This window comes from Polypterus senegalus, chromosome 11 (assembly GCF_016835505.1).
Source record: "Polypterus senegalus isolate Bchr_013 chromosome 11, ASM1683550v1, whole genome shotgun sequence".
NCBI lineage: Eukaryota > Metazoa > Chordata > Cladistia > Polypteriformes > Polypteridae > Polypterus > Polypterus senegalus.
Window position 1 is genome coordinate 70,106,093 of NC_053164.1, and position 72,089 is coordinate 70,178,181.

Sequence of the window (72,089 nt, forward strand, 5' to 3'; positions counted from 1 at the left end):
CACTCTATCCAGTCTGATTAACGTTCAGTGAATACGAATTCTACACAAATAGCAAGCCAACTCGTTTAAAAATATTTTTAAAGGTATATGCAACTTCTGCTATTATCTAGCCGACCACTACACCAAGAAGACACAGTAATACTTCAAACTAAATTAATCACCTTTTGTTTACCCACGTGGGATCCACTTGCTTTCAGCTCGTCTTCTTTCGCCATGTTTTTAAAAAATTATTAAGAAAAGTACTCACTTCCGTCGCAATGCAAATGCCGCATTTAGATGTCTCGTCCAATGAGTTTGAACCGTGACGTAAAATCTAAGCGACTAAATACCGTGGAAAACCTCTTTAGTGCCATCTCAATCATATGTTCGACGTTTCTTGGTGAAAACAATTTATGAAAGTGTGAATTTCCTTTTAAAGCACAATTCTCTGTTTTAGACGTTCTAACGGAATTAGCAGGGATCTAGGGTTGCTCCTGTCTTGCGTCTGATGCTGCCATAGTTGACTCCGATTTTCTTAATTTAATAATGAGAAGGTAGAATGTTATTGCTAAGTTGTTTGCATTTGAGTGTGTTTACCTTGCGATGGATTGACTCCCCGTCTAGGGACTGGTTCTGCGTTGCGCGCGATTGTTTGCTGGATGGGCTCCAGTTTTCCTGCATCCTTGTTCACGATAATAGGATTACTGGATGTTGTCCTATGTTACTTGGTTTAATGTGCGAAACACTGATATTCTGTGCGATTAATGCCCCCGTTATATTTGACGTTATGAATTCGGAAAGGTATGAATTTATTATAAACCATTAATAGGTATTTGTGGACTTACCTGTATTTTGTACTATCCTTAATGCCGATTGTAAAACAATACTAAATGTTACCGACCTCAGGCCTAGGGGAACCTGGGCCAGTTACAAGCCACTGTTGCTACAGGGTGTCGCCACTGCGATATGGTGTAAAGCATAAAAGAACAGACAGCAGCCCCGAGTCTCAGACCTTACTTCTCTGTTCTCTCTTTTTTTTCCTTTTCCCAGAAATATATACAGTATATATACTTCAATTTCTGCATAGATCAACATGGCAATCAGTAAAAACAATGGTGCAAGCCAATTTCCTCTGCATAACAAATTGTGTAAACACATTTACTTTGAGTACTTGATTAGAAACCAATTTTCCAAGGAAGCAGACAGTTCTGTATCCTCACATTACATGTAGATGAGATACTAAATCAAAGCAGTCTGACTATTCAAAGCAGGTGACTCATTAGCAAGACAGGTAAATATTTATGTCCTGTAGATAGCATCAGCAATAACCTGTAGCAGAATTTTCCAGAAATTCTGCCTTTTCTTTAAAACACTGGTTTATAGCTCATTACACTAAGCAACACACAGAAATCTCATTTTCTTTACAATACTGAATTGTAGCCCATTACATAAACAAGTTGTTATTTGAATATATTTGAAGATATATACAGTATCTAAACTTGAATTAGATTAAAGGGTCATAATGCATACCTATGAATTTCAACCCTGTCAAATATTTAGCAACAAGTTTTGTTAGTGGGCTATACTGGGTCCTGAAGAATAAATGTTTACAGCCCTTATTGCTGTAATGTTCCTGTATTGCTGCCAGACATTTTGTTAAAAAAATCAGTTGTCTTAAAATCAAGCTGGCTTCAGTGTTTACACTTTGTATTTAAGAATTCTGTGTAGTTATATGTCCATGTGAACAATCAATCTTTACCACTTTCTGAGGTGACAGTATGGTTGTAGGAGACCCGTGTTTGCGTCCCAGGTCCAGGGTCCTCATGAATAACGGTGTGCATAGAATTCGCACTATAACATGGTGTGCGGACAAAAGTGGAAATGTGCTTACGCACCAAAAAATCCAGATGCATAAATCTGTGCAAACGCCAGCTTCCACATTCTTCTGCTACTTAAATACCGGTCAGCGTGAAAATTGCTGCCCCATCCTAACTCCTCCCAGAATTACGCCTCTTTGAATATGCAAATCAATATAAATAGCCCTTAAACTCAGTGTTCTGTGAAAAGGCAATGACAAAAGCACGAGGGAAAATAGAATTTCAGCGAATACCAAGTGGAGGCAAAGAAAAAAACGTACTATTTGTTGGTTTAAACAGTGGTATAAACAACAAAAGGAAGTTGATTGAGTGACATAGCGTGTTGTTCACAAAGTTGCACAGTACCCGAAATAACAAAGAAGTTGTCACATATCAAAGTCGCCATTAAAAAGTGTCGTAACCCAACGTCTGAGTGTCATATGAAAGCTTATTAGGGTACAGAGGAAAAAAAAGGCATACGTGGGGGAAAAAAGCATAAAATGTCAACTTTAATCTCGTAATTTCCACATTAATCACGTAGTAAATTTTGTCATTAAACTAGAACATCATAAACTTCATCTTAAAATTGTTTAATTTACTAGCTTCTTAAATCCTATTGTAACTAAAGTAGCATGCTAAATTCATTGTTTTGTATTTGATCTTCTATGTGTGTGAATCACTAGGTGCTTCCGGGTTTTCTCTTCCTCCGACAGGACACAGAATCCATTCCATTCATGATATTGCAGCTCTCTGAATAATTAAAATACTGGTATACGTGATATTTTCATGATGATAGGAGTTAAAGCATGTTATTAAACATGGGAACACAATGGTGCAGTGAATGTTCATGTCTCAGGCAAGATGCTTGCTGCGCCATGTGCGACCTTCGATGAAATACTTTATTGTAACAGTACTGTCTTTTTCAAACGTACTAACCTCCAATTCCTATCTTTACTTTTCTTTCTCCAAATACCTAAACGCCATACAATCAGCTTTATAATAGACATTAAGCCACCTGTAAGCTTAGAACGCCGATTCTTCAAAACTTTTAAGGAACATTAAAATATCTTCATAGTACGTTTTTAATTATTCTATCCATCTATCCTTCAAGTGTTGCGTCAGCGCCAGCAAGAATACAGCACGAGGCAGGAACAATCCGTGAATGGAGTGCCAGTGGCTCACTAACACTGCGGCTCTGTGTCCTCACATGTTTAATTATTAACAATATAGATTATTTAAATGAAGTTAAAGTTTTATCTGTATAATATAATAAACATATTTTGCTGCATTTCATCTTAAAAATGATATTGTCATCATATGTAAATACGCGCTTTATAAAGTGGCTAAGGTTGTGCAATATTATAACTGTATTGCAAGTTTACAGTGAGGTAATTGTACTTATAAGTACAAACAGTTCTACAAGGAGCACTTGATGGACTGATTGAGTGCATTTAGAGTTCTTAGGATGAAACTGTTTCTGAACCGCGAGGAAAGGCTCTGATGTGTTTGCATTATGAGCAGTTCAATAGACAGCATGGCTGAGGCACCGTGTGCTTGATGCCGTATACCGATAATTCTCTTTCCTATCAGCTGCTGTAGAGCTGTGATTCACACTCAAACATAGTAATATAAATACTCCGAGTGGTGCAATGAGAGTAATATGGAAAAAGATGATCCGATGTGGCAACACCTAACAGGAGCAGCTGAAAGAAGAAGAAGACAGTGCAGTGAGAGTAACAACACTAAAGCAGTTATGGTATTTGGAATATTTTGACTATTCTGTGGACCATTATATTGTAACAGGTCAATTACAATCAGATGCATTAAACTAATAAACAATATCCAGTTAATTTTAGTGTATTTATAAAGCCGCGTCAGGGATGTGGATCTAAAAAAGAAAGGTTAACCACACAGGAACAGTAGCACTGCTTTGATGTTGGGTGCCGCCAGTCTGCAAAACCGAGCAGAGAACTTGCTTACGATAGGGTATGAGCTATCGTGGAAATGTCCGTGGCTTTACGCCAAGTTTAGGTTTTATACATCGCGATTTGAACGTGGAAATGTTTGTACATAACATTTTTGTGCATACACACGGTTTATACATGAGTATACATGTACAAACAGTGTGTATGCATGTTTCCATGTTAACTTTGGGATGTATAAAAACTAAACTTGGCGTAAAGTCACACACATTTTCACGGCAGCCTCACATCATGCATACGTACAGTATTTTTTTGCTTGGTTTTTCAAACGGCGACACCCAGCATCAAAGTAGTGCTGTTTCTGTGTTGTTTTCCTTTTAAGTTTCACATCCATGATGTGGTCTTTATCAGTACAACAAAAAAATTGCATATCGTTTAAACATTGAATTCACTTGACTGTGATCATTCTGTAACCATATAATGGTGCACAGAATGGCCATTCTATTCCAACTACCATAGTTGCTTTAGCGTTGTTAGAAGACATTGCAAGTGGAATTTCCCCTTGGGATTAATAAAGTATCTATCTATCTATCTATCTATCTATCTATCTATCTATCTATCTATCTATCTATCTATCTATATATACTTGTTTCGAGATGATGATGACTGGCTTCTAAATTGATTTAGATTTCCAAGAGCTGTCACGTCCCAGGTGTCCCCTGCCTGGATTTTGTATGTTTTCCTGGTGGGTTTCCTCCATGTACTTCAGTTCCTTCCAGTGCATGACGGTTAGGGGATTTGGTAATGATAAATTTATATTATCTTTATATATGTATAATACGTTACCGTGGCTGTTCGTTTGTCTGTCCAGGATTTTAAATTACCTGTTGCTCGCAAACCATTTGAACTATTGACCTGAAATTTGGGCCACATATACTACGTGATGTCTACTATCCACTTTCAGGGTGATAATTGACCTCCAAGGTTATTCCTCTCTCTTGGCAGCGGCCAGCACGGCGGCTGTGCGGTGCAGGCGTATGGGCACCGTTCTCTTACTACCACCTTCGCCATCACTTTCCCTACCTCTTCATGTGAGCTGGTGCCCCGTCCAGGGATTGTTCCTGCCTCGCACTCTGTGCTTACTGGAGCTGGCGTGATCCTAGATGGATGGAATAATGAAGTTTTTTAATGTTCCTTAAACATTTTGAAGAATTGGTGTTTTAAGCTTACAGTTAGGTTTACATTTATTACAGACACTTATTGTGTGCCGATGTTCAGAGAGTTGTAGTATCATGAATGTAATGTATTCCATGTGGCGATCAATGCGTGTCCACGCCTGTCAGCATAAGAGAAAGCCCATCTAAGAAGCATGTAGCGATTAATGACTGGGTACGGGAACACTCAGAATATGAAGCATTTAATGTGCTATTTTAGTTACAATAGGATTTGAGAAACTCTAGCAAATTAAACATCTATTTTAAGATGAAGTTTACAACATTCTACTTTAATAACAAAATAAACCTTTTGTTTAAAGTGGAAATTCCGAGAATAAAGTCAACATTTCTTAGCACAGACCTTTTTTTCAGATGGTGGGCTGTAACTCACCTTTTCACAGTAATTTTGACATGTAACCACTTCTTTTTTATTTTGACCACTATACAGCTTTCTGAACTTGAATTTTTTAGTGCCTCCACCACACTGTAACAATTTATCAACTGCCTTTAATTGCTTATGCTACTGCTTAAGCCACTAAATACTACATTTTTCCTTGCTGCCCCTTCACTGAGCAGGACTTCCATTTTGTTTTCGCTGAAATTCATTTTTACATGTGCTTTTGCCATTGTCTTTTAACAAAACACTGAACGAAAGGTCCTAGTTATATTGATTTGCATATTCAAATAGGTGTAATTCTGGGAGGAGTAAGGTGGGTCTGTAGGCGAATGTATGTGCATTAAAATTCATATTGCTTGTGATTTTTAAAGGGGAAGTAAGTAGAACTTTGCTTACAGTTTTATGAATCTAATATTTTTTGTGTATACACACATTTCTAGTTTTGTCTATACACCATGTTTTAGTGTGTATTCTATGCACGGTGTTACACATAAGGCCCGTGGTCTCTGGCACTCATAAGCAACCCCATTGTCTAATACTGCCTCCACACTTTACTGTATTTATGGTATTAGGCAGGTGATAAACAGCTCCTGGTCTTTGCCGGACTGTGTGCTTGGAGTTCTGTCCAAAGAAATTCAACTTTTGTCTCGTCATACCACAGGATCTTTTTCTTCATGCCTCAAGAGTCCTTTACATGTTATTCCTCAAACTCCAAGTGGGAGTTACCATCTATAACTTAAACACCTATTTGATTAAATCCTTTAGAGATAGTCAACCTTCTAACAGGTTCTCCCATCTCAACAGAGGACTTCAGAAGCTCTGTTAGAGTAATCATATATACACAATTAAAGCAGGATGAACCTGAGCACAATTTTCATATTTACATGAATGAGAGATTTCAGGTTTTCATTATTGATAAATCTGCAAACCTTTCTGAAAAAATGTTTTCACTTTGTCATTTTAGGTTATTGAGTGAAGATTGATGGGCAAACATGTCAAAATTATACATTTAAAATGAAATCACACATATTGTACAATATATGAATGGTCTGAACACTTTTTGAACCCACAATTCATTTTAGCTTGAACTGTACTGTGATGAAGTGTGTGATGTGTTTCCTTCCCATGCCTTCATTAAAAAGTGTCCTGCAAATGTCCATGGGGACTACTATGTGGTCTTGCTTCAAACATTAATAAGATTAGCTTTTTTTATGGCAAATGTACATACTGGTTATATTATGCTACTTATCTGTTTTGTTGGTCATGCACAGTAAATCTGTGTTATTATATATTTAATCTGTTGTTTAAACGCCATCATATTATGACAGGAACATTGTTCTGAAGCTGTCCATAAAGAATGGTATGTATATGATATAGTTATTAACTTCATGCCAGGGAGTACTGGTAGCCAATCAAGCAGTTCTTCCACAACTTATTCAGGAAAAATATTAATCACCTTAATGCCCTTGATATTTATAGACCATACACACAGCATTGATATGATTGTCCAGATGTCATTCATACAAGTGTTCTTGGTACTACTACTATTGATTCTTTCCACAATTCATTTTATATATCAAGGAATGTTAGACATATCAGTATGCCCCTCACTTTAAATGAAATGTCATTAACACATTTGGACCCAACTTCCACAACTGTTTTTTGTTTATATTTCAAACATAATAACTGGTACATGGTATTATCCCCTACTTTAAAAAAAAATACTACACATATGCAATGTTGTAGTTGTCATTCAAATTTTTCTTTATTGTAGCTGTCAAATGACATTTTAGCTTTCTGTTGTCATGGGTGTAAACCCAGGTTACTCATTTTCAGCAATTAGTTTTTGCGCCCGTAGAAAGCTGGCCTTCTTTTGTGCGATACGATCCTTGCGCTGGGCTAGAGACATCTTGGCCCGATTCCAGCTACACAAAATAATATACGAAAAAGACAGTAATAAGAAATGGGGAAAAATGTAAACATCAACAGTTATGGTCCAGTCTAAATTTATTTAAATAATATGCTAATGACCTAAGAGAATTCAACATATTAAATAATGTAATGTTATTGAATTAAAAGTTTACGTTTACTTTTGAAACTAACAGGATTATTTTACTAAAACACTAAAATATGAAATAATGACTATCAATCAGGAATATTACCAAAGTTAAGGCTGCTATTACTCTATTAAAATAACTTTTCTAGAATGAATGATACTATGCAAATTAAATATATTTAATTTCCAATGCCAGCACAATGATGTTGGTATGTTTGGCTTGCACTTTTTCTTACCAAAAAGTCAAATCTAGTATTTCATCAGATGTTATATAAGAATCATTTTAATATTTTAATGTGCAGCAAAACAAAATATTGGACTGAAGATCAGTAACGAATCCTTTTTTTCCAAGCAAACCATAATCAGATGATGAACCATGCCACCAATTCACGTTAAATGTGAAAAACTGTTATTGCATGTATTCTAAGTAGATTTATATACAATTTTACATATTACGGTGGCTTCCATAAAGTAAGATTTTTTGTATCTATAAACTATCAACTTTACAATGGAAAACAGCTTAAATGGTTACTAAATGAACTGTGTAGTGTGTTTCTTTCAGTCATTTTTATACCTAGTTTGAAAAAAATCAAAATCACCTGTACTAGTTGTATACAGTACGGATGTCAAGTAGTAAATCTGATATTAGGAATCAATATTTACATGTTAAAGAGAACAAAAAGATGCTTTCTTAATCTGAATCCACCTACATTTTTAGAATTAAACCCAGATGTGATCAGAATAATCTGATTTATCCCTATACCTTTCCCCTCCTTATTTATGTAGTTAAAAGCTTGTTACTATAACTACTGTAACCAGTTATCCTTTGTTAAATATGATATCTCATTGTATTTAAAGGCATATCCTATTAACTTTTGGGCATCCCTGAGTCACAACCTTTCACTTACCGTTTCACCTTAACCTCCTTTGGTTGAGCCTTCTGGTGTGCAGGGTCAGCTCTAATTGCAGCATGAGCAGCTTTGTACATTTCTTCAACCTACAGTAGTGAAATAAAACAGCAATAACTCAACAGAAGTGGCAGCTTGTAGATATTCCTTAATTGTGTTAAGATGAAAAATGACCATGCTGTTGCTGTTCTTTTGCAAAGGAAATACACCAATGCACAGAAGGAGTTCAAATAAGCATTACATAAATACAGTAGTCATCATATATACTGTAATGTGCGAGTCAAATTAACTTAGATAGATACTTTATTAATCCCAAGGGGAAATTCACATAATCCAGCAGCAGTATACTGATACAAAAAACAATATTATAATATTTACAGAATCCAAGGGTCAGTTTCTTCTACCTGACTATAAAGTTTCAGACTTTTTCATGATGTCGCACCTTTTCTGGAGTAATACCATTCTTCAGGTAGCGTGAGAACTGCCGGTGATAAGCTTCACTGTCACTTTCCTGCAGCAGGGTCATGTACTCAGAAATATTAAGGCCAAAAATGTTTCGTCGATGCATTTCTGCACTGAATTCCTTACTCTCATTGTCATACCCTGGAAAACGTTTCATACTGGCAATAAAGAAAAACAAGACATACTAAATAGAAAAACAGTTTTTATCCCGTCAGTGTTTTCTCAGTTTTTCACATTATTTAGTGAATGCCACTTTTCACCTACTAATTACTATAAATGAAGCCTGATTCTGTTCTTTTTCCATTATGAGCTATGACATTTCTAACTACAGTTGGTTCTAGCTATATATGTGGAACCTGTGCTGGCCTAGTAACTATTCAGTGAGGCCATGGTGATGTCATGGTCACTTACTGGTTATAGAGAGTGTTGCCATGCAAAGAAGTCTTTACCTGGAACTTTATTTTTTAAGCCTCATAATATGACACTTTATTTACATTTTTTGGCCTGCTGCAATATGGTGTATTATGTATACTGAACTCAAAACAAAGTTCAAATGTTTATTGACTGTATTCAACATGACTTTAAAACTTCAGTCTCTTTGAAATCACTGCACAAAGGAAAATATCAAAGAAGCTATGAGAGTTGAGCACTGCACATATTGTAAATCAGTAATGAGAAAAAATTTAAACTCAATCAAAAATATAAAAATCAGCAAAATTAGTACTAAGGACAATTTTAATATGTGGGTAAACTAAGTCATTATGTTTCACTTAGGTTTGACACAATCAATGTAGTAGTAACAACTTCTTTATAGTTTATACTCATAATGGAAAACATCCAGAACCAGGCGGTTGACTTTATTCTAACTCCTAACAATTGTGGAAAACCACCCAAATAACACCTTTGTAAATTACAATGATTTCAAACTCATCAATGCAATATCACACACCTTTGCACACTTGAATGTAGTGTCAATTTTCCAAAAAAAACAAAAAAAACCTTGTTTTGGTTTATTGATTTTTTTTTTACAGCATGCTACCATTTGCTAAAATAATGTTTGTCATATACAGTTAGAAATATTTGACTTCTCTCATTTAAATGCACAATTTTCCATAACAATTTCTTCCTAATCACAGTGTAAATATGCTTAATTATATGTGATTTTTGTGATTATTAATCACCATTTGCTAAAATAATGTTTGTCATATACAGTTAGAAATATTTGACATCTCTCATTTAAATGCACAATTTTCCATAACAATTTCTTCCTAATCACAGTGTAAATATGCTTAATTATATGTGATTTTTGTGATTATTAATCATATATACATTTTTAATTACCAACTCTCTATAATTATTAATTTACTCTAAAGGAAAAATGCAGATTACTTTCGCCCACTGAGTAGAACTGAGAGTAGCATCAATAGTTTGGGACTGTTTTAAAGGTCTTGCTACATATTATTGTAGGATACTAGGGGGTTCCCCCCTTGCTCACTTTCCTTGCCAGCCACCCTGCGTCTCTGCCATTCAAATTGTGAAAAGGGGGGCTGAATGCACCCCAAGGAGACACAGTCGCTCCTCCGAAACCCCCACTTAAATGATGATACAATGGGAAACTGTTTTTTTTTTTTACCTCCTCTTTGCTTGATCAGCTGCTGGCTTGTTGCTGCTGCTGTGCCGTGTGATATGCATCTCGTGCGGTGGTTGGAACATTCAAAAGCCTGTACAGCATCTGTCCACTCTTTCTCTTTTATTTCCGACCCCAGGCGTGGTTAAATCTTTTGGCACAAAGTCCCGTCTTGCAAGACCTTGATATTTTTTAGTTCACAATTTTTAAAAACGGAATAAGAATCTGAAAATCTAACAACATCACATTATAGTTCGATAAATTCTGAAAAGAATGATACCAAACATATATATATGTAGGTTTTAAAATAAGCCCGACTTAAAGCATGACATAAAAAGCTCACTGTTGCACTTTTAGGCTTAGGATTTTATATATATATACTCTTACATACTAGCATTGTAAATCTGGTGTTTACTTAGTTTATGTTGTACTTTGTTTATAAACATTCCTCAGTTGATAAAGCACTGCAAGAAATGTGTGACGTACCCATAATATTAAATTAACAATTATAAGTCTTTGTATGGAGCTAAAATGAGTACCAGTTGAGAGGTATTAACGCTACCCAACGTGCCACTAGACAGCCCACCAAGTATATGATGATGAAATGTCAGTAATTCTGGCAAATGTCAGCAAAAATACAAAATCAAAAGATAATTAAGATAGCAACTTCGGCGCTCAATGACAGTACAACAGAAAGATATTAGGCATGATAGAAAATGCATTCTAGTGCAATGAAAGTCTTTGTATTTGTATTTTTATATGCATATGCAGTACTGCTCACTGCAGATTTATATGCCAGAGTCAAAACTGTTTACCAGTTAAGTGAAGATCAAGACGATTTGTCAGTCTAGGCACTAAGATTCAGTTTGTAAAGTCAAGATTTTATATATTTCAAATTACCATTTAGGGTGGTAATTAAATACAAGACTGAAGATGGTTTTAGCCAGGAAGCTGATGTTCACATTCACTTTGTGCAACTGCTACCTTGGGAGTTCAGTGTTTTATCCCATCCAGACTAAACTATATCTTACTATAGCCTTTTTTTATATAAATGTTTTCTTCACTTTTGTTGCTGTTTACACCACAATTTATCCATGTGCTACTTGAAATTAATGATAAAAGACAATACAAATAAAATAAATGCAGGGTGTTAGAACAATTAAAACTGACAAAGATAATTATACCTGTGAGGAACAGATAGCCCCCCATCCACAGCCCCCTTCAGCACGCCAAATACTTTGTTCCCAGTGGATGTCCTTGCAAGCCCAGCATCCAGAAAGCAGGTGAAAGCTCCTGGTTTACCATCAATGCTCTCAACATTGTACTCATCCCCAGAGATATCCAATTGTCCTTCGTAGACTCCATCGAGTCCAAAGCATTTTAAGAGCTGAAAGAAATTGACAATTCCAGGATCCCAAGGTTTAAAAATATGTTTAACAAATTGGTCATATATAGAAGGTGGGCACTGGGCATCAAAAAAAAAACAAACAAAATCCTCACCTACTCCAATTGAAATGTAGCCCCTCATCCAAATACAGAAAATGTAATTTTGTTCAATAATCCCCAACACAAATTACAAGACTACAATTGATTTTGTATAAAATATTCTGGTCAGTAATCACTTAACACAGCTATTATAGCATTCAGCCTGTTAGCAAAATCCACTCACCCTGCGTGCCAAAAGAAGGCCAGTGCAGTATGCCGCAGCATAGTTTGTCAGCCCGACTGTCACGCCATACTTCGGGAGCTCATGAGAGTATGCAGCACACACAATCACATCCCCTGAAATTTGGGCGTACGCTATCTGTGCAGTGATGTCCCGGTTAGACAAACGTGTAATCAAGCGGTACTTGGGAGTGTTATATTTGTTCTTGTCTTGAATCACCAAGCGGCGACGTGCAAAGTAATCAGTTTTTCCTTCTGTGAAAAGAAAATTGAAAGGAAAGTGTCAACCTTCACAAAAATGTTTGGCCTAATTATGTAACAATCACTGGTCTTAAGCCTCAATACTCATTGAATATGGCTTCCCATGATTCCAACTCCACTTTATACTAATTTGGCAAAACTCTCACTGACACTCAAATCCATTGTTCTGCTTTCAAGAAGATAAAACCAGACAATAATATTTGAATATTCTATATTGTAGTTGAAAAATATTGATAAGCATCACTGCTGTTAGAACATGTCCTTTACAAGGCTTTATTGAGCATGGTAGATTTAAAGAATACATTTTTAGTGTTTACATAGTATTGAAAAAACTGACATCTTGAGTGAGACTGGAAATGCTACAAAGTCAAGGATAACCTTGATATATGAGGTAACACTGTGGAGCATTTATTAGTACACAGTATTACTGCCTTATGACTCAAGGTTATGGATCTGTGTCTGGATTGTTTTTCTTTCATTTTCCTCTTGAAGACTTAAATATTAGGTTAATTGGTGGCCCAAAATTAGGTAGTATAGGTGATGTACATGAGCAATCTTGTGCGCTCTTCCCTATCCACAGCTGAACCTGTGTCACAGCTGATGCTTTTGGGATCGACTCTGATGCCACCATACTATTTTAGATTAAAAAGACTCAAAAAATGAATGAATGGATAAATTAACATATATGTGGTTAGTGGTTTTTGCGTATCACTGTTGGCACTGTATGAATACATTCCAAAAACAGATATTTAGAGTTATTCTATATACTACCAAAATGAAAGTAGTCACTTTAGATATTTTCACCTCAGTGTTTCTTAATGTGACTATATAATGTCATGTCACTTTTCAAAAGAAATCTGAATACAGTATATTATAGATTAATACTTTAGACATTAACATGTAATTTAGAATTTAGTTCACAATATTACATTTTCTATTTCCCTAAAGCTCAGCTACAGTTATGACAATATTAGTAGCAGTAATAATATAACACATATGATTTGAAGTAGGGAATACTTTAGAAAACTTAAGAAAAATTAAAATTAAAATTAAGAAGCAATAAAGCTGTACTGTACAGCTACTGTTGCTACTGATCAGTAATACTGTAGAGCAGCCAGAGATTGTAATCAGCATAGTGATACACAAACATATTGTCAAAAAACATCATCTAAATCAGTATTTCCTAAATATATGTTAGTATGAGCAAAATTCAACAGGTCTAGAAAGTTGCAGTTTTGCTGCTCTGAATTTACATTAAAGTTGACTTTGTTAATTGCACACCTACCTCTCCTTCTTCTGAACTTCACCTGGTACCGTTTGAAGTATGCCTTGTCCTTAACCACTTTAACAAACCCCTGAGAAAAATTTAACAAGACAGTAGTCAGCTGCAGCCGTACAGAGGTTTCAACATGAAACAGAGCACAGACGTTCAGAGAACAGTTTGTACAGTATGACTGTGGATTGCAAAATGCATAAAAACCCATCACAACAATTTACAATCATTAATTATCCTGACAGCATGTGTGAGGAAACAAGAAAAATAAGAGCAAATACAGACAAGTGGAGACCATACAAATTGTACACAGCTAATAATCAAACAAAGACTCAAATACTATGAGGCAAAAATGCAGTTTGGGGAGCAACAAGCTAAATACTGAAAAGAATCCTGGTCGAGAATATCAGTGATCACTGGTCCAAACACTGGCATCATTTAATGTTATTAATCAACAATTCATCATTTGTGCTAGTGACATCAAAAGGAAATTATAATTATGTAAGAATCGCATCCATACTCCACACTGAAAGATGAAAGAGGTCCAAGAGAGAAATGTTACTAATTTTCAATGAGTTCACAAAGAATGCCATATCAAGAATAACAAAAGGTAAAACATTTAATTGTAAAAGATGTAATCCATAAATAGTAATTTGGTTGCTGGAGCTTGCCTCAGTACCTTTTAGCTGGAAAGCAAGAACCAAGTTTGGGAAGGTCACTTGTATATTACAGAGCACCATCACTCACACACCCACAATCTAACTAGGCTACTTAAAAGTCCACTATCAGCCATACCTGCATGTCTTTCAGGTGTGATATTAAAATACATTATACTGGCTTTGCAAATCACTGGGGAGAAACTGGAAGCTACTGTATATATAGACACAGCCCAGGCCAGAACTGAAAACTTAAAGCCAGGATTGCTAAATTATACAGCAGATGCATTAAGTCAATCCTTAGTAGTAAATACATTTTTTCTAGTAATATTCTATTTTTTTAATAAATAAAAATAAACTATGCTTCCCAGTATATTATAAAGTACATTTAAAGTAACCTTGATATTAATGGATAAGATCTTAAGAAAAAAAAACACAGGAGATTGTAAATTCCCATTTACATTAAACTACAGCATGTTGGAAAATGCCTTTCAACATCACAAAAGAATTGTAAATTGTTAACTAATTGTATTGTTCTGAGATACACTAACAAATAACTGGGTCAAGTATGCCTTCTGGATGCTTATATTGCACAAGTGATTATTATTTTGCATGTATTTTCCTTTATCATTTATACTGGGGTTTGATCGAGAAATATTTCGTTTTTAGCAGCTGTAAGATCATTACAGTCACCCATATCTGATTTTGATAGTCTGTTTCCTTCTATTCCAATCTTAAATGCTTGCATTATATTTTGTAAATCGCGTTTATGGTGTGCTTGATACTAAAAGAAGTAAAAACAAATGCCTGCCTTCGGTGTCCGGAATTTTACTGTACAGTACTGTCAAGTGACAACACACGAGGTGGTTTGGATTACTGGCCCTTTAAGAGACGGGCGCTACGGTCAGTGAGTTTATCTATCCGACAATTATCTTCGCCATCCCCGTTTCTTTTGTCGCAGTAGAAACAGCTGCTTATGGATTGATCAGGAGGCATGTGATTTCTTTGTCTCTCACCATGTTTAGGTGTCCAATTTGGTTTTATTCCGGGAGATCCAGGTAGCGAATTTCAGCTCCGGGCCTTTAACAGGCGGAAAAGACCGACCACCTAGCGCATGCGCATAATAGTCTTCCAGCCCAGCGTCCATGACGGGGTAATGCTCGCGCATGCGTAATGTTGCGTTGTTGGCGAAGTTCTGGTTGCGGTTAAAACACATGCTGTTTATGTTAAATTATTATTGCAAAGCTCTGTTTAAAGGTTTACTCTTAGTAGTAATGTATTGTGATATTAAGGACAATTTTTTTGTAACGGTAAAAGTTCATTTTAGGTTTGAGCACGTTCAGATAGCTAGCTAGCTGGTCCTAATCCTTTTAATATTTGCAGCATCACAAAGGATACTCACTTCATTTAAGAGGTTTATCTGCTGCCACTGCTGAAAAATTGCAAGCTATTGTAATTGTTATCATCATATGGTAATTCCTGTTATAGATATCTGCAACTACAGTTTGCTGATTCAAAATTTGACATTTAGATGTGCTGGTTGACAGAGCTTCCCTCTCCATCCAAACCACTGACACCCCTTACTGTCTTTAAGAAGCATTTGAAGTCTCTTTTGTTCAGAGAACATCTTTCTAATTGATAATGCTTTAAATGCTATGTTCTTTACAGGTATGAAAGATTAACTATAGTATGTTTTTCTTTATTTGGTTTAGAGGTCTTCACTTGTGACGGTCAGTTTTGTAACATTGTTCTGTAAAATTTGTTTCAGAACTGTACCCCCAATCTGATGTTACTAGATTATTTTGACCAGTTTTTTAAGTCGCTTTGGATAAACGCATCTGATAAATATGTAAATGTAAATATAAATTTCACATTAGAACATCTCACAGATTCCATTATACAGAACATTATTTATTTAGTAGACAGAATCCTTTTATTTGTTATTGCCCAGAAAGAAGAATAATGTGCAAGATTCTCAACCATTAACTCATTAAAGGATTAGAAAACCTTGTCACTTTAGCCTTCTCTCACGTCTAAATATTAAATAATTCACAATTACTCATTTACATTAAAAATGTTTTTCCCAAGCCATATTGTCAGAAAAAACATTACCTTATGCTGTTTTGATTTGATATACTTTATTAATCTCTGAGGAAAATGTGCCTTTTTGCATGAACGTTTGAACTTGAACTTGGACTTTATTGCCAGGCAACATAGTTGTTAAGAATTTCTCTTGGTGTTACATCCATACACATTATAAAGTAAATAAAATTAAACTACACAATATACAATACCTGACACTATCATAACATTATGTAAAGTAGTAGTGAAAAATGTATTACACAAATACATTACAAAAATAGTAAAGTAGGATTGCACTCCCAGCCAGTAATATCTTTATTTATAATATGCTACCATGGCTGTCTGTTTGTCTGTCCAGGATTTTAATGATGATTGACCTCCAAGGCTATTTCTGTTTTTATTTTTATTTTATGCTATTGTAGAATCAACTCTCAGCATTGGCGAATGCGTATGGGTGTGGTTTTAATCCCTACCACCTTCCCCTTCCTGTTCATATCTTAAATCATTCTTGAGGCATATTGAAGACTTCAGTGCCAGCTTAAGTGAAAAATTCAAGAAAATGTACTAAGTAATTACATCTCAAACACTGACTTAATCAGTTTTAATGCGAAAAGATACAGATGAAAGAAGAGTAGAAGCAGGCCGCTAGGGTGGAGAAAAGAAGTGCTGCACAGAAAGTACCAAGCACATCAACCTCTGAGCAAATGAATGCTAAACATACAGACAAAGAGTATGAAAACTAGGAATGCTCAAGTCAAGTGTATTCACTGCACGTTATCGTGCAGTGCACTGTTACTGGTATCCTTATAATAAGACCACAAAATAAGAAAATAAAAATAATTTAGATTGGATACAGGAGTTTAGAAATTAGGAACAGACAGTAATGAATCAGAGGCTGTATTTAACTATAGTGACTGCTGTAGGAAAGAAACTATTTATACTGTATATCTCATAGGTCTTGTTTTTAGTGACCACTAATGTTTCCTCAATGGTAGCAATTGAAAGACATGGTTACCCAGGCAAGTGTAGTGTTTAATTATATTTCCAGCACTTTTTGTGACCCATGATCTATTTTAAATGTTTTAAGTTGGATGAGAAAAAAACATATTTTACAGAGCTTCTTTGATAACAGTTATGTTTTTATTCCAGTTAAAATTTTGAGTGATAGTTATGGCAAGAAATGTAAACAATTCCATCCTGTTTATAATGTCATAATTTATAACTATACTAGGAGCCCCCTGCTCACTTTGCTCGCCAACCCCTCGTCCTGAGATACGCGCCAGCCACTTCGAATCTCTGCCACTCGCATATGTGGATTTCACTTTCACCAAACAACAAATCTTTTAATTCTCACAGATACGCATCTTCATTGGGAAGAAACACTACTTTTCCCTGATGGCAACACGAATTAGACGATCTACAAGTCTCTGACTTAAAGTTTAAATCTGAACCATATATTCAATCTCTTTTTGCTGTTCCATTATTTCACTGAGTAATAATTTCCATTTGTTTGCACTAATGCGATCTTTACTATCATTTTTTTCAGACTTTTGAATTTTCGTACTTCCATTATCCTTCCATTACTTCCATTACCTCTAACCTGCTCTGCAGGATTTTGAACTCCTTTTATGATGTTCTACTTTGTCATCTACTCTTTGTCTTTTATATCTGGCCCCGGGCATGGTTAAATCTCTTAGCACAAAGTTTCATCTCACGGGATGTGAAAGTGTCTCTCTTCAAAAGCAGGATTGCAGGATAAAAAGTCTTGTCTCCAAAGATTTTATTATTATAATATAGAGAAATGGCTGGTAGTTTGTTTCAGACTTAACAGAGAACTGTGGCTTGCTTCTGTATCCCTCGTAATCTTAGACAGTTTGATGATGTAGATTATCTTTGTGGATGCCATACCAACCATTACCTTATCCTTCATTTTGCTGAAAATAATTGTTTATGACCTTGGTAATGTGTTTTAGGTTATTTTACTACTGCAGAATGTCTTTGGGACTGATCAGATGCCTCTATGATGCTATTTTGTAAAATATGAGAAACACTCCTTATTCCTCTGCATTAAGGATTCCATTAAGTATAATCAGATCACCATATCTGTTTGCATGTAGTCCCAAACCTGCAAGAAACCTTTGCTGTGCTTCGCTTCACTGTTGGCTGCATACACTTAATCATGTAGTGTTCTCCAGCTCATCTACAGGCAAACTGCCTCCTGCATAAGCCAAAAAATTTTAACTTAACAGTCCACACCACTTGTCACCCCAGTTCTTGTGTTTATGTGCATATGTGAGAGTTTTGGTTATGTATGCACTTCAAACAAAGGTCAAGTGTTCCATAAAGACTACTTCTGACAAGACTTGTCTAGACGGAAGTATCAGTGGTGATTCCTAACTACCGTTGTGTGAGTGTGAGTGTTTCTGGGAAAGATTAAACACCCTGTCCAGAGCTGGTTCCTGCCTTGTGCCTGATGCTTTTGAGATAGGCCCTAACTCCTGTTACCTTGAATTGGATTAAATGTGTTTGAGAGTGTTATTTTACAAAATTAAGTCAGAAGTGATCAAAATATTAAGTCTTTTGCGCCTAATAACCCAATCAATCATGCCTTCCACTGTACAGAATCCTGTTTTTTGAAACTTTATGCAAATGTTTCTAACCAAACATTGCATTGTTGGTGAGCCGCTGACCTCAGTCACCTATTAATCAAAGTATATTTGTTCAAAAATGGATTTAAAAGAGACAATTACTTGACTAGTTAAAGACCATTCTCTTTTTCCCCCAATGAACTACTTTGTAACATTGGCTGTGATATGATGAATCACTAGACCGTGGTTTCTGAAGTCATTCTACTGGCACAGACATTATTTACATTATTCATGAGGATGAGCCAACTAACAAACATGTGGGTGTCATCACGACACACATAAAAGTGTATCTCTTTTGGTCATATGTCACTTACTAACCAAACTTTGTCGTGCTTTTACCACTATTGTTCTAATTATTGAGGAACAACCTCAATAGTCATGATAAACCCTGCATATAAGAAAGTAGTAATCTAACCACACTTGGTACCCTTTTATTATTTCAATCACTCTAAATAAAAGACAAAGTATAGAAAATATAAAAGCAATATGGTATTTATTAATGTATAAAAATTCCAAATAGAAAATGAAAACAGAACTCAAATTTTATATATAAACAATCTTAGGAAAGCTTGCTGAAAACCAGAAACATCAAGCAGTGGATGTTGTCCTGGACAGCCTTTGATTTAGCGATGAATATTATTCACAGGTTACGTTTTCTGATGCCCAGATGAAATGGTCACACGTGTCTTGATCTCTGACATCGCTTCTTCTGTCGGGGTTCTGTCGCAATGCCCATTTTGATTCCTCAGTCAAGCCATATTTATGTTAAAATGCACATGTGATGTTTCTGGACAAGCAACATTGTACAAATTTGATTGTCTAACCCAGGGGTAGGCAAAGTCATTCATGGAGGGCTGCAGTGGCTGCAGGTTTTTGTTCCAATCCAATTGCTTAATAAGAAGCACTTATTGCTCAAGTAACACCTCTGCATCATTTCATTTGTTTATCTCATTAAGACTTTGAACATGTTTTGTTTATTTTAGTCTTAAATAGCTGTATTCTCGGTTTTTAATTGCACTTTATTATCAATAAAACAATGTACATGCAAATACTGTCTAACTTCTACCAAAAACGACAAGGAGCTTTCTTCCTAAACCTTATATGGTTCAAAAATAATATATGATCACAGGAGCACACCAGGGCTGATCTTGGAAGATCTTAAGTGCATTTTTGTTTGTTTTTGTTTATTGTGTTACTATAAAACAGAGACACTATTAGATAAATTTTACATATGTACAATTAGACTCTCCAAATGGATCCTATCATTTATATCTTCTGCATGCACTGCATTATTTAACTGTACAACTACATTAGTAGGTTTGAAGTCTCAACAAAACATTGTGTTAAATATAGCTATTGCTCTGTTAAGGCTTTTCAGCTCCAATTACTTTAAAGTTTTTGGTACTAATTGTTTCCTTATATTTTTCTTTAATATGTTTATAAAGAAATGTAAAATTGTACAGAATGTGTTATGTATTTTTAGAATATGCATTCAATAAAATTGCATATAATAAAAATGCAATAAAAATAAAAACCTCTAGAGTTAGAGGTTTGCTGACTTAGAATTGGTACTTTTTATAACTAATGATTTGAACTGCATGGAACACACCTTGTTTACCTATATTTATTCTTATATCTTTTCCTTTAACCAGCAATTGCTTCGTCCAGGGTATGACGTTCGTTAATCTACATCCAGCCCTGCAAGCAGGTCCTCCAACTCACAGGAAAACCTTGAGGGCGGGTGGCAGGATTGGCACTCCAGACAGTGGAAAAAAAAAACCTCTCACTGCCCCAGTGTTATGCTGAGGTGTCACCCACTGCCCTCGGTACGGGTCCCAGTCCAGGTGGTTCGTCGTGTAAGGTTGTGCGGCAACGCGCGATCAGTGCACGCTCCCAACCTTTTCCCTTTGTCTCTAGCTAACAAAAAAGACCAATTGTGACGACTTGCTTAACTTAAATCCAACTTATTAATAATTCTTGACATTTTCGATACAGTATAGCAATAAATCTTTTACCACTTTGTAATCAATATCAGATGAGTTTAAACGACAGTGAAACTAAGAATGCTGTAATATCTGATATACCGTACTAAGAAAAGAATGACAATGACAAAAAAGTGGTAACGAATGACATAAATTTAATGTCATTATTTTCAATGGATAGTTTAGTTTATAATGTTTTACCACTTTGTAATAAACGTGTAAACGGGGATTCAGCAAGTACGCTAAAAAACATCTTCGGAACCTTTCTTTGAGGTTTCGTTTCTCGTCGAACGTAGCGACAGTCCCAATCATTCTGGTAAACGGAAACCGTTACTAAACGTGCTTCGCGTAATATCCCTTGGTTCTGACACCTGTATGTTGACGTAAATAGACATGTTTAGGCTTGTTAAGTGACTGGTATTTTTATCTGGCACTGGTTTCAGCATTATCCTCCACGCAAATTCTGCTTTAAACCGATTCTATATAGAAAAATCAAGAAAGATGATTGGAGTAAATTAATAAACTCGTAAGAAATAAGTGCTTTGCGTTTTGGAGCACTGAATGTCATGTTTTTAAGGGTATTTCCGGTGTTTCACGAACATATTTTAGAAATTGTAACTCAATCACACTTACAAAACGCTGCATTTCTGTTTGTACGTGATTGCATCTTAACAAAACAAAATCACACATTTCAACCGAAGCTCCAATTGTTCATTGTTTCTATCGCGTTCACTATTCCACTATAACGAAAATGAAACAGATCACCTTACTAATGTACGGAACTGGTCATCTTGTTTATACCATTCGGTTCAATGCCATACTATCTCTGTCAAACTGAAATACAAATAAAAAAGTCGAATCAACGATCTTATTTCTTTCAGTCATGTAATGTGTGATTATGTTTTCATCGTGTTGTATAAAACTCAAGTTTGAAAACGGTGACAAAACCGGAAGTTACCTTTTCCCTGCAATAACCCGCCTCCTCTGAATGTGTACGGTGTCGCGGAAGAAGAAAAATTCCACCAATGACAAATGCAGTTGCTGAGTGGCAGCCAGTCAGGGTGGGCTTTGTTTGGATGTTTGGCCTTTCGTAGTTGAAGCGTTGAGGTGAGTAGAGTGTTTTGTTTTCCCCCCCTCAGCTGTTGATAATATTAACTGTGAACGCGGTTCATTTCTGTCCAGATTCTCAAGCAAGGCTGATAGTGTCTGTTTTGATACCTTCTTTAAGGTGTGAAAAGTGATTTTATTCTCTTTATCTCAGTTGCACTTGCACAACTCTAAACGTGGACCATCGTATCGTTGCTTCCGTGTTGGGAAATATCCCAGAAGGTGCTGTAGACTTTAAAACAAAAATAGTCATTGTGGGTGTAGCTAGGTAGGAAAGAAAGACTACTATAAAATAATCCGAATCAAGTCAGTTTCAGTTGTTCAGTACTTCCAAAATGGAAAATGTATTATTTTTATTTGAAAAGTGTGGGTGTGAGTGTGCTCACCTTATGTTGAACAAGCATCGTGTCCAGGGATTGTTCCTGCCTAGCGGCCAGTGTTCTCTGAGAACAGGCTCCAGCCCTTGCATCCCTGCTCAGTATTGAGACGGATTACAGTTTGGTATGGCAAGGTATTTTTGTAACAGCCGTATGAAAGGAAGAAGATGTTGCTAATGTGCTCAGTGATCATGCACAGTCTCTCTCCTCTTCTTTCTTCCGTTTCGCCCAACTTTACACTACCATTAGCACTAGCTCAAATAGACTGGAAGAAAGTTTCACGGTAAAGTCATTGCGCTACTCACCTCCCCGTTTATTGATGTCTCATAATCATATTTACATATTTAATGAACGTATGTTTTTACATCGTGTGATGTATTTAATGGTTGGCGCTGTATTCCATGTCAGATGCTGTCCGAATTGATAGATTAAAACTATAGTTAGTGTTATCAGGCTACCTTTAACCCACATAGCTGCAAAATGTCATATGTAAAGGGAATTTAATGGTGAATCCATGAGTCCTTTCCAACACCTCTTTACATCTCTAATTACTTCACTAGTTGTTTATTTTCTTCAGCACATAATTTAATGGTTGACATTTGAAGCTAACATACGCAGGTATAATACAAAGTTTAATGTTATACTAACGCCATTGATAGCCAATGAGCATTATTTAAATTTCACTCTTTTTCATTATACTCTTGTAAAATTTTATTATGAAGTTATTGTCCAATTTAACCGCTGTGTTAGTTCACTGGTGTTTCTAACTTACAAATTAAGAGAGTGTTTATTTATCATACAATAGCATATTTGTCATGACCCTTCACTATACTAACCTGTTCATATTTTCTAAATTTAAAACATGTCTTATTTTCCTTAAAGCTGTATAAACATTTTTGTTCCTTTTTCTTTAGAAATAATTTGAAGTTCACGTAATGCCTTTATTGTTGGCATGCTTCAGAGAGATGGCATTAAAGGGATAATTATTATCAATTCTTTTTGAAATCTGAAATCTTTGGAAATTGGTATGACTGGCTACAGCCTTCCACACATTGGATTCTCTGATGCAACAATCCCTTTTAACTTACAGCAATATTCAAAATTGGATTATACTCTGCAAGATTAGTTCTTCATTCTGAAGAAAATCAAGTGGGAATTTCTGCCGATTCCTTTTCTGTGTCCATCTGCTAATGTCATTTTCATCAGTTCACACACTCAAAAGTAAGAGACAGTCTGTGGAGAGAAGAGGAAAGACAACATTTGAAAATACCATTGTAGGTTTTGGTGTTAATTACTTTGTTAACAGCTGTGATAGTCAGCTAAAAGAAATCTTTTCTATTCACCTTGGACGTTCGTGATTATAATAATGGATGATAGCATTATTATTCTGGATGATGATGATGAATATCCTAGCTCATCTACCAGTAACCTGAATCCAGCGCTACAGGAGACAAACCCAGTCTTAGGTCCTTATTGCTCCCCATTTGCTCCAAGAGACAGCGAAAAGCAAAAGGAAGTAATTAAGTTGGAGAATGAGAAGCTCTTTTCAGAGGTAAGCCTGTGCATCTCCACCATATTTAATGGAAAACCTGAGAAAGTTCAGTGAATGTTTTCAAGTTAATGGGTGACAGAAAATTGACCTGGAGTAGGTGTGTATGCAGCTGTGACTCCTAATAGACTGGAGACCAGTCCAAGGCTACTTCCTACCTTGTGTCCAGTGTGGCTGTGATATATTTCAAGTGTATTTGGAACATAATAATAAGTGATTGGTTTTTTTTTATTATAAATCTATAGCTAATACAAATATAGCTTTCAAACTTATTCAGTTTTACTGTGTTAGATGCTTTTGTATTTTCCCCACTCAATGGCCACTTTTGTGACTGCTTATGAATTTTGATTGCTTTACTTTGCTCTTTGTGTCTCGATTACCTTCTAATGTTAATTTTTTTATTCCCTTCCAGTTTGTTGAGTTCTGCACACCACTAACTAAAGAACACCCAGAGGTGATAAGTTTCTTGAAGTCAAAGCACACTAAATGCAGTGCACGTTTTCTTGGATCTGTGGAATTCCGGAATATGCTGGGTCGCTGCCTCCACAAAGTGCAAAGTACGCGTAACAAGGTGTTTGTGTACATAAATGAACTGTGCACTTCATTAGGAGCAAACTCCCAAAAACGTCTACAAACACAGCATTCAGCGGCAAGTAACAGCACTGATAAACCTCAGGGTCTGAAAGACAAAGGAGCAGGAAAGGAACATACTGTAATGTCAAATGGATCCCAGAATACCTTATCAGAGTCCGCTCTTGAACAGAATCCCGACACAGCGCAAGATGATGCACAATCTTTAAAGGCCTCTAAAAGGCAGGTGAGTTGCAGTGATAGATTACATTAGAGGTATAACTAGAGAATTAGCTAGTGGTATGGGTGATTTGTGCAGATCATTTGTAATTTAGGAAAAGTGTTTTAAATGTCTATCCAAACCAGAGCCTGACTGATTAGAGATTTTGCCACCCATGCCAATTCTGATAAAAAAAGAGTCTGTTATTTCCGACAGTCAATATTAATGGGCAATAAATAGCCCCTCCCACCCTGTCTCAAGAAATAAAAAATTCAGGACAAAAATATTCAAGTAAATGTTGGATATTTTATTGCAAAGTACACCTCAAAATTAGATTAATTATTTTAAACATGTAGAAAAAATTTCAATCATAAATTATTAAAAAAACATTCATAAAAGTAAATAACAGCAGTAGTATGTATAACAATAACAGTTTAACACTGAATTAAAGGAATACTCCACCGAAAAATTTTACTTTTTTATGTGTTACTTGCTTCTTGTAGTTTGTAGTGGTGGCCAAGAAAAATGTTTAATCTCACGTTTTTATGCAGAGAATATAATTTATGATGTAATGATGACCCATTCTGTCCAGTGGTAGTTGATGAGGGGAAAAAAATCTGATTTGACTTCTGTCACATAATCTGTGTGCCAGTTATCCATTCGTATGCCCAGATTGTGCAAAATGCTTGCATTTTTTGCTAAAATATTATTAACTTTTCTGGAAAACTCAGAATATAAGAGAATGTGTCTTTCTTTTTAATATTGTGGCTTTAGATTGCAGATCTGCCTTATCCTCCACCCTGATTCATTTGTCAAGTGTCCTGTCCTCAATTCACATGCACAGTATTATGGGAATGTGTTTTTCCTGTTTATCTTCTATGCTGAGTTTTCGGGATGTAGTTAGGTAGATAGTAATCCTTTCATATTTGCGAGGTTTATGGGCAAAAGACTTCCAGTGCTTTAGTACCCCCAAAACGTAGGCAGACATACCATATGATCAGGTAAATTGACCTGTTTTTAACAAGTTGAGCTTTAACACTGTTTTGATTTATTGTAGTGGAGGTATCATTCACAGATCTTAATATTGTATTGGCACTAGCAAGTTGCATCAGTCCTAAGACGAGTCACCCATTGTATGAACTAGTATAACATTATGATAAGGAGAGTTGCCTATAAAAATGGCAAACCTGCAACAGCAAGTGGTCCTTTTAAGGACAATGAACTTCCTAAAAGTCCCAGGAAAAGAGCAAAGGATTCATTCTGGCAGTCTGCACTGGAACTACATTGGTGTCTGGGGTGCAAGGTTATTATAGTTTTGCCTTTTCTATTTTGGTTATTATTTCTATATTTGTTTCTGTCCTTACTTGGAAATTCAGTTTAGTTCTAGTTTTCCTTCATCATGTATTTTTAGTTTTAATGTCATTTTTTTTTTCACAAAGACATTTCAATTTTAGTTTTGTATCTATTAGTTTCAGTTTTAGTAGTTATGGTATGGTGTTCCTACGGAGTTTAGTTTTGTGTCACAATCAGATAGAACTGTACACTTAACGGATTTGGATATGAGTTTAATGGTAGTGGAAGCTTACTACACTACATGGTTTACTATCTGGTTTTGTTTTTGACTGATAAAAACAAGCATAGTCAAAACCAGATACTGAATATGAACAATTTTATAATTTTTTAAATATTTTTATTTGTGCTGAACTAATATGCACTGACTTTTGGCACTTTTTATCTTTCCCATTTATTGCGCAGAATGGCCCAATTTGTAATGAAATTTAGGAGAATTTTAAGGTTTGAGGGTGTTTTTTTTTTTTTTACTCAAAATGTCTATAGCACACAACATACAGTATCCTGCTCCAAGACAATCTATAATTCACTAAGGGCACGCAAGACAGTAAGCGCACACAAGACAGAGAGCCACGCCCACCAACTCACAGAGCCCTGCCCGCCAACTCTAACTAAGGGCAAGCAAGCCAGAGAGCCCCGCTCACCAACTCTAAGACCATGGGATATGCACGACAGAGCCCCGTCCGCCATCTCTAATCCTACTTCTGCGTCCACTGTCACTCTTGATCAAACAGCAATAATTAGCAAACAAAGATAACTGGCAGTAACAGTGCAAAATTCACAATTGGTATGCCAGTTTGATATATAAAAATACGTTTTCAGGGTAGTTTTAAAATGTGGTATTGAATCGAACTGATGTATATGAGAGAGAAGAGAATTCCCGAGTTGAGGAACACTATGGGAGACGCTCGAGCTCCCATAGCACAGAGTTTGATGTGTGGTACAGAAATTACAGCTGCAGATGAGAATCTGAGTGAGCAAGAGGTGTGTCAGTCTGTAGGAGATCAGTGAGGATGTGGAGAGCTTTAAATGCTAAGAGCGGTATTTAGTATTGTATTCTGTAGTTAACAGGGAGCCAGTGAAGTTGAGAGACAATAGGCGTAGTATGTTCAGTGTATTTAGAACAGCAGGTTATTATCCTGGCAGCAAAATTTTGAATAAATTATAAGCGATGGATACGTTTTTGTTGGATGACAGATAGAATACCATTACAGTAATCTATATGTGAGGTGACTCGGGCATTAAGCAATACTTTAGTACTGTGTTGCGTAAGACGAAGTCTAGAAATGTTTCGAAGATGGAAGAAAGCAGTCTCTGAGATGTTACTTTATATGGGAGGAACTATTTAATAATAATAATAATTATTATTTAATAATTGCCATTATTAGTGTATATTGTAAATGGATATAAATAATTACAAGTAAACGATTCGCCAAAGTCTGTTGTATGTAAACGATACTGTTTAAAACATTATTGTTTTTTCATCAGAAAACCCGGTTTCCACGTCTTCCTGTATTAGTTTAACTGGCACTTTTACCACTCGCAATAGGGCGAGTAGATAGATGGACGCGCTGACTTATCGTGTCAACTAGGCAACACAATGAATGAGGTGTCTATCTATTGTGGCATGCGGCTGGGGGTGGAGCCCAGTTGGGGCGCCCAGGAGGACCGGAGGAGGGCTTGTGCCTCCTCCAGACCCCAAGGGGACGACCGCCCTGGTTGTGTTGAGGGCCACGGGTAGAGGGCTTGGAAGCCCAACCCTATAGGGGCCCGTGGCCACCGCCAGGCGGCGCCCCGGTGTCTGAGGAACCCTGGACCTCAGCACTTCCGCCACACCAGGGAGTGCTGCGACGAAGAAGACGGGACATCCAGAGGGCCTCCGGGTGCGCAGCCGGCACTTACGCCACACAGGGGTGTGTCCGTGGGGATTGGCGGGAAGCAGCTGAAGCCCATCCGGGTTGGGATAAAAGGGGCTGCCTCCCTCCGTTCATTGGCAAGAGTCGGGTAGAAGAGGACGGAGCTCGAGGAGAGGAGTGGAGGCAGCCAGAAGGAAGGCACTGTGTAGAGAGGCCTGGACTTTGGGGGACCAGCACCAGGTTCGTGCACTGACTTCACTGTAAATATTATTGTAAATAAAGAAGTGTGTTGGGTGAAACAACGATGTCCGCCTGTCTGTGTCTGTGGGCTAGTTCCACACTATAACAACAACATTTATTTATATAGCACATTTTCATACAAACAGTAGCTCAAAGTGCTATAGACTATATATGTCTATGTTTTCCGTAGCCTGCTACAGGATGGTACTCTCTCTACCATTGGCATTGGTTTCGCTCCTTGTTATTTTCGTTATACTGCGACGGTGGTTTCCTAAGCCTTTGTTATACAGAATTCCTTTGTCACCGTTTTCCATTCCTATTCTTACACCGTCGTATGCGGGCTTCGGCTGGTGTGTTTATAATGAATGTCTTCAATGTTGCATTCAGAAATCTCCTATACTGGGCTTTGTTATTTTCTACCTACCATATTGATCTCTGATTCCATCTCAGGCACATACAAGTTATAGACAGAATTTTGCCACCTGCAGGCCTGAAAAGATATCAAAAATCAGAAAACGGATTCTGCTGTGTTCTGTCAGGTGTTATCATGAAAATCATAAGGGCTTTGGAAGAATAGGACTCTTAGACTTGAATCAGTGTGCAGACCCCACCTAGCTGTATTGAGGGAAACAAAGAAAAACAAGCATGTAATGTAAAGGTTAGGGGTAATGGAACTTGAATAGCCCATGCATAACAACAGTAACCCCATAATGAGCAAAGTAAGAATAGGTAATAGGTGTATGGGCAAGCACAAAATGACAGAGACAGCACCTAAGATTAAGAACAATATATTCATTATCTAAACCTGTTTATCCAGAGCAGGATCGCAGGAAACCTGGAGCCTACCCCAACAGGTTTGGATACAAGGCAGGAAAAATCCCTGTTTTGCAATATGTGTTATGTGGCTGATGTTAAGAACACAAAGAATATGATATTTTAACTATCATATTTTGAGAGAGAGAGAAACATTGAAAAAAGGGGGACAAATATTTTAAAATATAATTCTGCTACTTGATTATTTTCACATTATCAGGTATTTTGAGCTGTGAATATGAGCTAAAAAAGATAAATAAATACATATAGAATAAATACAAAAATACACTAGTATGTCTAGTTTTTCATCACTTGACAGACTGTCTTTGTCTATACTGGTAGTTCAGTAGAGACATTGCCAACTCTGGAATTTTACTAAGGTTGTATCGTTTCATTGTTGAAACTACGTTTTTAAAGCAAAAGTGACTGGTCAGTAACAATATGCTGATCTTGTATGATGACTTAGTCGTCTCTTGATCAGTGCCGTTTTATTTACCAAAATTGGGAGTGGTCTCACCTAGACTTTCTTGTATACTCAGATATGGGAATGGATTTTTGAGGTAAGCCACAAGACAATTACTGTATTATATTTTTATATTATTAACATTAAAGAACCATCAACAAATCAAATCAAATTACAAATATATTGAACAATTATTATTAAAGTAAAGTTGAATAAATTGGACTCTGCAGCTGCATGAATAAAAAAAAAAATCGAGTATGTGTTCAGGTAAAGTACCACTTCCAGTTGATGGATCTGGCAAAAAACTTACAGATCTACAATTTTGGTGTAACAACCACATACAAAATTTCATCCATCTCTCATTGCATTTTTGAGTTATTGTATTTATACGCACACACAGACATAATTCTAAAAAACAGTATTTTTAGACTCTGGGAGATGTAAAATGTCCAGATTCATCAAAATCTCGAGATGGAATTTTTTCATGATTACTATGCTTTCTCTACTTCGTTTACAAGAAAGTTAAAACAATTTCTCCTGTGCGAAGTGGCAGATGAATTTCTGTCAGCTAAAAGCAGGCACCTGTGAAATAAACTGAAACGTTACTCACTCGTGATTTTTCTTTCCATATGGTAAAGGGTTTTTTTTGACCAGCACATTCTGATTTCAGACATTTGAATCAAGTTGCCACTGACCCCAGATGAGCCATATGAAGCAGGGCTAGTTGTAAAACTGTGCATGCAAAGGATGATAATAGTGGCATTATGGGGCCACTAAGAGTCTTATAGGTGAGTAGCATACCTGGAGGAGTGGTGTTTGTAATGTCTGTTCAATGAATGAAAACAAACGAGATGCTTATACATCTGTAGCTCCACTAAGGTAGGTTCGTCTGCTCCAGGGATCCCAAACTCTAGTCCTGGAGGGCCCCAGTGGCTGCAGGTTTTCATTCTAACATTTTTTTTAGTGGCCTGTGTTTGCTTACTTACAATCGACAGATCACTAGACAGACAGCATTGTTTAACACCTGTGCTGCATTGCCAAATACTCTTATTTTGGTTAAAAAAAAACTTTTAATATTAAAGATATAATATGCAATTGCCCTAACAAATATTAAATAATACTAAAATTTACATAGTATGATTTTAAATGGTACAAATCATTTTCAGTATTGTTTTTGGCTTACACATTGTCTGTGAGTTTCTGTGATCTTTCGGCAGGCTCCAAAAATATTCCCAGTTAAATTCAACCCTCAAATGTCAAATTTGTGAATGTGGAAGTGTTACTTTATTGACAAAATTTTAGCAAAAAATACACTCATTTTGCACATTTTGAGCATAGAAATGGATAACAGAAATATGGATTATGTGACACAAGTTATATCATTTTTTAATGATGTCCATTCCCTGGACACTTTTCACATTGTTTGGCGCTGGAAAGAACGTATCACCATTATATCACAAACTTTTTTTTTTCTCTTTTTCTGCTTGGAAACATAACATTAAAAAAATTTTCTTGGCCCATCACTACAAACTACATGGGGTAAGTAACATATAAAACAATAACATTTTTGGTTGGAGTATTCCTTTAAAATGTACAATTAAATAAGACAGTACTCAAAATTATGAATCAAAATTGTATTCTTAAATTCTGTGATGTTCACAAAAGAATAAATAAAACAATAAAACTTAATTATTGTAAAGAGCAGCTAATATGAGTAACATGGTTAGGCTAATTCTCCTATTACAGTAAAAGGCAGTTATTATACAGGAAGAACATTCTCTGCATTTACACCATGAAGAGAGCTCTTCTGTCCTAATAAATTTTGCCCATGACATTGAACACCCCCCTCACATGGCACTGATGATGGTGGAAAAGCCAAATATCACATTGTCTGAACAGAGAGGAACTTAAAAAGTTGCCTGACATCTGGTCTATTACAAGTTCTTGAAGATAGTGCTGTACTTTTTCCACAGTGCCTTCAGGTTTATTTTGGCACCATGTTACACCATACATGCTTTGCTACAATTCTTTATTTTGCACATCACTCCCACAATCAGTGTTATTTTTTGTTATTTTGTATTGGGATTTATAAAGCCAATTTTTCTAGTTTACTGCTTTGCTTTTTTGTTAATGGGTATTATAACAGATTTTAAATACTTCTCCAGTGCCCTGAAAGTACCATTTTCCTCCTGATTCTGCCCAGTTTCACTCTTTGAATTTAACCCAAATTTCAAATTAGTATAATACCTGCATTTTAAATTTTTGGTACCAGAAGTAAATGTCACCTTTCTTCTCAATCCCCAATTCCCCCCAAACTTGCTATTGCAGCAGTGGAAAAATGTCAGTTTCGTAGAGTTCATGAAACAAAACTACATGACTAGACACTTTAATGCAATTTTTTTTTTTTTTTTACCAGGACCTCCCATTTTTTCTATGCAAGGGGAGCTTTATGGGGGTGCCCCACCCCTTTTTTTTGATAAGATGTGTTTGTGTTTTCTTGTGTAAACGTGTCTAAATAAAGAAACCTTGACTTAACAAGGAATTTGTCACCTTTTTGATTTGATATAATAGGAAAATCACAGCTATCTAAAGGAAAGTGTTGCATATTGCAGCATGATGGTGCACTGCACCAGTAGGCTGGAGTAAGATGGGGGTTTTGGAGTTACCTGTTATTTTCTTCAGAATCATTTCAATACTGGTACTGAGGTCCAAATGCTTTCATTGATACTGAAGTCAAACTTTTAGTATGAATCCAACACTAATGGGCACTGACTTAACGTCTTTTTCACCCAAGGACTAGAAAAAGAAATAGTGGAGTGGTGGGCTTGAAGGCAGGATGCAGGGGCTAAAGTAATGAGTGCATTTAATGTGTTTAATCATGAGTGATATTTGTCTGAGTTTCACATATGCATTACAGCTATGTGATGTGTTTTGATTCCACTTTTCTTTTTGATAACTTTTCATGCACTTCTGTTTTTCTAAGGGTCATGTTTTTCAAATAAAGGCTATGCAGCGAACAAAGCCAAAAGTGCTACATTCATTACAGGCGCACACTGCAAGCAAATAAAGAACAATTATTATTAATAATGAAGCATACAAAGCCACGTGAAGTACACATCTGCATATAGTAGCTCTTAGAACCTTTAAACTACTTTTTAAGTATATTTGAGTGTTTAGTTACTTTTAATATGAGTATTCAAACCCTTTATTATGAATAGGGTCTTTATCTACTGGTAGAGTAATACTGTCTAATGCTTCACAGAATCTTAATAAAAAAAGATCACTTCTTCTCCTACAACACCCTCTGAGTGAAGCTGGCTACCATGCATGATCATAATGACAGGCAATAGTCTACGCAGCCACCAAGTAGTTTATACTTTGAACATCAGCCTTTCAAGAGGTGTTAATAATAATGTACATCTGCTGTAATACATTGTAAATTCATCTTGCAAATGGAATAGCAGTTAAAGATCTGGCGCTTTTATTTGTACAGTTTTTTTTCAACTTTGATAAAAATAACAAGGGCATATGTGCATATTGATGTTGCTCATTCAGTTTGTTTATGATAACTGTTTGGAATGAACTAACACAGACTCTAGCCACAGAACTATTTTCTGATGCAATATTTTATTAACTTGAAGAACACAAAGGTAAAATCAAACATTCAAAAGCATTTATGTTCCTTACCTGTGGTGTGAATTCTTTAAAAATGGATGAGTAGGATTACTATTGTGTAAAGAAAAGATATTGCACTAAATGTTAGATGATTATGTTCAAATAAATTAGATCCTAATTAATTCTTTACTCTTAACTCTTTAACCTCCCTAGTTATTTATTTAGCACTAATGTGGAATGACATTGATTTAATCTTCCTAAAGAAACAAAGCAAAAAAGAGCGTAATTTTTACCTTTGCAACTTTTCTCTAGCATTGCACCTGGACTGGTATAAATCCACCCACTTTCCTGACACTCTCCTGCAGTTATGTCAGCTGGTATAAATCAAGAAACTGAACAACGGTGCTGTTCACATCATTATGAACCTCGTAATGCGAAATTTTAAACCTTTAAATGAAAATTATATTTCAAAACATTTTTAAAAGTAGTATATAAATACCATACTGGATGTGTATGTAATTTTTTTAGGCACATACTTAACTTAATTGTACTATTGTTTCATACAAAAAAAAAAACACATGAAACTGACAGGGGCGTGATGTGGCAGTATTTTTTAAAGCTTTAAACAAACTACATTAATCACAAAAATGAATGTGTTAACTTTCCCAGGCCTAATACAGTATATATGTAATATGTGTACCCTGTGTGTGCGTGTATATATAAATATTACACCCAAAATATTTTGCACGGTAGCAACCTTCATCAAGTTCATAAAACTTTATTTTGAATTCTAAATAGTTCTATTCTTTATAAAAGTTTTTGTAATTGGGATGGTGAAACAGGGTTTTGCGCAACTGTTTGTTGCAAAATTGTTTTATACAACTCTTAGTCAAGTTTACTGAACGTTTTTGTTTCTCTTCCCAGGACATTATTTTTGTCATTTCAAATATTCCTGGAATTATACTATTACAAAGAGAATTATAAATGATGATGATGATGGTGGTGTTTTAGAATTTTTTAAAAACATTTTTGAATTTTGCAATTTTTAGATTTTTTCTTTCTTTCTATACTATACTATAATTTGGGCACACACAGTATGATTCCTTAGCCAGATATTTACATTTTGAATGCACATGTTCAGGTCTTCACATGTAGAATAAATGCCTTTCAGTAAGACAAATTCCTTATATGGTGATTTATTTGAAGGCAGTAAAAGAACCTCTTTATTTTACAGCTTCAAATCAGTAAAACTCTACAAATTGGCTGTAAGCATTTAATAACTTTTTCACTAGTTGTTCCTAGCCATCTGGACATACATTCTGTGTTGTCTTTGTGGTGTTTGAAAGTATATTTCAACACTTATGACAAGAAAAGTAACATTCAAAGTAAAAATGTATTTGGGGTTTGCTAATTTATTATGCTCTAATTTATTCTTGCAACATATTCCCTTCATCAGATTATAAATTCTGAAACAGCAGTACTTGGCCTTTATTTGGACATCTAGTTTTTGTGTTTTTAGTAAACCATGTTCATAACATAGGCATTTATTTGAACACAATAAAAACTGAAAAAATAATCCTGTTTTTTTCCTTTCCTGAAAATACTAAAAATAGACATGATATAAGTGGGTATTTCATAACTATTTTTTTATTATTGCTAGTATATTGTGCATTTGTTTTATTGTCTTTTTGGAAGCTTATTCCAACATACACTTTGTATATTATTTTTGTTTAGTTTTTGGTAAAATGTGATTGAATTTTGCAAGTTTCTGTACTGTCATTTATATACATTATATATATTTTTTTTTATCCAGATGTAAATAATTTGAAAGAGAAATGCCGTCCCTTAATTTTGATGTATAGAACATTTATATTGAGTGAAGTATTTATGGCCAAATAATTGCCAAAATAGAGGCTGAGTTTAGAGAGTCAAGCTTAGAAAACACTCTTTTGATACTGGCATTGTTTACAATATATATTAATTGAGAAAACTCCTCATTTCATAAAATAGGTAAGCTTGTTTGTTTTCAGTTGCATTTACCTGCACTTTGGGGATCATGTTGTTCGTGCATACACCAAATCCTGCATGAGTTGATGAGTTCTGTTTGTCAAAATGTCAGCACCTGATCGGGCTCTGATTGGTGTAATTTCTGCCAATGTCAGTTAGGTTACTGAGCCCCATTATCGACTGATCTGATCTGCCAAATGATTAATCAGTTAAGATGTAATCTACAGTGATCACATTTTATTCTATGAATTAAACAACTTACTGTAGTATTTTAAGTTTAAAGACTATGATATAAGGATACTCGCATATTTTTAATGGAATACATTTTGAGTTTTTATGTGGTAGTGATATTCTAAGAAAACAAAACAAAAATGCTGGGATTTTTAAAATGTTTCTAATGAATTGCTTAGCAAATATTGAATATAACACGTTTGTGAATTTGCTGTAGTATTGGTGAAAACTGGTTTAGTGTATGTATTTTTAAATTATTAAATGGTAACTCCAACATTTGTAACATTTATTTGTATTGCTAGCTCATTTAATTCAGAAACTGAACAATGCATTCCTTATTATCATGAATGGATTTGCTCCACCTATGGTAAGAAAGAAAGTAATTCTGGAGACCAGTCAGAACCTTTAATAGTGTTCACTGCTGAATTCTAAACTGAGATCTTATTTATATTGTCCAATTATTTCATATAAGAACTATTTTAATTGATTTATTTATACTTTAAGTGATTTTGATTGGTTTAGAAGTATGGCTTATTGCTTAGTACATTTTACGTTTTGTTGATTGGTATCATATTTACAACTTTGCAGTCATGAGATAACTTCTTTCCATTGAAATTGGTGATTGATTTATGACTAATATTCATTGCAACTGGTACGATCCCATTGATTCTAGTTGTGTTGTTAGTTTTCAATGTGGCAGTGCCCTAAAGCACATCTGACGTTTCTATTGTGATATCTGTAAACTCATTACTTGCATTTGCCTGAGGCATTCCATTTAATTTCTCCTTTGATAAAATTTTGGTTTAATATATATCTTGTTTATTCAATGTTTGATTACCATTTTCAGTCATTTATCATTGTGCATCTTTGAGTCTTCATAAGTTCTCTTTCACTGTTTCTTTTTGTTTTTAAACTAGAGTAGGACTGAAAAAATTGCATTCTTTTTTCTGTTTCAGTTTTAGGCTTTTGAATGCTTTTTTGATCACTTTTTGAAGTGTTTGGTAGTTCCCAAATTCTTCATTATTTAGCTTTTTATGTTTTTGTAAAGTGATATTTTCAGTCTTATATTTTTAATGAATTTCTAATTAATTATTTTGGTTTTTGGACTATATTTATTTTGGACCTGGATTAGGATGTCTGTGAAGAGACACCATCTATTACTTAGAGTTAAGGTGTTTTTATTTACCTATTCTTTGTTTTCTAGATGTTTCCTCATTCTTGTGAAGTCCGCTTGTTGCAAATAGTATTTTGGTCTGCAGTTGTGTAGTTATAAAAATAATTTAAAATTTAACCATGTTGTGATGATTGTTGCTTATAGTATTGATGACTTATGTTTTAATTGCTTTTTATATATTGTTTGAAGAAAAAAAAAGTAAGATAAAGACGAGGCTTGGAACAAAGCGGGTGAAAAAACAGTAATTTGCAAATGAGTACTGTTTCAGTTTTCTCTCTGTATTTTCAAAATGGGCTTTTCAATCAAATTTCAGAAGCTAAAATCAGCCACAATTGCCACATGTTCTTTTTTTGCATATCCGTGTATTGTTTGATAAAATAATATCTTATTGTAAACAGTAGAATTTTTTGGCCTGTAGGAACCACTAATCACCAAATCTATGGATGTTTTTTCACTTAATGACAGTGATTTTGACATATTTGCTTTTTCCTCTTTTTGAGCCTGAATATTATTTTTCACATACCGTTCTGTACCTTCTCTTTGCATCCATAGTATGCCTTTCTTGAAGGATTCATTGTCATTTATATTGTAGAAATGCCCATCACTTTTAATTAGCCAAGAATCGGTAATTCTTACAGTATCATACTCCCTGGCCTATAGTGCTGCCTGTAGTTCATAAAAAATCTATGTGCCCTTTAGTTTTGGTTTCTAGCTCACTGATTTTTTTTTTTTTTTTGTTCTGCAAGGTAAAAGCACTTCTTCTTTCAGTGTCATTTGTTTTACCATGAATTACAATCACAGTGTCTTCATCTGCCCTCATGAGTAGTCTGCCTGTACTCTGCTGATAAAAAAAGTAATTTTTACTTTATATTGACCGGACTGTGTTCCTTTTCATTTTCTTCCTCACTTTTATTTTTAACTTGGTTTGACTCTGGGGATCTGAACTATTGTAATTTATTGCTGGTGTTGTTAGTTTGTGTCGGTATTTCAGAAAGTGTTGGGCATGAAATCTTATGAAGATCTCTAGGTCTCTAGTGCTGCTTCTCAAATGCCACAACTTTTGCAGTGATATCTAACATACATACATCCACACCATATAATGTATGGCAACAACAATTTGTTATACATTGAAAAATGTAATAAAATATATATTTTATGTTGTAAAATATGTATAAAATGTTTTTATTAGTATTAAGGTGAATATATAATTGTAATTAACCTGATTTCCAAAGCCATTGTCTTTGTTATCATTTAAATTTCACAACAAAAAAATTATTGAGAGATGTACTGTATTTAAGTTTTATTAACTGCCCCTATTTTTAAAAAAATTTCCATTTTGTATTTAATGTTTAAGAATATGTTAAACTATAGCAGCTTCATTTTAAGAACAATGTGGGTTCAGCTAAAGATCCAAGATGCCTAATGGTTTTCTTTTGTTTGGTCAAAATGAAACTGTTTATTGTTAAAGCTTTAATCTATATGTATAAAAGTGAAAACCCACTGACTGATTCATCACTAGATTTCCTAAACCCCAAGTCTTAGAATTTTAGCATTGAGGTTTGTTTTAGGGTCTAAAAGAGATAAGAATGGAATTTGCAAAACACCTACCCTAAGGGGTGAAACTATATGTGCTTGAAAATAAAAATACTGAGACTTTAAAAAAAATAAAAAATATGAGTGTGCATTTGATGGATGACTAGAAAACACAAAAGTTTTCAGATCTATTGAAATTATGAGAGACTAGAATAGAGGAGAATGAAGGAAAAATGAAGATCCTGGACAATTTATATACTTTAATAGACGGCATAGAGATATACATGGAGAAAATATATCCTGATATAGAAAACTTACCTTTTAAACCTGTATCTTGGCTCAGGGAAGGTGCTTTATTAATGCTTAAAAATGACAAAGCTACAAAATTAATAACTGTCTTTTAGCAAAGCTAAATACACATGAGATGACATATGATTCAACTGACTCTGTAGTAGAGGTTGAAGAGGCTGTACATTGTCTAGTGGAGTTCTTGCATGTGCTTAGTCCGCTGCATAAATTTATTTTGAAGATAGGAGCACCAGTGCTTTTGAGAAACTTACATTCTCCTAAACTGTACAATGGCACAAGACTGCAAATAAAAGCTTTACACAAAAGTGTAATTGAAGCATGTATCTTTACTGGCTCTAGTCAGGGAGAAATTGTCTTTATGCTGTGTATTCCTCTTATACCATCTGACTTTCCTTTTCAGTTCAAATGCCTGCAATTTCCAATCAAAATGTATTTTGCAATGACTGTCAATAAAGCACAAGGCCAGACACTAAAAGAGGTGGGAGTTGATTTCAGGGATGATTGTTTTTCTCATGGCCAGCTTTATGTGACATGTTCCAGAGTGAGTTCACCTCGTTCCCTATCCATTTTGAAAACAAGTGGGTGCTATATCTAACATTGTTTACAAAGATTGTACAGTATTATTGTATTGTAGTTCCTTGCTCAACATATTCACTCCTTTTGTGTGATTTTTGTATACAATGCAGACTTGGTACATAATTAAAAATTGAAATAAAATTGTGTCCATATTTTTATATCAACCAATTTATTAAAAGTGAAGCTCCGGGTATTGACTAGTATTCAATATTTTTAAAACCAGCTTACAAGAGCATCTAATCATTAAGTGTTTAGTTTCTTTTTACAGGTTTGTATTTGAATAATGTGATCCACAATTAAAGCCCTAGCAAAGCTAACTTGTCTAAAAAAAAACATTCAGTATTTTTGCAGTGAGAGGGAATTTTGAGCAGAAGTCCACAAAAGATATTTAACAGGTGTGTTTGCATAAAATTGGAAAGCACCTTTTGTCTGTCTGAATGAAATAGCCTGACTGTGTGACCTAAATTACTGAATTATTTACTCTTTCAAAATCATCCTTGAAAGACATTATTTCACCCTATACATTTTCCTTTTTAACACATTTGATAGCCATTCCTGATGGAAAAACAAATTCCCATCTTGCCTGAAGAAGGGGCCCAAGTTGCCTCGAAAGCTTGCATATTGTAATCTTTTAGTTAACCAATAAAAGGTGTCATTTTGCTTGGGTTTTTCTCCAATACACATTGAAATTTCTCCATTGGGTACTTGTTAAGAAATATGAACTACTATTAGTCATAGACCCTTCACAGCTAACAATACTACATCTGTTACTGTAATTTCTTGAATTTTGGTGATTATGAAATCTATTTCAGCTATTACAAGCCTATTTCAGCTCCCTATTTAACTACATGATATTGTAAAGTATTACTAAAAATCATGTATTTTATTTACTACTACCTTTAGTTACATTCTATAATAACATATCTTTGAATATGACTCCTTGGCACAAAATATTTAATAAAATTGTGACACCTTTGTTTGATTAAATAAATATCTAAAATATTTCAACATTTAAATTGGTTATTCCTTGTATATATCTTCTAATGTGTTATTTTATTATCTCCTGTCAAATGAAGGAGAACTGTAGTCTGTGAATATTAGATTGCAGAGTTATAGTTCAGTTTTTATAATTTGGTCCCTTTGCATTTTAGATACGATATCTGGAGAACCTGCTCAAGGTCTATGCTAATGAGATTCATCGGTTACAGGAAAAGGAGCTTGGACTGGATGACCTGTGTGATGAAGACTCCTCTTACATTCAGGAACACCGGTTAAAACGGAAGGTAAGGAGATAGGAATGCTGAAATCAAAATGTTGGCATTAGACTTGAGTTTTCTGCATCTGACTACATCAAAGAAAGTAGTCACTTTGAACAAAAGAATCAAATCAAAGTGGACAAGAAATATTTCCCCTTGATCTGGATGTTCACAGAACTAAAATTAAAGTAGCAATTAAATGCTTCTACATCTGGCTCCTTGTAAAGAGGAAATGGATACCTTATTCATGTTTATACTGAATTCACATCAGTCATGCTAAATGAGTATATAGAAAAGCCACACCATTATAAGATTATCCCTGGTATCTATTTTCCCCCCAGAGTCGATCTGGCAAGGTGTCTCCTTCACAAATTTCCAGATAGTTTATTATAATGTATAACACTCAGTTCTTACAATATATGATATAGCCCACTGTGACTCTGCATTAGGATAAATACAGTATGTTCAAAGAGTAAATGAATTTTATTCTTTATATCTATTGTAATGCTAAAAATCATCTGACACTCATAATTTTTGGTAAGTTTGTTTTAACTGTAAAGAATTTTTTCAATTACTGTACCCTCAAAAATTGGCGAACAACTTAGTGTTGATGCAGATTTATTTCCTTACTCCTCTTTATTTTGTACCATGCTGACTCATATTTCCATAGTATTAAAACATACAATGCAGGAAGTTTCAATTGATATTTTGTGTTTTTTGAACGATTAACTAAGATGTCTACCACAATTAAATAAGAAATCCTGTAAATGTAGCCTTTAAAAGAAATCTCATAAGAGCAATACAGCCTACACTAACACTTTCAACAAGTTCTTCTAGAAATTATTCTATAACTGTATATCAAATGGTTACATTTTAATAGCAAATGGCTATTTGTCTATTTATGACAAATATAAGATTTTAATGTATTATTTAGAGTGTCAAAATTAAGTAATGTTAGTGTGCAACACCACATATCATTGCTTCAATATACAGTACATTTATATTACTTTGGGTAGCTAAATAGGTGTAACATTGTTATATTTACTCTCATTCTCACTCTCGACTTGATTCAGATTCAGGATCACAGTGGTAAGCAGCCAATATAATGGTTGCACTAGGAGACAGTCCAGCACATGACACCCTGACTCACCAATATGTTGCTAGTTTGTAGTTTTTCTGTACAGTGGGTATAGAAAAGAATCGCCCCACTTCAAAAATATTTACATTTTGTTGCTTTGCAGCCTAAAATGTAGAGACACACACAAAACAAATATTTGTCCAGCTGTAATTACTCAATTAACCTTATAACAGCCAAGTGAAAGATATGATTGCAATAGTTAAAAAAAATAAAAAAAACAATCGCTGAAATGGTTAAAGGATCACCCCCCAGTGTTGGTACTTTGTGGAACCACTTTTTACCTTGATTACAGCCAGGAGTCTATTGGGATACTTCTCTACCAACTTTGCACATCTAGACTGTGCAATATCTGCCCGCTCTTCTTCACAGAATTGGTCAAGCTCAGTTAGATTGGATGGTGACCACTAGTGGACTGCAGTCTTCAAGTCACTCCACAGATTTTCAATAGGGTTTAAGTCTGGGCTCTAAATAGGCCTCTCAAAGACATTCATGTTTTTCTCCTTTAGCCACTGAGTGGTCAAATTTGCTGTGTGCTTCAGGTCATTGTCATGTTGAAAGTGAACCTTCTTCTCATTGACAGCTTTCTGGCAGAGGGCAGTAGGTTTTCCTCAATAATTTGATGGTATTTTGCTCCATCAAATTTTCCTCCTATCTTGAAAAATCCTCCAGTCCGTGCTGCACAGAAATAATTGAGCTTTTGGTAGCACCATTTTGAAAAAGTTGATATGTGATGCATATTGATTGTACACATTTAGCCACTCTTTTAAAATGCCACCAATTACCAAATGCAATATATTGCTGTATTTCCCAATAATATGTGAGAAAGGCTTTTAATGACCTAACATAGTAGTTTATTTGTTTTGTTTTTTTTTTTTTTATATAATGGAAGAAAAGTTTTGTTTCTTTTTATCTCTAGTTGATGAAAATCTTCGAGAAACTTTGTGAGCTAAAAGGCTGCACATCTGCAACAGGGCGAGTTCTTGAACAGGCAATTTGCTATAATGGGACACGCTACCCTGAAATTAATAAAAAGGTTAGTTAGAAAGTGTGTAATCTCTGTCTGTCTCTCTCTCTCTCTCTCTCTCTTTTTCCCAAAGTTTTGTCAGATTAGTATCTGTCGGCTATTTTTTGCATTGTAACTTTATAATGACACGTCTCACTCCTTTTAGTTGCAAAGGTTCATCAACAAGCCAGAGAAGTACGGAGAATTTCCAGACTATTCTGATATATTGCGCGAGATAAGTCGAGCAAACGAGCGCCATGAGTTAAATCTATCCAAAAAGCAAGTACAAACAATGGCACAAGATGCTTTCCGTGAAATAGGCAATAAACTTCAAGAACGTCGTCATTTAGACCTTATCTACAACTTTGGCTGTCACCTTACTGACAATTACCATGGAGGTGAGTGCGTCTAGATCTGTTATATATGCTAAATGATCACTTTGTTATTAAATTCAGGCTAATTCATCACTAGTGATCCTTTGAGATCTATTATCTCTGTGCTCAGTTTTTCAGTTGTCCTTAAGCCCCTTTCACTCTAGCTGTCTAGGGTTTATGTTTGGTGTACTATGAAAGTGCCGACCCAGTTGGGAAGAGCATTAACTCAAGGGTCACTTTCAGATGTGGGTCAATTTATAGTGCATGATGTAAGTTGAATATGTTCTGTTTTGTGTTTTTTTTTTGTTTGTTTAATTACCACTTATATGGATTTTATGTTGATTATATATGCTTTTGTCACATTATACATGATTTGTCAAGCACATCTTTATTGAGCCTCATTTGAGCCTCTTAATATAATTATATCCAGTCAATAAAGCATATTACTATCAGTTTGTTTAATGACTTTACATGATGATAGTCTTTTACTGTCTTTTTATAGCAACTTAAACATTAAAGCATTTTTCCACTGTTGAGCTAATCGGTAGTTATACAATTCGCCTGGTTATATCTTGCTAATACAGAAATGCTGGCTGCATTTGTTTTCCATTGATGTTAATAATACCTTTGCTTTTTATAGGGTTTAGCATGATTTTTTGGAAAAATTTAAAGTAGAAAAAAGGAGGATGATGATAAATACACTAGAAACAAGATTTATAAGGTTATGTGGTCAGAATTGTTTTTACATTTTTGAAGTGTGCAAAAATAAGGCAAGGGTGCAATTTGGCACTGGTACATTAATGCTCATTCGGCAACATGTACATTGTGTTTTTTTTTCTGAATGTAATGACGTTGTACAGTGATTAGTTTTTATTAAATACAACAATCATTGACATAAAACAAGCATCAGTAGCAACAAAGAGACAATCTACTACTGATGACGAAACCATTTGTACTATAGACATTCTGTTTACTTGCTCATTTTAGTTTTTTTCCCTATAGAAATGTCCTTGCTATTGCATTACATATACAGGTATACATAAAGTTTTATCTTGTATGTGACTGAATGACGTTAAATAATGCCATTTAATATGAAAAATAGGTCCTAAGTAGTAGGTATCTACGGAGGTTTGCTTTTCAGGTTATTACTTTTGCTACTAACAAGGTAACTACCAAATATCTGTTAAAAATAAAGAGAACTAATCTTTGGTTTATTGACCTGTGGTCTGAATTTAAAAGGAGCCTAAAGTGTCATGCCTGTCTTTTTAATTTCATTAAAAAAGTCAACATCAGAAATGTCACAGGCTTTCTTTTTTCATGTCATTGCTTTTGTGCTTTCTTGTTTTAGTCTGTGTCATTTCAACAATTGTATATTTCTGTTTAGATGCTGACCCAGCGCTGTCTGACCATTCTCTGACTCGCAAACTTCGAGAGAACAGAGCACTGGCCGTTTCTAGAATTGATGAAATAATTGTAAAATATGCAACAATGCAGGATAAAGCAGAGCACGAGGAACGAATGAAGCGACTAGAAAAGGAGAAGTCCATACAGAAAAATGAAGATGGGGTGAGTAGGGTTTAAGTCCTTATTAATATATTAAAAATGTAACACTAGCATATTTAAATAATTTCCTGAATGCTTCTAGTTCAGGCATCTGTTATAACTACTTGAATAACGCAGTGCAGCCTGTTACTATTATTCAGTAGGTACAGGTGTGCTTTTGTTTCAGGCTATGATTATCTAGTACTAGTTTATTATTTGTACAGTATATTGTTTTGGAAAATGTCAACACAGTGTTCTGCCGCCTTTCATGTTAATTCATCAGGCCAAACTTCATAGTTATGAGAGGTCGACTTTCTTCCCTTTTATCCAATGAGTTGTTCTTAGTTTATCACTCTTGTGCTTCTGTTAATGTTTTAACTCCTGGATTTCTCGCTTTCTGATTAGCTGTACTTGTGAATTCTTGTAAAGGGCTGGTCTTGTCATAAAACTACAAATATGTTCAAATGGCTTAGAGTGGGTAATAGTATGATTTCGCCTTTCATTGAATTTGTTCATTTTACTGCTTGATTGCAGTAATACTACTTTGTGTCTTGTTTACTTTGTCATTTCACTAATGTCTTAATAAAAACATTTTTCCCTCTCTTGCTCCTTATAATGTATCCTCCTCATGTTTTTATACAATATTTAACAACCTTATTTGCTACTGTCCAGGCAGTAATCTGAAGATTCCTTTATACTCACAAATTTGTTAGGTTAATTGGCAATTTAAAATTGGCCTTTTGGGGGAAAGGCGTGGCTGGTTCTAGCCTTGCATCTAATTTTGCATCTAACATATACGTATCTAATGTTTTGTTATTACCATATTTGAAACTGATCATGGCTCTCTAACAACATGTACCGAATAAAGCAATATAGCATCTTATTCTAAAAGGAAATCCCTACATGTGCTGCAGCATAATTAATTTCAGTCTTTTCCTAAATAACTAACTTAAACTCTTACCTATAGAGAGAAATACATACACTCAATTTCTTTATTCATTCATACCCTTTGTTAAAAAAAAATCTGTCATTATTTTGTGGGGTATTTTAATAACTACAGACCTCTGGCACTTAATGTCTCACATCATGAAGACCTTTGGGAGGTACTAGACTCTGATTCCTCTTGTGAAACACCCACTGTAGTTTCCCTATCCAACAAAGACTGGACTGGAAGATGCAATTATATTATCTGCTCAACAAGGCTTATGCCCATGTGGTCAGTGCAGGCAGCACTGTAAACATTATGTAATTTGATTTCTCCAGTGCCATTCCTTACTATCTGGCCATACCTGTTAAGGGGTAATCTCTGGGATAAACAGATGGATGAGCCTATGGTGTTCAACATAATGAACTATTTGTTGGGTAGGCCACATTGTGCGAGACACAAGAACTGTCTCACTGACATAGATGTGAAAAATACTTGACCAACACAGTCCTGTGTACTTTTCTCTTCACTCTGTATAACTCGGACTTTAAATATAACACTAGGTCATGTAATTTGCAGAAATTCTTTGATGATTCTGAAAAAACTGTGCATTAACAAGGGTGATGAAAAAGAGTATTAGAAGTTGGGTGTAAAGTTTTGTTTCTTGGTGCAGAAAAACTTGTCTGCAGATTAACATCATTAAAATCAAAAATCTGGTTATTGACTTTCACCTCAAAACAGAGCCCTCTGTGTCCAGTAACTATTCAGGGAGTGGATGTGGAGGTGATGAACTGCTACAGGTACGTGCGGGTCCATATCTGAGACATGCTAGATTGGTCTTGTAACACAGAGGAAATATATAAGAAAGGGCAGTGCAGACTGTTGTTAGTTGACTGTGTTCTTTTAATGTGGATAGTGACATACTTTACATATAGTACAGCTCTGTGTTGGCCAGTGCAATGTCATATACTGTCATGTGCTGGTAACATTACTTTAAGAGATGCCCACTGAATCAACAAATAAATTAAAAAGGCTGGCTCATTGATTACATGCACTCTTGACATAATAGAGTGGTAGCATTGAGTACTTTAAGCCAGTGAGTTATTCAGCAGAAGTGCGAGAAGAAATATAATATAATATAATGCCTCACTGTGACTGCTCTTTATCTTTAGTCAAATCAGGAGTTTTTCTTTCTTCTCAGTTTTCTTGTAGTCATTCTGGTGTGCATTAAAGAGGAGATTGTTATTATATTAATTAATATTATAATATAGCTACTGTTATTGAGGGCTTACTCAAGTCTGGATTTAAAATGCAATTAAAACCTCTAGCCATTATCATTTTATGATTACTCATATTAGGATCCAGTGCCAATACATATTGCATAAGTTCTCAGTTATGCACATTAGGTGCATATATATTTATCAGAATTACTAAAGAGTTGAGTAAGTTCCTCACAACCATGACATAGTGGTCTTCAGTATCGCATACTACATCTATTGCTACAAAAATTTAAAATAAAATGAATTCTCACAACTCTGGTTTTCTTATTATAGTTGGAATGAAAGATTGGGCCAATCAAAAATCAGTCAAACCTGATCGTTACTTGTTAGGAGAGCCTCATGTAAAAAGATTGTTGGCCTTGAGAAGGAAGATTACTTTTTTTCTGTTTAGGTCATGATTGAGACCTTTGACATTCCAAAGTTCAGTAAATGATAAGTGATACACTTAATTTGAGCATTAGGGGACATTTTGTAATCTTCAGTGTAAGTGGTGTTTTTTTTTGTTTTTTTTCGTTTGTCCTTATTTTGACTTGGACGATAATATCAAATGTATATTGCTGGCAGTTGAAGCTAGTGGGTTATCGTAAAAATTTAAATTTACAAACAAGGGTGAGGGTAAAAGAAATACAGAAATAATAACTTGCTCTCTTTTTAGTAAACAAAAAGGGATGAGGTGAAATAGCAGCAAACATGTTAAAATAATACTGTGTGACAGATAGGGGGCAGTATCGCTCCCTTGAACCCCTGTCCAATACGCCAGACACCAGATCAGAGTCCAAAATATGAGTTTATTCATAAGCCACAGTGCACAAAGCACCCTCTCCTCCACAATACTCATAAATATACTCAAAACAATCACAATAACCAATCCACCACTCCCAGACGTGTTGCCCTCCTACCACCCAGCTCAGCTCGCCGTCTGGGAGCTCCCACAATCCTTTTATAGTCCCTGACCCGGAAGTGTTCCAATCCCTAGTCCATGTGATCTTCTACCACTTCCGGGTCAGATCAAAAGTCCTTTTCTTCACCCCGGAAGCACGTCATTCCCCTTGTCCATGTGACTCAGACGTACTTCCGGGGCGTAGGGTAAATAAACACTGTTCCTCCCTGCAGCGTCTCCTAGAGGCCCCCATGGTATCCAGCAGGGCTGTGTATAAAAACTCTTAATGTCCATGATGCCCTGCTGGTCTTCGGGGAACCTCCATACTGCAGGGATGGCTCCACCTGGCGGCTTTGGGGTATTGGCCGGGATTAATGGCCGGCCATACAGCACAACTGGTACAAGTTGCAAACACAATTACTTAACCAGGCTGTCGCACATTACTAACGTCGTTCTTTGTATTATACATACACATTTTGGATCCTGCATTTGGAATACTCTTTTCATATTATAAAGATTGTTGGAAGATTGTCTTTTTAACTTGTGTTCCACTTCCTTTGGAAAAGTATACACATAGAATTCAATTCATGTGGTGATTTATGGCCAGCCGAGTTGAGGCCATTTGTATATATAACAAATAAATTACTTGTTTTCCCTATTGTGTAACGAACAACACAAAGCAGCAACATGTGAATGAAGAGGCTGTGGTGTTGAGGGGTGTTTACCCATGAAGTTCTGACTGATTGCCTTCCATAAGGCCCCAACACTCGAATGGGAACATTAGTGATATGAAACCATGTAATGCCACATAAATAATGATAGCACAGCAACGACGCAAAAACCAAAGACCAAATTTTCTGGAGATGTTCATGGCATTAAAAAAAAAAAAAAAAAGATCCATTTTAAAATATAGTTTTTTTTCACAGTTCAGTTTTTAACATTATAATCACTTGTAACATGGTAATTTTTCATTTTGGAGATAGCATAGTGTGTATGTGAAACAGAACTTTAAAACAATATGAGAACCATTTCTGTGCAACCTATACTTGGGGAGATAAAACCAGTCAAAGTCATAAACCCAAACCTGCAATAATTTCAAATTTTAATAGCTTAAACCTCCCTTAATATTGATCCAAGACATGTGCAATTTCATTGTCTATAGGTTACTCATATGACCAAATCAGTGTGATGATTTGACATGGAATTAACCAATTCAGAAAAACAGGCTTAATTTCCTCTGCAGGCCATTTTTGTAGTGTTTTTTTTATATTTGTTTTCCTGAACATAATTTAAATGTAGTTAATATACTATATAAATGTGACTATATTCCTCAAGTTTTCCACTGTTTCTACACAGTTACTTTGTGAAACACACATACTGCTCCCTGCATTGTTTAATATGCATGAATTCAGTTTTAATAGGTGAATTTTTCAGTTAGTATATCTGCTTTCATCTGCAATGATTTGACTTGATTTAATATACAGTCCATATGGGCCATATGCGCTTTTTCAACTGTAATCCTATTTTTCCTGACCCAATGGAATTGGCACAGTTATTGTACAGTGTATCAGATGTTATATTTTCTGTCAAAGGCTGTTATGGTCCCAGTGATTCTTTAGTGTAAAAGAATGGTCTTGATTGTGGGACTATTAACATTAATTTGGTAGGCTGTCCATGTCAGGTTTGCTCCTTAACCAGTGACTGCTTCAGGCAGAAAAAAGTGAAGAATGGCCTAATTTCCATAAAAAATGTTGGTGGGCTCAGGGAAGAAGACTAGTTCTCTGTAGTAAGGAACACTGAAACTGCAACCTTCAAGTTAACCAAAGTATTTAGGTTAACCTTAAATCCACCTACAAACTACAGACAAAAATGACGGTGCAGTGAACACTGAATTATCTTAGTCAGTTACCACAGGAAATACAGTGCCCTACATAATGTTTGGGACAAAGAAACATTTTTCATGAATTTACCGCTCTGCTGCACAGTTTAAAATTTAGAATCAAACATTGTAGACTTTCATTTAGAGGTATTTGCATACATTTCGGTCACACCATGTAGAAATGGGAACACTTTTTTTTTTTTTTTATACATGGGCCTCCATTTCAGGATACCATGATGCTTACGACATAGTAGTGGTAAGTATATTAAACCAGTAATATTTAGTACTTTGTTGCAAATCTCTTGAGTGCAGTGACTGCTTGAAGTCTGGTGCTGAGTATCTTCTTTGGAGACACTCTACCAAGCACCTAATGCAGACTTCTTTAGCTCCTGCTTGTTTCGGGGGCTTATCCCCTTAGGTTCAGCATATGGAAGGAATGCTCAGATGTATTTAAATCACGTGACTGGTTTGGTCATTCAATAATTTGCCACCTTTTTAGTTTTGTTTTTAGTTTGTTTGGGATCATTATGTTGTGGTAGGATGAAGTGGTGTTCAATTTGTTTGGAGACATTTATTGGATCTTCAGTAGATGTTTCTATATATCTCAGAATTCATTGTGCAACTGCTGTTACCAGTTTACATCATCAGTGAAGATAATTGTTTCAGTACCTGTGGCAGCCATACATGCCCAAGCCATAACACCACCCAATACCATGCTTAACAGATGAGGTGGTATGCTTTGGATCTTGGGTAGTTCTTTCTTGTTTCCACACTTTGCTCTTTCCATCACTCTCATTCAGCTTCATCTTTGTCTCTTCTGTCCATGAGACCTTTTTCCAGAGTTCTGCAGGCTCTTTTAAGTACTTTTTTGCAATCTGGTCATCTTGTTTCTGTGGCTAACTAGTGGTTTGCATCTTGCAGTGTGGCCTCAGTATTTGTCTTGAAGTCTTTTGCGGATAGTAGTCCCTGACACATCCACGTCTGTCTCGTGAAGTCAGTTACTGATCTGTCTGACAGGCATTTGGGGCTTTTTCTTTTCCATAATGTGGATTCTTCTGTCATCAGCTATGGAGGTCTTCCTTGGCCTACCAGATCCTTTGTGATTACTGAGCTTACCAGTGCATTCTTTATTCTTAATGATATTCCAGACAGTTGATTTAAGCAATCCTAAGTTTTTACTGGTGTGTCTGTTGGTTTTATTCTTGTTCTTCAGTCTCATAATGGGTTCTTTAACTTTCATAGGCACATCTGTTGTCCTCATGTTGAACAATAGCAATGACAGACTCCAGAGGTAGTCTTAAGGTATAAGCAAACCTAGGTAATCTTATTCCTGCACTAAAAGTAATGACACACAACTGAGTAATCACAAACCTGTGACACCAATTGTCCCAAACATTATGGTGCCCTGAAATGGAGGCAACATGCATAAAAAGTGTTGTAATTTCTATATGGTGTGACTGAAATGTATGTAAATACCCTTAAAGTCTGCAGTGTGCACTTTAGTCACATCTGAATTGTTTTATTTGTAATTTTAAAATGCAGAACAGAGGGGTAAATCAGGGAAAAATGTCTTTGTCCCTAACATTATGGAGGATGCTGTACATTTGGGATGATGCATATAATGGACATTATGTATCAGTTACTGTACAAACAGGCCTGATTTTAACATTTTCAACAGATTATCAAACCCACATAAGTTTATGCTTCTTGCCATTAAGTTTTAGCATCATAGTTTTTAATAGCAATATTTATTTCTCCAGGATAATGATTCCAAGCCGATAAAGAAACAGTGTACAGAAAAAACAAAGGACAAGGAACTAGTCACCAAGAATGAAGAAAACTATAATGTAAAGAATAAAGAAAGTGAGGGAGAAGCTTCTGGTAAGGACTGTGAAGGCAGTGAGGAAGAAGAAGAAGTGGAAGAGGAGGAGGAGGTGGAAGATGAAGAAGAAGAAGAGGAGGAGGAGGAGGATTTGTCTTCAGAACCTGATATTGAAGATGAGCTGGTGAAGAGCATTGAAGTGAGAGATGATTCAGAATGGCCAGGTGTGTGTCTGGGGCTAGGATAATGGACATGTTTTTCTTGAAAATTATTATCCGAGTACAAAAAAATATAATCTGAATTGGCCAAACAAAAGAAAAACCCCTGCAGTCAGTCTGAATATATACAAATATATACACTTGGTGGCAGTATTTGTAAATATAGTTATCTGGTACTGTGTAGGATTTCTTTTTGCCTCCAGAACAGCCTGAATTTTTTGAACTGAGGTGCTGAAAACATTCCTTAAGGATGGGATTTTGGCACATGATCACTTGATACTGTCACTCAGTTCCTGTAGATTGTTGTCCACACATTCATACTACAAACCTCTCACTCCACCTTATCTTAAAGGTGTAAGATCTGGGGCCAGTGAAAGCCATTGGACTAACCTGAGGTCGTGGAGCCAGCTTGAGGTGATGTGCCCTTTATGACATTTCACATTATTGCGCGTTAAATATTCATTTAAAAAGGTGTGGTCATACAAGGGTCAGCAGAAATGCTTAGGTATGCTTTGGCATTCAGAAGGCTCAAGTGTTATTAAGAGGCCGAGTTCCCCACACCAGTGTACTACCAACACCATCCTATATCATTTGCACAAGGCAAGACAGATTGCTGTATTCATGCAATTTATACAAAGTTCTGCCCTACCATTTACATATTACAGCAGGAATTAATATTTGTCGGACCCAATGACATGTTTCTAATTGTCAGATCTCCATTTCTGGTGATCACATGATGATGATAACCTCTTCTTTTATTATTAGCTGACAGAATTTGAACCTGGCATGACTCCTGCCTCCATTTCCCAATTCACTTCAAGTCCAGTGTATTAAAATGAGCTGTTATTTAAGTATTATTGTCATTTTCTATTAGCGTGAGCAAGTCTGGGCATTCTCCTCGGACTTCTCTTTTTGCCAAGGTGATTTAGCTGACAGACCTATTGTTCACTAGATGTGTTATATTTATCACACCATTCTCTGAAGTCTAGAGACTACAGTGAAATAAAATCCCAGTAGAATGCCTGTTCTTGAGATACTGGTACCACCATGTCAGACACCAACAATCATATAATGGCTAAACTCGCATCACTTGTCCTGCCTATTCTAATACCTGGGTGTACAACACATAAATATCTTGTCTGCATGCTATACATTTTGTGTTACATCCACATGAATGATCTGGCTATTTGTATTTAAAAGCAGGTGTACAGTACCTACGGGCCACTGAATGTATATACATGCTTATACTATATACATTTTTGATATATTTTATTGACTTATTTTTGTATGCTTTTGGATCATCTATGCAATCATTAATCCAGCCTATCACCATTTGTCTTTATTTCAAAATATATAAATATAACAAACAGTATATTAAAAATTATTATTACAGGAGCTTAATATCATACATTTTTTTAAACATTAAAAATTATTGTTTAATCACAGGCTAGAACAACCATGAAATTTGCTTTTACATGCAGTCCTGGCCTGAGCCAATAAAATGTCCTTTAAATAACAATACGTGACTTGTGTATGTCTGCAGCTTCTTTGTGTGACCAATCTTTTATTAATGCAATGTGATTTCTTACATCAGGCTTATTATTTTTCTTGTTTCTTTTCCTTTCCAGATGAAGATGGCAAAGTTGAGGGAAGTGATACAGATCAGTTTGTAGAAAAAGGAAGTGAATCTTCATGTTCTGAAAACGACATGGAAAGTGACAATGAAGATAAAGAAGAGCAGTTGAAAGTGCCTGATGAGGAGGAAGAGGAGGATGAGGAGGAGATTAGTGAAGAAAGGACTACAGATGATAAAGTCTTGGATAAATCCAGTGTAGTAACGGGAAGTGCATCGCACCATTCTGTTTCTAGCCAGCTGAATGAAGAAGGATCAGAAGAAAGTGACAACATGGCAAAAAATGGTATTGAGAAAAACATACCTCAAAAAGTTATAGCCTGTTATGAATTGGACAGAAACCAGTCCCCCAACACTACTTCGGGAGAATCAAATCCTACAGTCATAACTGAACAGAACCATCACAGTTTTTCCAGTCAGATATGTTATTCCCCTAAAGCCACTAAAAATAAGATATCCAGTTCCTGCCCATTGCCTTCTGACAATCAAAATCCACTCCCTCCTTCACCATCTTCACAATCGGTTTCATTATTTACAACAGCAAGTACATTTTCTCCATCTAGGAAAACTGCAAAAAAAAGGAAAGCAAGTTCTTCAGTAGACTTAATACGTACAGAATGCTTAGATATGAATGGCAAAGAGAGCAGGGAGAATAAACCCTTTGTGAGCAGGTATGGATTTTTTTTTGCTTTTTTACTCATTTATATGGTAAATAAGCCTTGGATATAGTTTTTACCATTGTTACATTTTATATTTCATTGCACTAAGAATTGAACTGATAAGAACAATCTTGTGAACAGTGCTTCCAGGACAGACCCTGGCTATGGCGAATCTGAATTGGACTGACCAGTTTGAAAATATTACACTGTATGCTATGTAAAGTCTTTGCTATAACTGTTATTCCTTATTTTGCAGTGCTGATGAAGACAGCATCCCTTTGGACATGTATGTCTTTTCAAGTAGCCCACCTGGTCCAGATGACATAAGCCCACTGCATGCTGCAGATACCACACAAGAAGAATGTCCATTTTCCTCATTAGTGACAAGTTCACAGCCAAGTCCTAGCAGCCAGCCTTCCAAGAAAAAGAAGAAGGTATATTAATGAAGATGTTATGCCACTATTTATTGCCCCCATTAGTATCTTGCTATAAGAACAGTCTTGTATGTTTTACGGCACTACTGCATAGCTTCATTAAGAACAGAGTGAAGCTTTCCAAGATCTTGTCCTAACCAGAATTTCACCCTAAGTTCTGATGTAAAGTTCTGACATGTGGTTAATTAGTTTAAAATAACTGAGTGTATTTACAGGTACTTTAACATCTCAGTATTCACAGAAACCCAGTTTCAGAAATGTACATACGTACTCTGGTTAGAGAAACTGGGATATTGGCCTCTGAGAAACTTGGTTAACACATGTAGTTATCTTTGCGAGAAACCCAGTTATTTGGACATGGAAGCCCTTAACCGGGCTATAATTAAAGAATTTCTTAGTCTGTGCATAGCTATTGCACTACTTTGGCTTCACACATACATTCAGCTGGAATGGGTAGAAAACGGTGGAAGCATTCACAAAGATTCTCAAAAATGCTCAGCCAATTGCACTATTTACTTCTTCTGGATGAAATATACTGTCTTAGTATTTCAGAAATCCCTAAATTTATGTTGATGACATGAATGTAGAGCACTACACTGAGCAGTTTATTTTATACTTTTTATACTAACATGTGTTACTTAGTTTGATTACTTATTAATGAAACCAGTAACTTTTACTTTTGTTATCCTAGCATCTCTGAGAGTAAGAAATACTGGTACACTGCTTCTGTTCAGGGCTCAGTTACATAACCAAAAAGAAAATGTGCTGCGTGCAGTCTAGTAACACAAATGTATTAATGTGTGTCAGTTTGGTGTTAATCCAGCTATAGATACTGTATGTTCAAACTTTGTGATCGGGTGATGGTAGTGGCCAGTGTGCAGACTGCAGATCGTCAAGGGCTCAGGTCGAGGATGTATAAAGAAGATGGATGTTATTTACTTAACAGCACAATAAAATTATTTATAAACTACAAGAAAATTATCATAGTTGGCTTTGCTTCTAGTCACTTACATGATGCTTCATACTGTATATGGGCTTAAGTCTTAATAATAAATGCTAGCCAGTGAAATGTGCAATTTTAAATCCAAAAGAAGAAAAAGTAATACACTATTTATAATGCATTGCATTTTATAATAAGTAACTACTGTATATACCATTTAGTTACTTTCTTTGTAAGTAATGAGTAACGTAACTAAAGTTAGTTTTAAAAGTGACATTCCCCTCACTGCTCAGGAGACACGTTTGCTAATGAACTCACTGTGTTTTCTGAAATATCTGAAGTAAAAAACCAAGACCTCATACTTTATACAGTATATAGTGCATTTAAAGAGGATGATTGGACCAGTGCTCTGATCATGGCCACTTTTACAGAAAGCAGGCAGATTAAGTGACTCCTTGTGGTTTAAACCGAGTCAGTGTTTAACCTTTATAATTCTGTAGTTTCTATTGCAATTCTGAAACCAACAAGCTAAAGCAGTGACTCATATAAATGGAGTGAATGTCAAGTAACTTTGTCCTTGAACACTGCCTTGTTTTCTAACATGCTGTCATATCTTTTTAGGTGAGTGTTGCCACGCAGTGTGACCCAGAAGAAGTAATTATTCTGTCTGATTCAGAATGACACTCCTGGCTTTACATCTTGATCATGCTGATGCCAATAGATCTGTACCTGAGCCACAGCTACAAAGCCCACCTCGTCAAGAATCTCTTAGCAGGAGCCTGGCCCCTTGTGCTGTGGGATGTGGGCTGGTTTCCTAGAATCCAAAGGTGGTGCTAATAAAGTCTGACCTTGAGAAGATAAATGGACTCATTCAGTTGATGGTGCCATTCACTGGACTTGTCTAATCAAGCAGTACTTTTTAAAATATGTATATAATCCTGTTTTGTTCCTTTTATGTGCTTTATTTTTTCACTGGGTTTCCAGAGACAGATTAATGGGATACTTGGGATACTAGGCCATTTTCAGCACTTTCTTTTCTTGTTAGCTGAGAGTTGCAAAATATAAAATGTTTTATCTTTCTAAAAAGAGATGCTGTTCCCAGACAGGCTACTTTGAAAAAACTATGTTATGTCCTACCTTATCACATCTTTTTTCAATTACACAAGACTTTTGTAAACATTATGCCATGGGAGATGTTATATTTCTCATTGGAAAAATAAAATTTGGGGTTTTGGCATACTTTCTGACAAAAGCCTTGAAATATTTAATTTTTACCTGAGTGTTAAATCATCAAAAATGCCAAAATATTTTCTCTGTACCTTTTGTGAACAAAGTCATTTGAGGTAGATGGAGTGTTTGTTTTTATATATTTTTGTTCAAAAGGGACCTCTGAACAAAATGGAAAAGATGTTTATGTAAGATATTTGTTACCTGAGGAAAAAAAAAATAATAAAAGTAATTTGCTGTCTTTTTATGCATTTTTTCATCACTAACACAACATATGCAGAAGAGCAATGCTTTAGATTCATGTACAGTACTCATTTTTTTCAGAGGTTTAAAGCGCAGTGTAGCATAGCTCTCCTTAATGTTCACTTCTACAAGGTTGCTGCATTGTTCCTGTACAAGATCATTTTTTAGAAGTAGTCTGTATGCTCCCTTCCTTTCTCCACACAACATTTAATCATTTCTTGTGTTCTTCTGGACATCCTCTATTTTGATTGTTGGAATTCACTAACTCATGTCTGAAACGTGACAAGTTGCTTTGGGTAATTGTGAAAGAAAACATTTCTCAGCTGTAGTGAACAACAGTAGAAGACCTACAAATAGCTAGTAGAGAATGATTTACTGGCATCCAACTGTTAACATGGAAGACGTTTAAACAGCATGTATGCGGTATTTGCAGGCTTCCTGTCGTTTACAGTTGACACTATAAAAAGAGACAGAAGTGAAATGTACCAGTAAGTAGTTATCCCTTGTATGCCTTTTTCAGAGCAATGGTTGTAATAATTATCGACTACAAAAAGAATTCAAGTGATTTAATACTCGCTTAGAGTGTAGTCCTAGTTCTGGGGGGAAAAAAAACCTGAAGGGCCAAGATGTTACTGTGAGTTGCACTCTTACAAGACAGTCATATACTGTATTGAAAATAGAACTGAGAGCTGCATTTAGACAATGTGCACTCATTGGTCACTTTATTAGCTGTGCCTGTACCACCTAATGGCTAGTTATGTGGCTACAACACAAGAGGTGCCTTATTGGTTTTTTGGCCAAACATTAGAACAGGCAAGATACATATTTGTGGTGCTACCGTACTGGTATCTGTATGCAGTATCAATCAATCAATCAACATTTATTTATATAGCACATATTCATACAAAAAAATGTAGCTCAAAGTGCTTTACAAAATGAATAGAGAAATAGAAGACACAATAAAAGATAAACATAAGTCAACATTAATTAACATAGAATAAGAGTAAGGTCCGATGGCCAGGGTGGACAGAAAAACAAAAAAACTCCAAAGGCTGGAGAAACAAATAAAATCTGTAGGGGTTCCAGACCAAGAGACCGCCCAGTCCCCTCTGGGCAATCTACCTAACATAAATCAAACAGTCCTCTTTGTATTTAGCGTTTTCATCGAAGGACCTGATGATGATGGTCACGTAGACTTCTGGCTTTCAGTCCATCAATGTTGGTGCATCATGATGCTTTGAGTAGGTGGTGGTGGCGCAGGCCGCCACCACAAAGAAACCGGAAAAAGAAACAGAAGAGAGAGTAGGGGTCAGTACGGATTTTAGAGCCACCATGAATAGTTATTATGATGAATTGAACATACAGAGTATCAGGATTAAGTTAAAGTGAAGTTATAAAAGGCCATGTTAAAGTAATGTGTTTTCAGCAGTGTTTTAAAGTGCTCTACTGTATCAGCCTGGCGAATTCCTATTGGCAGGCTATTCCAGATTTTGGGTGCATAACAGCAGAAGGCCGCCTCACCACTTCTTTTAAGTTTAGCTTTTGGAATTATAAGGAGACACTCATTTGAAGATCTAAGGTTACGATTTGGAATATAACGTGTCAGGCATTCCGATATATAAGATGGAGCGAGATTATTTAAGGCTTTATAAACCATAAGCAGTATTTTAAAGTCAATCCTGAATGACACAGGCAACCAGTGTAGTGACATCAAAACTGGAGAAATGTGTTCGGATTTTCTTTTCCCAGTTAGGATTCTAGCAGCTGCATTCTGCACTCGTTGCAAATGATTTATGTCTTTTTTGGGTAGTCCTGAGAGGAGTGCGTTACAGTAATCTAGTCTACTGAAAACAAAAGCGTGAATTAATTTCTCCGCATCTTTCAATGTTATAAGAGGTCTAACTTTAGCTATGTTTCTTAAGTGAAAAAATGCTGTCCTAGTGGTCTGATGAATATGCGATTTAAAATTCAGATTACAGTCAACGGTTACCCCTAAATTTTTTACTTCCGTCTTAACTTTTAATCCTAGTGCATTAAGTTTATTTCTGATAACCTCGCTGAATCCATTATTGCCAATTACCAAAATTTCAGTTTTCTCTTTATTTAGTTTGAGAAAATTACTATTCATCCATTCAGAAATACCAGTAAGACATTGTGTTAGTGTATCGAAAGAGTCGGAGTCATCAGGTGCTGTTGATAAGTACAGCTGTGTGTCATCAGCATAGCTGTGGTAGCTCACGTTGTAACCTGAGATAATCTGACCTAACGGAAGCATATAGATTGAGAAAAGCAGCGGACCCAGGATAGAGCCTTGTGGAACACCATATCGGATATCATGTGTCTTTGAGATTTGATTACCACAACTCACAAAGAATTTTCTCCTGCCAGGTAGGATTCAAACCAATTTAAGACACTGCCAGAGAGGCCCACCCATTGACTAAGGCGATTTCTAAGAATATTATGATCAATGGTGTCAAATGCAGCACTCAGATCTAAGAGGATGAGAACAGATAAATGGCCTCTGTCTGCATTTACCCGCAAGTCATTTACTACTTTAACAAGTGCAGTTTCTGTACTGTGATTTGTTCTGAAGCCTAACTGAAATGTATCAAGAATAGCATGTTTATTGAGGTGGTCATTTAACTGCATAATGACTGCCTTCTCTAGAATTTTACTTAAGAAGGGTAGGTTAGAAATGGGTCTAAAATTTTCAAAGGCAGAGGGGTCAAGATTATGTTTCTTAAGAAGGGGTTTAACTACAGCAGTCTTAAGACAGTCTGGAAAGACCCCCGTATCTAATGATGAATTTACTATGTCCAGAATATTGTCAATTAGAACGCCTGATATTTCTTTGAAAAACCTGGTTGGTATTGGGTCAAGGACGCAGGTGGAGGGTTTCAGTTGAGAGATTATTTTATGTAATTCAGGTAAATCTATCCTGGTGAAAGCATTTAATTTGTGTATAGTCGCTAGTGTTAGTAGAGAATATCAATTTATTATTTATATTTGTGTTAGGATATAGCAGGTTGGACAATGAATGGATGTTAATTAGAGGTCTCAAAGGAGAATGACCAGGCTTGTTCATCCTGCAAGACAGACCACAATAGAGCAACACATGGGACCCTGAAGTGAATGAACTAGAGTAACAGAAGGCCATTTCAAGTTCAAGTCCTGTCAGAGAAGAACTGGAAGGTGAGACTACATGTATAGTCACCCAAGTTAGACTAGATTGTTGGGTCAGAATGTGACATAAACAACATGAGTCCTTTGGTGGTAGTAGGAGTGTAATACTGTTTTTTTTTTTTTCTTTGTCACTAAAATTGTATGGTGACACTTTAGGTACTGCAAAAGTGCATCTATTATTTATGTAACAAAACCATAAAAAGGCTTCTTTTGGTGTTAATGACACGTGTAAAGCATCAGTAAAGCGGCTGTTTGTCTCTGTGCAGTGTGGCATTTAATATGCTGGTAAAGGTACAACTTAGGAATATAGAGGATTCATATGTTGTATATTGAAGTATGCAATATCATTTTAAATAGGTCTCACTTAAAACACTTCTGACTGTTCCAAAGTGAAATTGTGGTAGTGCCACATTGCACAGATGAATAATCACTTTACTCGAAACCAAAAGGAGCCTTTGTTAAGGTCTTGTTACATAAGAGTACATAAGTAATAGATGCATTTTTGCAGGAACAGTTTTGTATTACCAGTTGTATGTATGACTTCTCAAATCTGACCTTTCATAACCAAGACTGTTCAGCTACATTAATACCTTGGTTCAACAATACCGGCTGGCAGCGGTAGGTCTATTAGTATGGAGTGTATTCTTGGCACACATTGGAGCTCTCGAGTCCTTTTGAAAGTCACTTGAATGCTATAGCACACCTAAGCATTGTCACTGACTGTAGCCCCCTCTCTTCATATCCATCTACTGTTTTTCAGATCAATACTTTCAGCAGAATAATATACCAAGCTAGTTCTTCTCTGCACCATCATAGATCTCAATCTACAAGTAATATAGAAACCATGTAAAAGTGACACCTTGAATAATAATAGCCAAATTAATTGCTCTAAGATTACAAACATCTACAGCACTAACTTAGATTGTAGGTGGCACTGTGGGCCATGGGTTCAAATCCCATGTGTTCAGTTTTCGTGTTCTCCCTGTGTTGGTGTGTGTTTTTCTGTGCATACTGCAGTTACTGATTCCAAACTGTCCCTGAGTGGGTGTCTGTGAGTGGGCTCTTGATGGACTGGCATCCCACATACTGCTGTTTTCTGCCCTATGTACAGTGCCCACCCCCCATTCTTCATGATCCTGAAGTGTATTAAATAGGTTGTAGGATGTCGTGTCATGTTAACCAGCAACTTCCAGCATTTATAAAAGACTAAATAGTTACATAGACTATTAATACAAATCTAATAATAATAATATGAGCCTGAGTTAACATAAATGGCTAGTAGGAAAGCAAAAATAAAATTACTGCAACACGTCAAAACTCTCCACTTCCATGTTCAGTGAGTATGCCAATCTTGAAATTCTGTCTTCCTTACCTGAAAAATCTCAGAACACAGAGTCCATTCATATACTGTTTCTAAAATCTACAATGCTCTTTAAGATTCTATAATTTTCCACATTAGAAAGAATCACACTTTTTATCGGCTTTTAGTTTAAGCTCACATTTACAGTCCTGCAGTATGCCTTTTGTTGTGTGTGCCTTTCTGTCACATTCTGCAGTGTTCACCACTTATTTCTCATTGGGGGTCCACATGCAGATTCAGTCTTGGAAGACTGCGATCTCACTGCTTGCTTCATGTATTTCAAACATTTTAATAAAAAGTTGGTGTTTCTTTGCTGTCATGCTTCAGTCGACAGTTTATAACCATGGTAAGCTGCCAAACCTTGGATAAGCAAGTCTGCATTATCCGACCTGTCATGTAAACATTACTTACCCATTTCACTGACGTGATAATTTACAAGATTTCCCTCTTCATAACCCCTGTTCAAAAGTCTGCAGCTGGCACTCCAATTTACATATTCATCTCTTGAATATGCTGCACACTCTAGGGAGGAGAAGCAGCTGGTATGGTTAGCTCATTTCATGATGTGATATGAGTTATATACACACTCACAGAGACTGTGATGCCTCTGGCTACAAGCATGCTTTATATACAGTAACTGTAACCTAGACCCTCAGTGTTAACCATTGTAGTGAGAGTGCCATGGCCATGGACCTCATTTCTGCCAATTTGCAATTACTGATCTTTCCATTCTCCTCATTTTCTAACCTGTTTATCCAGGTTTAAAAATGAATGGTTGCCCACCTTACCCTTGAAGCACTGGGCACAAGGCAGCATCCCGTCAAGGACGAGGTGCTGTTCAAACAGAAGACGTATGTGCATACACTCCCATACTTTCTCATAAGAGGTAAGGTGCTACTGTAATTCACATGTCTTTGGGATGAGGAAGGAAAACCCATTCAGACATGCAACCACCACACTAACACTGCTTGGCAGGGATTCAGACCAAGGAGTTTTTCTGTGTCATTGCGAGTCCCCTTCCACGTATTCAGTACTTTAAAGTCAAGAAGGAAAGACATAAAATAATGGAGTATTTATTGAAGATTAAATACAAACAGCAGAGCACAAAGTAAACCAAGCACTCTGTTGTCACTTTTCATCACTTTCTGCCTTGCAAGCTTGCCTCCTTCATCCCCTCTCTGAGACATCTCCTCAAACTCTCTATCTGACTTGTCAGCAATTTTAAACAGAGGTGTCACAAAAGTAAAACAGATCACAACAGAATACAACCATCAAACATAAACTTAGTAGAAATACAATTTAGCAATGAGCATAATACGTATATGGTGAAGCATTAGATCAAACATGTTAGTTATAAAAATTAAACCAACATTTACACTTGATTGTTAATTGATGCAAATGCTAACTGCTCATCCTTTTAATTTAAGGCTGTGAATGTTTATTAAAATGAAATGTATTTAGAAGATTAATGAAAAAGTATTTGAATAGGTTACTTGTTATCCTTGGACTCTTCAATTTGTAACCTGATGGCAACAACTGAAGTTGAGAATACAGTGGGTGACTCCTGTCTGACAAAACTCACCATGCTTTCCTTGACACTTGCTCATGAAACAGGTCTGTGAGATTGAACTGTTGACACCTTGATATTTTATTGCTCCGATTTAATTTATTCCATGTTTGTTGATGACTTTAAATTCTCCTAATCAGGCCAGCAGGACATAAGTAAAGACAGACTCAACGCAAGATTTATAAAAGGGTGACATCATGGTAGGACTCAAAGTAAAAAGTACTCTCACTCTTTAAACAGTAGAGGCACTGCTGTCCCTTTTTGCAAATGACTTCTGCGTTTTCCTTAAAAGTCAGATTTGAGTTGGTCCTTACCCAAAAGGGACAAAGGAGCACCTCTCCACTTAGTCTAAGACAATGGCACGTACTTTTGTGGGTCCCAGAAGCTTGAACTGTTATGGGGACCGCTTCACAACCAGCAACAAAATCTGGGTAACCACTGTCATCTTCTTCAATGCAGTTATTCTATGGCAGATTCATGTTTTTGATACTTTAATAACCTTGTAATTTTAATGTAACTATTATTTTGCATTGAATGACACTATTTTATTAATATTACTAGGAGTCTGATCGAATCGGGCTACACATTCTTCGTCAAAGTGTGGCCAGTGGAGGTGGGATGCAGAGGGTTTGTAGCCAGTTCAACCACGAGGCTATTGAAGGAAGTAGGGATCAGAGGGCAGGCTCAACGGAAGGCAATCAAAGAGCTTGCCACTGTAGCGGAACGGAGCAGTCACTGGCTGTGGCTGAAACGTAGGGACTTAACATGGGCTGCCAATTGATCGAGTGGTGTCACCATGCTACACACACCCGGGTCTGATCAACCAGGGGTGGGCCAACCCCGGCGGAGGGTGTCTTGTGATAAGCGGCCGAAACACCCAATGAAGTCGGGGCACACAACTGAAGATGTGTCGCATTGGTTTCACCACGCATTCTGTGGCAAATTTCACTCCACTCAAGGTGACCTCTCCTTTCAACTGCTGTGCTGAAAAATTTGGGGATTTTAACATCTAGTCCCAGTAAGAATCCTACGTTTGTGAAATCCATATTTTCTCTGCAAAGAATTATTTGTTTTTTTAAGTCCTTGAAATGATTTTGTTATCATGGCACTGATTTGTGCTTAAAATAGACCTTTTCTGCCAAAGTAATGAAGAGTTTCCTGTTTAAACGGGGCTGCGAGACGTGAACTCAGCTCTTCGGCGCACCTCATTTTTTCCGCCAAACACAAATTTTCAAAACAAACTATTTTATGACTCCAATCAGAGTCGGAGTAGTAATTATGTTGGCGTGGTCATTTTAGATCTGAGATCGGCTAAAATTTAAACAATGACCGTTGTTAATACCCAGCTGTCATTACTCAGTTTGCCAATAGATGTCAGAAGGACGGATGCCAAAACCGAACTGCCCAAAGATAGATTTCGACGTACCAAACAAATGGCGATACGTTCTAAATTACTTACGGTTCCGGAGCTGTCGAAGGGTTTAAGTCAGTCGACGATGTTAGCCCTGGAAAGTACGCCCCACCAAACCAACGTTGAAAAAACCAACCGAACTTACTGTTATCTGCTTGAACCAACACTGACTTGCTATACTCGGCCGTCCAGCGGCGTCACTGAAGCATTCGAACATTCTTAGCCAATCATGCAATACTGCGTCCGCGTTTGCCACGTTATGTTCTAACTACAGAGACAGAGTCACATTGAATGGTTCTATCTTGTATTGATTCAAGGTATTGACGCGAACACCATACATACGGATAGTATCAAAATAAATATATGGATCATTTAAAAAAAAAAAAAAAAAACTTCTCATACAGTAGACTCCCAAAAATGTTAAGGAATTTGAGCTAAAGTAACTTCTGGGGCTCCTTTAGGATTAGGGGCCCTGAAGCTTAAGCTTCATTAGTTTCATAGCAGATCAGCCCCGGTGTGGTGCCCTTTTAGCAGCTCTCTGAGACAGTGTAGCACCTCGCCTGACCTCATGGAAAATGAGCAACCTGGCCCCAGATTCCATTGCTAGTGGCACGGTGCTGCTACCTGTTAACCAGAAGGTCTTCAGAACATTAGAACAATCCAGATGAGAGCAGGCCATTCAGCCCAACATAGCTCACCAGTTCTATCTACTCAATTCTTCCAAAATAACATCAAGTTTAGTTTTAAAAGTCCTTAATGTCCTACTGTCTATAACACTACTTGTTAGCTTTTTTCATGTGTCTATGGTTCTATGTGTAAAGAAAAACTTCCTAATGTTTACACAAAGTTTACCCTTAAGAGATTTTCCAGGACTGAAATAACCATTAAGCAAAATAAGCACATGCTAAGGGAATCAAGGGAAGGGGGACCCCACAGAAATTTTCCATTGGTGGATTTACCATGAACCATATGGTGCAAAATTGGTGCAGTTGGACCAGGTTCCCCAAAAAGAGGCTTCTATATTAAAAGAAGAAATTACATACATGTTTCCTCCCACAGTCCAAAGACATGCAGGTTAGGTGCATTGGCGATTTAAAATTGTCCCTAGTGTGTGCTTGGTGTTTGTGTGTGCCCTGCGGTGGGCTGGCGCCCTGCCTGGTGTTTGTTTTCTGCCTTGGCACCCTGTGTTGTCTGGGATTGGCTCCAGCAGATCCCTGTGACCCAGTAGTTAGGATATAGCGGGTTGGATAATGGATGGATGGATGGATAATGGATGTAAGGAAATTACATACATATACTGTATATACACAGGAGAAAGTAGGGGGAAATGACACCTTTTATTGGCTAACTAAATAGATTACAAATGCAAGCTTTACTTTCTCCTGTATCAATCTGTGGCTAACATGGTACAACACTCTACTGCTATACAAATATATATATACAATAATAACAATAATAATAAAATAGTAATAATAGAGGTTAATTATATATATGCATCTTTGGATCATGACAGAATTTGAATCTGCTAACTGCTACACAGTCCACCGAGGCTCATGTGATCGTTCTTGTCTTGGTCATGCCAGCCGTCCAATTCAATCATTTACTGAGAGTAAGTGCAGCCCATATATATGGGAGCACCAAAATCTTTTAAGTGCTTAGGGCATCTTAAAGGTCTTAATCTGTCCCTGATTATGTCCTCAAGTTCTTGATGAACTCTTTAAAATAATAGTCTCAATCCACTGTACTGATTAGTTTCATAATTTTAAACACTTCAATCATGTCTCCTCCTAATCCCCTTTCATTTAAGATGAAAAGGTTCTACTTATAGCTCATTCAATGCAGCCCTGGAATCAGCCTTGACACTCTTCTCTGGACTTCTTCTAGTACTTCTGTGGTGAGGCTTCACCAGTGTGTTTTATAAAACTTAAGCATGACCTCCATGGACTTGTACTCTGCACATCATGCTATATTACCTAACATTCTGTTAGCCTTCTTAATGGCTTCTGAACGCTCTTTAGAAGTCGATTGTGATGAGCCCACTATGACTCCTAAACCATTCTCATAAGAAGTGTTTTCAATTTTCAAACATCCTATTGTGTTTTGAAATCTACCATTTTTACTTCCTATGTGTAATACTTTACATTTTCTTACATTAAATTTCATCTGCCACAAATCTGCCCAAACCTGTATACTATTCAAACAACACTGCAATGAGCTTCAAGATTATATTCCAGTCCATCTAGCTTGTTACTTATATTCCTATACAGATCATTTATATATATTAAAAACAGGAGCAGCCCTAGCACTGCCCCCTGTGGGACACCACTTTTAACATACACCAATTCTGATTTCTTGCCATGTGCTGCTCAATCTAAACAATTTTTTCTATTAATTTACCTGTGACGCACCTTAAGGTAAATGGCCCATAGTTACTAGGATCTGCCTGATCACCGTTTTTATATAACTAGATAATATTAGTAATTTTCCAGTCCATAGAAACTTCCCCAGTGCACAGTGACTTTTGAAAAATATGCGTCAAGGGTTTAGATAAGTATTCACTAACTTCCTTAAGCACTCAAGGATAAGTATTATGTGGTTCTGGTGATTTGTTACATTTCAGCTTATTTAATTTAAACAGTACTTCTCCCTCTACAATTTCAAAATCACTCAGTATGTCATTCCACGTTACTAATGGGAGGCTATTTACTTCCTCACACATTAAATCTTCCAAAGAATTGAAAGTGTAGAGCATTGGCATTTTGCTGTCTGTATAGTTGTATTTTCCCTTACTATTCCTGATAGGCTTCATCTCCTCCTTGACTGTTCTTTTAATACTGAAACACTGAAATAACCTCTTTTGGTGGTCTTTTGCCTTATCTGCAATATTTCTCTCAAACTGCCTTTTATCTTCCCTAATGTCCTTCTTGACACACCATTTTTCATCTCTTTATTTAACCTTTTTAAAAAATTCTTACCAATTCCAAATTTTTGGAATGAACTTATCCTGCATTATATGTAAAACCTTTTTAAACATCTTTCTTTGCTCCTCAGCTGTCTCCTTGTGTTAAAGCTCATCCCAGTTTATTCTTTTAAGACACTGCCACATCTGCTCAACATTCGCCCTACTAAATTTAAACTTAACAGTTTTAGTGTTTGCAATTAAACAGGACTAAAAAATGTTGTTAGATATCTTAGATTTCTGAAACTGTTCAAGTTTGTAACGCATTTCAAGTGGACGAAGTGTTCAACAGATTATATTTAATTATTTTCCAAAGTACTATGTATGTGTATGTGTATGTTCTATATGTATTTCTTTTTTTAATCATGTAATTGTCTATTGTTTCATTATTATGCATATTTTATAAAGTCCAATCATTTTCTTTATTGCCTTCCCATTCAGGATAGTCCCTGCCACCCTAGTTTCCCACTAATCCATCTCTGTAGTTGGATTAAGTGGGTTTTCCAAGGCTTAAATTTCTATATCATAAGTATGTTTATTTACAATATAAGGATTGAAAAAAAGGTAAAAAAAAATAATAATAAAACCAGACATAAGTGGGTTGAACTTATTTTAAAGTCTAATCATTTTCTTTATTACTTTCCCATTCAGAGTAGTCCCTGCCACCCTAGTTTCCCACTAATACATCTCTATAGTAGGATGAAGTGGGTTTTCCAAGGCTTAAATTTCTATATTATAATTTTGTTTATTTACAATATAAGGATTGAAAAAAAGTAAAATAAAGTCAGACATAAGTGGATTGAATAAATGGTTAGTAAGTATACCTGAATAGGCTTCTCTGCTCTGAAATTCATAATGTTAGGATAACTCCTAAGCAAGAACAGACTGTGTTAAGGACCCTGTTCCGCAAGTTTTTTAAATACTGTATCTTTGCAGCATGGAGCTCCAAGTAGGTCAGCCGTCATTATTTGAGTCAAATGACCCTATCATTGCCCAAGTCTTAATCACAATGTAACCGGGCAGAGCACTAAAGTTCGGCATGTAGACTCTATTGGCTTCCATTGGAGTCAATTAAAAGGTGGCGGCTACGGACCATCGTGCCTTTGTCAGCTATAACACCGTCTGTACGACAGAGGGCGCTGCGCGGAATATGCGGCCAGATCCATCTCGTGTGTCTAGGAAGTTGTGGAGATGTAAATAACAACTTCCGCTTGCTGCCATTAATGCCGGGATTTTACGGGTTATTGCTGATGCGCCTCAGGAAATTGTCAACCGTCTAAACATTCGCATATCTTCTATTGGCCCGTTAGGGCGCATGTTCGGTACGGAACGGCGGTGAGGAGAGTGACGAGACCACGATGGCGGCGGCCCAGTCTCAGCCTGGGCTTCTTACTATTGAGCAGACGAAGGGTGAGTGGAGCTGCATTTGCTACAACTTGTTAGTGCCTGTCATGCATTTTGTCCAGAAACGCCCCATATGTAGGAAGACCACACAGTTTTAGTTAATCAGAAGTATGTCTTTACACTTCTGCTTGCATAGTGCAATGAACAGATTAAAAAAATACAATCACACTCGTAGGAGAAGAGAAGCTCTTGTAGTGTCGCACGGCGGTTCGTGTGACTTAGGCGATGCTCACCTAGTTAAATTTAGGCACTGGCTGCTATCTGAAAGTAAACGTCCCAGAAAACGCCTAATGTACAAAGGGAATTTTCTTAGGAAAAAAAAACAACCATTGAACGAATCGTGGAGCACAAACCAGTAAGTTTATGGTGACTTGTTTTTCCGTATCCAAAATCCAGTACTGTACTTGAAATTGACACAATTTGTTCCGCTACTTCTTACTATCAATTTGGACTTCGTTTTAGAGCTGAACGCATATTCAGTCTATCACAAAGCGCCGAAAGTCCTTTTTAATCACAATAGATAAAAAGGGACGTTTCCGTCGCTGACAATAAAATGCTAGCTGCATTGTATTTTGATCTAATAAAGAATATTGTTTCGATTTTAGTTATTTCATAAATAACATAGTATGGTAATTATAAATATTTCATAAATGATAATAACACTCCGTCACCTCCAGATTCGACCTATCAGTTACTGCCCGAAGTCCTTGAGGGGAGTCCGTGGTTTTTCACCGGATAGTTCACTTTGTTTTCTGCAGGTCGTCTAATTCATCTGATTGGCAGAAATTACTGTGGGCGTTCCCTGCAGTGGGTTGGCGCGCCCCGGCTTTAATTGCTTCCCTATCAAATAGCAGAGGTGGACTCACACATTTTGGCATAGAAAAAACGAGGCACAGTGAATAGGCCCAGTCGTTTTAGATGCTGTATGAGCTTTGGAATCCAGTTTAGTTATACAAGCATTATTCTAGCAATTCTTTATTATTGTAAAGAATCCATCAGATTTGTTTAAAGATATTTATCAAGTTCAGTGTGATAATGAGCTGGTGAATATCCTGGCTCACTGGGTGCAAGGCATGAGCTAAGCCAATGCAACTAGTTTGAAGTTCACCTTGTCTGGGCACTATGTCCATTTGCATAGCCAGTTGTAGTCCTTATCCAGGTAGCATGCATCACTGCCTAGACTAAGAAATGATGTCAGAATTGTTTTGGTCTTGTCTACTACACAATACATTTAAAGTTTTTTTTTTTTAAATATTTTTCTGAATGTGATGCTTAAAATATTACTTAGTATTCTCAGAAATACGTTGTGCCAAAGTGCAGAGCTAGAGGCCAGGGGCCCATGTATAAACGGTGTGTACGCATAGAAATGTTACATAAGAACATTTCCACGTTCAAATCACCTTTGTGGTTACCCTTTCTTTTTTAAATCCACATCTCTTACAAGGCTTTATAAATACACCAAAATTAACTGCATATTGTTCATTAGTTTAATGAATCTGATTCTAATTAACCTGTTACAATATAGTGGTCCACATAATGGTCAAACTATCCCAAATGCCATAACTCCTTTAGCGTTGTTACTCTCACTGCACCTTACTCTTCTTTTTTAGCTGCTCCTATAAGGAGTTGCCACATCGGATCATCTTTTTCCATATTACTCTCGCTGCACCACTCGGAGTATTTATATCACTGTATCTGAGTGTGAATCACAACTCTACAGCAGCTGATCGGAAAGAGAATTATCGGTATACAGCATCATGCACACACTGCCTCAGCCATGCTGTCCATTGAACTACTCTCATACGGCAAACGCTTCAGAGCCTTTCCTCACGGTTAAAAAACAGTTTCATCCGAAGGACTCAAAACGCACTCAGTCAGTCCATAAACTGCTCCTTGTAGAACTGTTTGTACTTATAAGTACAATCACCCCACTGTAAACTTGCACTATAGTTATAATATCGCACAACCTGAGCTAGTTTATAAAGCATGTATTTACATATGATGACAATATCATTTTTAAGATGAAATGCAGCAAAATATGTTTATTATATTATACAGATAAAACTTTAACTTCATTTAAATAATCTATATTGTTAATAATTAAATATGTGAGGACACAGTGCTGCAGCGCTAGTGAGCCGCTGACGCTCCGTTTACGAATTGTTCCTGCCTCGCGCTGTATTCTTGCTGGTGCTGATGCGACACTGGAAGGATAGATTAATACAATAATTAAACACGTGATACAAAGATTTTTCAATGTTCCTTAAAAGTTTTGAAGAATCAGCGTTCTAAGCTTACAGATGGCTTAATGTCTATTACAGAGCTGAATGTGTGGAGATTGGGTATTTGGAGAAAGAAAAGTAAGGACAGGAACAGGAAGTTTATGATGTTCTACTTTAATGACAAACTACTTCATTAAAGTGGAAATTTCAAGATTAAAGTTGACATTTTGTGCTCTTTTCCCCACTTTTTGCCTATTTTTTTTTCTCTGTACTCTAATAAGCTTTCATATGACACTCAGACTGTGGGCTACGACTCGCCTTTTCATGGTGACTTTGATATGTGACTTCTTTTTTTATGTCGGGCACTGTGCGACTTTGTGAACTTGAGCTTTCAAGTTTCTCCGACACGCTATTTCACTCGATCAACTTCCTTTTGTTATTTGTGCCACTGTTTAAACCAAGAAATAGTATGTTTTTCCTTGCCTCCACCTGGTATTCGCTGAAATTCTTCTATTTTCCCTCATGCTTTTGCCATTGTCTTTTCACAGAAGGCTGAGCTTAAGGGCTATTTATATTGATTTGCATATTCAAAGAGGCGTAATTCTGGGAGGAGTTGGGCGGGACAAAAGGCACGTGCGTTTCTTTTCACGCTTACCAGGATTTATGGAGCGGAAGAACGTGGTAGTTGGTGTTTGCACAGATTTATGCAGCTGGATTTGTTAGTGTGTAAACACATTTCCGCTTTTGTCCGCACGCCATGTTGTAGTGTGAATTCTATGCAAGGCTTTATGCATGGGGCCCAAGGGAGGTGGTGGACACAATGGCTTCCATTAAAGGATAAGTTTGGTATTTTCAAAGTTAATTGTTCATAGTCATGGTATATTAATTGGCCATTTGAAATTGTGCTCTTAAGTGAAGTGTTTTTTGCATTCATAAGTTATTTACAAACTTGTTTTTGATTGTCTATTGCAGGGGTCTCCAACTCCAGTCCTGTGGCCTCATGCATAAACAGTGCGTACGCACAGAAATGTTGCGTAAGAACGTTTCCACGTTCAAATCATGATGTATAAAACCTACACTTGGCGTAAAGTCACGCACTTTTCCACGGTACCTCATACCTTGTCGTATGCAACTTCTCCGCTCGGTTTTGCAGACTGGCGGCACCCAGCGTCAAAGTGCTGCTGTTCCTGTGTGGTTACTCTTTATTTTCCTGACGCGGCTTTATAAATACACTGAAATTAACCACATATTGTTTATTAGTGTAATGCATCTGATTGTAATTAACTTGTAACAATATAATGATCCAGGGAATAGCCAAAGTATTCCAAATACCATAACTGCTTTAGCGTTGTTACTCTCACTGCACCATCTTCTTCTTCTTTTTTTTTTCAGCTGCTCCCATTAGGGATTGCCACAGCGGATCATCTTTTTCCATATAAATCTCACTGCACCACTCGGAGTATTTATATCACTGTATCTGAGTGGGGAATCATAGCAGCAGCTGATCGGAAAGAGAATTATCGGTATACAGCATCAAGCCCACGCTGTCTCA

The 72,089-nt window shown here is 36.2% G+C and overlaps 4 protein-coding genes across 4 annotated transcripts in view; 2 read left to right on the forward strand and 2 right to left on the reverse strand.

The window, feature by feature from the left end:
- The window catches only part of wdr46 (WD repeat domain 46), a 23,142-nt gene extending 22,883 nt beyond the window's left edge, over positions 1 to 259 (reverse strand). Inside the window, exon 1 of the mRNA XM_039768971.1 lies at positions 162 to 259. Within this exon, the coding sequence (XP_039624905.1) occupies positions 162 to 215 (54 nt within the window). The 5' untranslated portion in view covers positions 216 to 259. The remainder of the gene's footprint in view (positions 1 to 161) is intronic.
- A 6,849-nt stretch (positions 260 to 7,108) lies between these two features.
- On the reverse strand, positions 7,109 to 15,399 carry LOC120539163 (60S ribosomal protein L5-like). Its single transcript, XM_039768975.1, has 7 exons — positions 15,293 to 15,399; positions 13,633 to 13,702; positions 12,091 to 12,341; positions 11,606 to 11,808; positions 8,775 to 8,952; positions 8,333 to 8,421; positions 7,109 to 7,293 (listed from the first exon to the last, which is right to left on the reverse strand). The coding sequence occupies exons 1-7, from the start codon at positions 15,293 to 15,295 to the stop codon at positions 7,191 to 7,193; spliced, it is 897 nt and encodes a 298-aa protein (XP_039624909.1). The 5' UTR covers positions 15,296 to 15,399; the 3' UTR covers positions 7,109 to 7,190.
- A 6,677-nt stretch (positions 15,400 to 22,076) lies between these two features.
- daxx (death-domain associated protein) lies at positions 22,077 to 56,429 on the forward strand. Its single transcript, XM_039768976.1, has 11 exons — positions 22,077 to 22,095; positions 23,387 to 24,024; positions 24,434 to 24,838; positions 40,130 to 40,261; positions 42,289 to 42,405; positions 42,542 to 42,773; positions 44,134 to 44,315; positions 51,016 to 51,301; positions 52,924 to 53,599; positions 53,844 to 54,021; positions 55,583 to 56,429. The coding sequence occupies exons 2-11, from the start codon at positions 23,839 to 23,841 to the stop codon at positions 55,640 to 55,642; spliced, it is 2,454 nt and encodes an 817-aa protein (XP_039624910.1). The 5' UTR covers positions 22,077 to 22,095; positions 23,387 to 23,838; the 3' UTR covers positions 55,643 to 56,429.
- An 11,664-nt stretch (positions 56,430 to 68,093) lies between these two features.
- grcc10 (gene rich cluster, C10 gene) overlaps positions 68,094 to 72,089 on the forward strand; it is a 12,850-nt gene continuing 8,854 nt past the window's right edge. The window contains exon 1 of the mRNA XM_039768977.1: positions 68,094 to 68,321. Within this exon, the coding sequence (XP_039624911.1) occupies positions 68,270 to 68,321 (52 nt within the window). The 5' untranslated portion in view covers positions 68,094 to 68,269. The remainder of the gene's footprint in view (positions 68,322 to 72,089) is intronic.

What these genes read in the sequence shown, in the direction of transcription:
- LOC120539163 (XM_039768975.1), bottom strand. An exon ending in GCCTTCTTTTGGCACGCAGG is followed by an intron (nt 11,809 to 12,090) that starts GTGAGTGGATTT and finishes AATTTCTTTCAG; the next exon opens with CTCTTAAAATGCTTTGGACT. An exon ending in ATGGTATTACTCCAGAAAAG is followed by an intron (nt 8,422 to 8,774) that starts GTGCGACATCAT and finishes TCACTACTGTAG; the next exon opens with GTTGAAGAAATGTACAAAGC.
- daxx (XM_039768976.1), top strand. Translation starts at nt 23,839, where the DNA reads ATGGATGATAGCATTATTATTCTGGATGATGATGATGAATATCCTAGC. An exon ending in ATGAGAAGCTCTTTTCAGAG is followed by an intron (nt 24,025 to 24,433) that starts GTAAGCCTGTGC and finishes ATTCCCTTCCAG; the next exon opens with TTTGTTGAGTTCTGCACACC. An exon ending in AGATGATTCAGAATGGCCAG is followed by an intron (nt 51,302 to 52,923) that starts GTGTGTGTCTGG and finishes TTTCCTTTCCAG; the next exon opens with ATGAAGATGGCAAAGTTGAG.